The sequence below is a fragment of the Mustelus asterias genome, unplaced genomic scaffold (genome assembly GCF_964213995.1).
Source record: "Mustelus asterias unplaced genomic scaffold, sMusAst1.hap1.1 HAP1_SCAFFOLD_1102, whole genome shotgun sequence".
NCBI classification, from domain to species: domain Eukaryota; kingdom Metazoa; phylum Chordata; class Chondrichthyes; order Carcharhiniformes; family Triakidae; genus Mustelus; species Mustelus asterias.
The window spans coordinates 11,182-82,827 of record NW_027591047.1 but is presented as its reverse complement, the minus strand read 5'-3'; the positions used below and the strand labels follow the sequence as shown (position 1 = coordinate 82,827).

Here is a 71,646-nt window from a genome sequence, read left to right as displayed (position 1 = left end):
TTTCTTCTCCAGTGAGAACTGGAGACTGGATCGTTGATTATATTCAAGGATGAGTTCGACAGATTTTTGATTGGCAAGTGATTATTAGAGGTGCAACGGACGCTATACGGGCAGCACAGTGGCACAGTGGTTAGCGCTGCTGCCTCACAGCTCCAGGGACCTGGGTTTGATTCCAGCCGTGGGTCACTGTCTGTGTGGAGTCTGCACGTTCTCCCCGTGTCTGTGTGGGTTTCCTCAGGGTGCTCCGGTTTCCTCCCACACTTCGAAGATTTGTAAGTTGGGTGGATTGGCCATGCTAAATTGTTCAAATTCGACAGAGAATAGAATCCCTACAGTGCAGAAGGAGGCCATTCAGCCCATCGAGTCTGCACCAACCGCAATCCCACCCAGACCCTATTCCCATAACCCCACATATTTACCCTGATAATCCCCCTGACACTATGGGGCAATTTAGCATGGCCAATCAACCTAACCTGCACATCTTTGGACTGTGGGAGGAAACCGGAGCACCCGGAGGAAACCCACGCAGACACGGGGAGAATGTGCAAACTCCACACAGACAGTGACTGAGGCCGGAATTGAACCTGGATCCCGAGTGCTGTGACGCAGCAGTGCTAACCACTGTCGCCGTGAATGAGATTGTTCCTGTGAAAAGGTTAATCAATATTGCTGTATTCTGTAATAAACAAACGTAAATCTCAATTGGTTGAAATCGGACTGAATTTCTAATCTATTTCCTGTCATTATCGGCTGTGAATTCAGTCCTGGTTCATCTTTAGTGGTTTTTAATTCCAGGTGAGGCAGAAATCCTCCAAACTGCCCTCAGATATGGAGTCAATTTGCTGGTACACACTCACTCACCTTCTCCTGTCACTTCTATGTCTTTGTTCTTGGGATTTGGGTGATGTTGGAAAGTGTACAGTTACTGCCCATCCCATTAAGAGTCAGCAATACAGTGTGGGACTGGAGTCACATATAGACCCAGGCTGGATAAGGATGGCAGCTTACATCAGTGTAGGACAAGTTGAGTTTTATGACAATCCATCAGTCAGGGTCATTTTTACTGTCACAAGATTTACTAGGATGCTACTGGGACTTGCTGGTTTGAGTTATAAGGAGAGGCTGGATAGACTGGGACTTTTTCCCTGGAGTGTAGGAGGCTGAGGGTTGATCTTATCGAGGTCTATAAAATAATGAGGTGCATAGATCAGCTGGATAGTCAATATCTTTTCCCAAAGGTAGGGGAGTCTAAAACTAGAGGGCATAGGTTTAAGGTGAGAGGGGAGAGATACAAAAGTGTCCAGAGGAGCAGTTGTTTCACACAGAGGGTGGTGAGTGTCTGGAACAAACTGTCAGAGGCAGTAGTAGAGGCGGGTACAATTTTGTCTTTTAAAAAGCGTTTAGACAGTTACATGGGTAAGGTGGGTTTAGAGGGATATGGGCCAAATGTGGGCAATTGGGACTAGCTAAGGGGTCAATACTGGGCGGCATGGACAAGTTGGGCCGAAGGGCCTGTTTCCATGCTGTAAACCTCTATGACTCTATGACAATGACTAGACTCTGTGACAATTGCACCTTAGTGTCCCAAGATGTGCAGGTTAGGTGGATTGGCCATGCTAAATTGCCCCTTAGTAGCCCAAGATGTGCAGGTTAGGTGGATTGGCCATGCTAAATTGCCCGTTAGTGTCCCAATATGTGTAGGTTAGGTGGATTGGCCATGCTAAATTGCCCCTTAGTATCCCAAGATGTGTAGGATAGGTGGATTGGCCATGCTAAATTGCCCCTTAGTGTCCCAAGATGTGTAGGTTAGGGAGATTAGCAGGGTAAATACGTGAGGTTGTGGAGGTGGGGGGAGAGGGGGCGGGTGGTTGGCCTGGAAAGATGCTCTGTCGGAGAGTTGGTGCAGACCCGATGGGCCAAATGGCCTCCTCCTGAACTGTAGGGATTCTCTGATTCACCTCTCTCCATAATCAGGTCACCTATCAGTTTACTCAGAGAAAAGGTTCCCAGCTCTCCTGAACTGTCCTGAATTTCCAAAAGGCGTTTGATAAGGTGCCCCATAAAAGGCTGCTGAAGAAGATTAGGGCACACGGAGTTGGGGGTAGTGTGTTAAAGTGGATTGGGGACTGGCTATCCGACAGGAAGCAAAGAGTCGGAATAAATGGGTGTTTTTCCGGTTGGAGGAAGGTAACTAGTGGCGTGCCGCAGGGATCGGTACTCGGGCCGCAACTGTTTACCATTTATATAGATGATCTGGAGGAGGGGACGGAGTGTAGGGTAACGAAGTTTGCAGACGACACAAAGATAAGTGGAAAAGTGAATCGTGTGGAGGACGGAGAAGATCTGCAGAGAGATTTGGACAGGCTGAGTGAGTGGGCGAGGATATGGCAAATGGAGTATAACGTTGATAAATGCGAGGTTATACACTTTGGAGGAAATAATAACAAATGGGATTACTATCTCAATGGAAACAAATTAAAACATGCTACCGTGCAAAGGGACCTGGGGGTCCTTGTGCATGAGACGCAAAAGCCCAGTCTGCAGGTACAACAGGTGATCAAGAAGGCAAATGGGATGTTGGCCTATATTGCGAGGGGGATAGAATATAAAAGCAGGGATGTCTTGATGCACCTGTACAGGGCATTGGTGAGGCCGCAGCTGGAATACTGTGCGCAGTATTGGTCCCCTTATATGAGGAAGGATATATTGGCATTGGAGGGAGTGCAGAGAAGGTTCACCAGGTTGATACCGGAGATGAGGGGTTTGGATTATGAGGAGAGGCTGAGGAGATTGGGTTTGTACTCGTTGGAGTTTAGAAGGATGAGGGGGGATCTTATGGAGACTTATAAGATAATGCGGGGGCTGGATAGGGTGGAGGCGGAGAGATTCTTTCCACTTAGTAAGGAAGTTAAAACTAGAGGACACAGCCTCAAAATAAAGGGGGGTCGGTTTAAGACAGAGTTGAGGAGGAACTTCTTCTCCCAGAGGGTGGTGAATCTCTGGAATTCTCTGCCCACTGAGGTGGTGGAGGCTACCTCGCTGAATATGTTTAAAGCGCGGATGGATGGATTCCTGAGCGGTAAGGGAATTAAGGGTTATGGGGATCAGGCGGGTAAGTGGTACTGATCCACGTCAGATCAGCCATGATCTTATTGAATGGCGGGGCAGGCTCGAGGGGCTAGATGGCCTACTCCTGCTCCTATTTCTTATGTTCTTATGTTCTTAATGGTAGAACGGCTCAGTCTGAGTAATGTCCTTCTGAAGCTTTTTTGCTCCTTCCCTAATGCCTCCATATGTTTTGTGTGATGTGGGGAACAGTTCCTTTGTTAATTACCTTTGTTAATTACCTTAATTACCTTGGTAGGAATACCCGAACACGCATTCCATTGAGCAGTGAGCCAATCACTGGGCTCTTTCACAAAGTTCTGATTCAAGCCTGCAATAAATGACGGATGGAAGCCTCCAGACTGCACGATGGCTTCCATCTGAGAATTGGCTGGGGCCTCAGTGAGATGTCTGGGCACTGCGGGGACGGTTTAAACGGTTACACTTATCCCGAGTGATACAGTCACCAATCGGATTTGGAATTGGAAGCTACAGTTTCAGAGAGAGTGCCATGCGTGAGCAAGGGAGGGACAGTAAGTGCCAATGATGCCCATCATCCTGGCTGAATATATCTGAAGAATATACCTGCATCATGAATCAGCAGTCCAGCTGACTAGTTTAGTCACCTGGACTGCTGGTTCATGATGCAGAGCCACGCCAACAGCGTGGGTTCAATTCCCACACCGGCTGAGGTTATTCACAAAGGCCCCACCTTCACAGCCTTGCCCCTCGCCTGAGGTGTGGCGATCCTCAGGTTCAATCACCACCAGTCAGCTCTCCCCCCCCTCAAAGGGGAGAGCAGCCTATGGTCACCTGAGACCGTGGCAGCTTTACCATGCCTTGTTTGAAGAGAGCTCTCATTAAATCATGCCTTTCACAGTCAATGGAATCTTCTTGAAGTGTAGGCACTGTTGTAATGTAGGAAACGCAGCAGCCAATTAGTGCACAGCAAGATCCCACAATCAGCAATGTGATCACAACCCAACATCATCAATTTTTAGTGATAATTGGATGGATGAATATTGGCCCCAGGGCAGTGGGGAAAGCTCCCAGCTCTTTGAAACACTGACGATGGGATGTCTTACACCCAGAATGTGGGCCGAACCATAGAATCCATAAAATCACTACAGTGCAGAAGGAGGCCATTCAGCCCACTGAGTCTGCACTGACTCTCTGGAAGAACCTCTTACCCAGGCTCACCCCGCCCTGCCCTAGTCTGATAACGCTGCGTATTTATCATGGCTAATCCACCTAACCTACACATCTTTGGATATTAAGGGGCAATTTAGCATGGTCAATCCACTTAACCTGCATTGTTCTTTGGAACAGTGCCCAAAAGCCAATTCCCTCGACAGGAATTGCTGTAACTTGTGCATTGTCGGACAGTATTGTGGATAAGTTGTTAATGTTACCGAAAGCTGGCACTAATGTTTGTTGCTAATGGTACTGTTAGCCTGTTAGTGTTAGTTTGTAAGTTTATTTGAGTTAGTTGTTAGAATTTGTTAGTTTAGTCGTCCAAAGATGTGCAGGTTAGGTGGATTGGCCACGCTGAATTGCCCCCTAGTGTCCTGGGATGCGTAGGTTCGAGGGATTAGCGGGGTAAATGTGTGGGGTTACGTGGATAGGGCCTAGGTGGGAATGTTTTCGGTGAGGACTCAATGGGCCTAGTGGTCTCTTTCTGCACAGTAGGGATTCTATGATTCTAGTGGTGCTGGTTAATGTAAATTGTGAGAATGGATGAGATTGTCAAATGTTCCGGGAACCTCTGGCACATTGTCAAAAGGCGTTGTCATGGAGTTGCTGACAGCTGTCCAAAGGTTTCTTTCAATTCCAGAGTCTCGAGGTTTCTCAATCTAATATCCGCTCTTCCCATAAATACTGATATCTCTGTCCTGATTACATGGGGTGAAGGAAACTTGTTTATGAAGTTACATTTCATAGAATCATAGAATCATAGAAACCCTACGTGCAGAAGGAGGCCATTCGGCCCATCGAGTCTGCACCGACCACAATCCCACCCAGGCCCTAGCCCCCCACATATTTACCCGCTAATCCCTCTAACCTACACATCCCAGGACTCTAAGGGGCAATTTTTAACCTGGCCAATCAACCTAACCCGCACATCTTCGGAGGGCAGTACACTGTACTCTTAGCTCTGCACCGACTGACTGAGCGCCTCCTGGCAGGGAGCCCTGGCAGGGAGCCCTGCAAACCTTGGAGCCAAAGGCCTAGGATGTTTGCTGCCAGCTCGGGTGTGCCAAGACGGGAGAACCCCCTTTAGAAATGGCAGCCCACAATTGGGATTTTCATTCCTGGGCGTGGCAGGTGGGATGAGAGGGAGGTTGGGGGTTGGACCCTGGAATGGGTGCGGAGGCTGCCGGGAGCAAGCGCTGGTTGGTCCTGGATTTAAAATTTTTTTTTAAACCCTCCAGTCCTCACCCCTCTACACACCCTCCATGCACCCCCCCACCCCACATCGCAACAGCACGTATTCCCCATCCCTAATTGCCCCTCAAGATGTCCAAAGATGTTCAGGTTAAGTGGATTGGCCATGTTAAACTGCCCTTTATTGTCCCAAGATTTTAGGGGGATTAGCCATGGTAAATGCGTGGGGTTACTGGGATTGGGTAGTGGGGTAGGGTGGGAGTGGGGTTGGATCTGGGTAAGATGCTCTGTCAGGGAGTCAGTGCAGACCCGATGGGCCGAATGGCTTCCTTCTGCACTGTAGAGGTTCGATGATAAGAAGTTGGTGAGTGAGCTGCCTTCTGGAACCGCTGCAGCCCATGTGATGTAGGTACACCCACAGTGCTGTTAGGGAGGGAGTTGCAGGATTTTGACCCAGCGACAGTGAAGGAATGGCCTATATATTTCCAAGGGGCAGCACGGTGGCACAGTGGTTAGCACTGCTGCCTCACAGCGTCAGGGACCCGGGTTCGATTCCCGGCTTGGGTCACTGTCTGTGTGGAGTTTGCACATTCTCCTCGTGTCTGCGTGGGTTTCCTCCGGATGCTCCGGTTTCCTCCCACAGTCTGAAAGACATGCTGGTTAGGGTGCATTGGACGTGCTAAATTCTCCCTCAGTGTACCCGAACAGGCACCGGAGTGTGGCGACTAGGGGATTTTGACAGTAACTTCATTGCAGTGTTAATGTAAGACTACTTGTACCACTAATAAATAAACTTTAACTTCTAACTTTAACTTTAAGTCAGGATGGTGACTTGGGGGGGAACCCCCTGGTGGTGGTGTTCCCAGGTATCTGCTGCCCTTGTCCTTCTGGATGGTAGCGGTCGTGTGTTTGGAAGGTGTTGTTGACGGAGACTCGGTGACGTGCTGCGGTGCTAAGCAAATGTAATGATCAAAGTTTAAACGTTTCCCTTCCCAGCTGGGTCCGGTGCTGTGAATGATGTTACTTCCCCCTTTGTTGGAAGGGGGACAATTCTTTTCAGATCTTGCCAGAAGATGTTGTCCTTTTCACACTGACAGAGTCAATTGAGGTAAGGGTCACCATGGTTACAGCAATGTGGATTTTGGCTGGCCGGAGGCATTAGGAGCAGATGTTGTGTGTAACTGGAGCTGTTAATCTGCTGTTTAAGGAGGATCTCACCATCCGAAACCCATTAAAAGGAAAGTCCGATCAGAGTCACTTCAGCTTTGGGGAGAGGTTTGAGAGACTGAGATTGAGAAGGGGAGATTCGATCAAGGTGTTTAATATCAGTAAGGGTTTCGATAGAGTGAGGAAGGTCTCCATTTGCAGGGGAGCCAGTCACCAGAGGACACAGGTTAAAGGTGATTGATCGGGGGGACGGGGGGTCATAGAAAGCACAGAAAGAGGCCATTCGGCCCATCGAGTCTGCACCGACCACAATCCCACCCAGGCCCTACCCCCATATCCCTACATATTTTACACACTAATCCCTCTAACCTACGCATCCCAGGACACTAAGGGGCAATTTTAGCATGGCCAATCAACCTAACCCGCACACCTTTGGACTGTGGGAGGAAACCGGAGCACCCAGAGGAAACCCACGCAGACACGGGGAGAATGTGCAAACTCCACACACACAGTGACCCAAGCCGGGAATCGAACCCGGGTCCCTGGAGCTGTGAAGCAGCAGTGCTAACCACTGCGCTACCGTGCCGCCCCAGTGCGGGATGTTTCTTCCCACTGTGAGTTGATGTAATTTGGGACGTGGTGTCTGAAAGGGCGGTGGAAACAGACTCAATAGGAATTTGAAAAGGGAATATCCGCAGGGATATGGGGATACAGCAGGAGAAATGGGACTCATTGGATAGCTCCATCAAAGAGCTAGTATGGACAGGAGGGGCCAAATGGCCTCATGTGCTGCATCATTCTATGAATAAGAGGCTATTAAAAGGGGAATCTCACCAAAATGTCTCCCAGAAGCAGGAATACTAAGAATAATCGTAATGATTTATTTTTCATGATTCTTAAGGGAAATGAAGGAGTGGGTGGGGGGGGGGGGGGGGGGGGGGGGGGGGGGTGGGTGTGTGGGTGGGTGGGGGAGGTGGGGGGGGAAGTAGGTGGGGGGGAGAGTGGATGGGGGGAGGCAAAAGTGGGTGGAGGGGGAGTGGGAGAGAATTGGTGGGGGGATGGGTGGGTGGGAGTGGGAGAATGGGTGGGGGGAAATGCGGGGGAATGGGAGGAAAGTAGGTAGGGGGGAGTGGAGGGTGGGAAGTTGGGGGGGGGGGCGGTGGTGGAAATTTGCAAAAGGTTTTGCTGCAGCTGAATTATTCAGAAAGGATCTTTTGTGGAAAGGTATCCACAATTGAATTCAATGAGCCAATCACCATCCCGCCCTATGTGGCCATATTTTTACCCAAGATAGGGATAGGAGGAGACCATTCAGCCCCACAGGCCTGTACTACCCTTCATCATGGCTGATCCATTCCGCAGTCACAAATTTCCAACTTTTCCTCCCTAACCCTCGATATCCACACCCAACAGAACGCTGTCAATCACAGTTTTGAAATCTCAAATTAACCGTGTGCTTGTGGGGGAGATTTTTTTAAAACTCATTTTACAGGATGTGAGCATCACTGGCTGGGCCAGTATTTATTGCCCATGTCTAATTACCCTTGAGAAGGTGGCGGTGAGCTGCCTTCTTGAATCGTTGCAGTCCCTGCTGCGTTGGTACACCCACAGTGCTGTTAGGGAGGGAGTTCCAGGATTTTGACCCAGCAACAGTGAAGGAATGGCGATATATTTCCAAGTCAGAATGGTGAGTGACTTGGAAGGAAACCGCCAGGTGGTGGTGTTCCCTGGTATCTGCTGCCCTCGTTCTTCTAAATGGTAGTGGTCGTGTGTTTGGAAGGTGCTGCCTAAGGAGCCTTGGTGAGTTGCTGCAGTGCATCTTGTAGATGGTAAACATGGCTGCCACTGGACGTCAATGGTGGAAGGGATAGCAATCAAGGGTGGCACGGTAGCACAGCGGTGAGCACTGCTGCTTCACAGCTCCAGGGTCCCGGGTTCGATTCCCGGCTTGGGTCACTGTCTGTGTGGAGTTTGCACATTCTCCTCGTGTCTCCGTGGGTTTCCTCCGGGTGCTCCGGTTTCCTCCCACAGTCCAAAGATGTGTGGGTTAGGTTGATTGGCCAGGTTAAAAAAATTGCCCCTTAGAGTCCTGGGATGCGTAGGTTAGTGGGATTAGCGGGTAAAATATGTGGGGGTAGGGCCTGGGTAGGATTGCGGTCGGCGCAGACTTGATGGGCCGAATGGCCTCCTTCTGCACTGTAGGGTTTCTATGATGATATGATTTCTAAGTGGGCTACTTTGTTCTGGATGGTGTTGAGCTTCTTGAGTGTTGTTGGAGCTGCACCCATCCCTCCTGGCTTGTGCCTTGAACATAAGAAATAGGAGCAGGAGTAGGCCATCTCGCCCCTCGAGCCTGCCCCGCCATTCAATAAGATCATGGCTGATCTGAAGTGGATCAGTTCCACTTACCCGCCTGAGCCCTATAACCCCTAATTCCCTTACCGATCAGGAATCCATCTGTCCGTGATTTAAACATATTCAGCGAGGTAGCCTCCACCACTTCAGTGGGCAGAGAATTCCAGAGATTCACCACCCTCTGAGAGAAGAAGTTCCTCCTCTGTCCTAAACTGACCCCCCTTTATTTTGAGGCTGTGCCCCCTAGTTCGAGTTTCCTTCCTGAGTGGAAAGAATCTCTCCACCTCTACCCTATCCAGCCCCTTCATTATCTTATATGTCTCTATAAGATCCCCCCTCAGCCTTCTAAATTCCAACGAGTACAAACCCAATCTGCTCAGTCTCTCCTCATAATCAACACCCCTCATCTCTGGTATCAACCCTGGTGAACCTTCTCTGCACTCCCCCCAAGGCCAATATATCCTTGCGCAAATAAGGGGACCAATACTGCACACAGTATTCCAGCTGCGGCCTCACCAATGCCTTGTACAGATGCAGCAAGACATCTCTGCTTTTATATTCTATCCCCCTTGCAATATAGGCCAACATCCCATTTTCCTTCTTGATCACCTGTTGCACCTGCAGACTGGGTTTTTGTGTCTCATGCACAAGGACCCCCAGGTCCCTCTGCACAGTAGCATGTTGTAATTTCTTTCCATTTAGATAGCAATCCAATTTGCTATTATTTCTTCCAAAGTGAATAACCTCGCATTTGTTAACGTTATACTCCATCTGCCAGATCCTCGCCCACTCACTCAGCCTGTCCAAATCTCTCTGCAGACCTTCTACGCCCTCCACACGATTCACTTTTCCACTTATCTTTGTGTCGTCTGCAAACTTTGTTACCCTACACTCCGTCCCCTCCTCCAGATCGTCTATATAAATGATAAATAGTTGAGGCCCCAGTACCGATGGTGGTGCCGATAGATGGTGGCCAGGCTTTGGGGAGTCAGGAGTGAGTTACTCGCCAAAGGAGTCCCAGTCTTTAACCTGCTCTGGTAACCACTACATTTATTTGGCTAGTCCAGTTCAGTTTCTAGTCAATGGTAACCCCCAGGAGGTTGATTTCTACTTCCCGTGTTTTACCTGAAGAATGGATATGTGAGCAGATTCTGGACAGATGTAGAAATAATAGGGTTGTTGGAGTGGGAGACTTTAATTTTCCTCCTATTGACTGGAAATGCCACAGGGCTAAGGGTTGGGATGGTGAGGAATTCGTTAAGTGTGTCCAGGAAGGCTTTTTGGAACAGTATGTGGATAGTCCGACTCGAGAGGGGGCTACACTGGACCTAGTACTGGGAATGAGACCGGCCAGGTCATCAAAGTTGTAGTGGGGGAACATGTGGCGAACAGTGACCACAATTCCATAAGCTTTCGGATACTCATGGAAAAGGACGTTGTTGTCCTAGGGTTAAGGTACTAAATTGGGGGAAGGCTAACGACAACTGGATTAGGCAGGATATGGAGGCTGTTGTTTGGGAGAGGCTGTTTGAGGATAAATCCACATCTGGCATGTGGGAGTCTTTTAAGGAGCAGTTGATCGGAGTGCAGGACAGACATGTGCCTGTGAAAAGGATGGACAGGAAAGGCAGGATTCAGGAATCGTGGATGACCAGGGAAATTGTGAGTCTCGTCAAAAAGAAAAAGGATGCATACATGAGGTCGAGGCAGATAAAAACAGATGAAGCACTTGAAGAATACAGGGAAAGTAGAAAAGAGCTCAAACAGGGGGTTTGGAGGGCAAGAAGGGTCACGAAATGTCCTTGGCAGACAGGATTAAGGGGCGGCACGGTAGCACAGTGGTTAGCACTGCTGCTTCACAGCTCCAGGGTCCCGGGTTCGATTCCCGGCTCGGGTCACTGTCTGTGTGGAGTTTGCACATTCTCCTCGTGTCTGGGTGGGTTTCCTCCGGGTGCTCCGGTTTCCTCCCACAGTCCAAAGATGTGCGGGTTAGGTTGATTGGCCAGGTTAAAAATTGCCCCTTAGAGTCCTGGGATGTGTAGGTTAGAGGGATTAGCGGGTAAAATATATGTGGGGGTAGGGCCTGGGTGGGATTGTGGTCGGTGCAGACTCGATGGGCCGAATGGCCTCCTTCTGCACTGTAGGGTTTCTATGATTCTATGATTCTATGATTTTATACAGATATTAGGAACAAGAGGGTAGCTAGAGAAAGAGTTGGTCCACTCATGGGACAAAGGAGGGAAATTATGTGTAGAATCAAAGGAAGTGGGTGAGATCCTTAATGAGTACTTTGCACCGGTGTTCACAAAGGAGAGGGACACATCGATTGATGGTGTCTCGGAGGGATGTGTAAACCCTTTAAAACAAGTCATCATTACGAGAGAGGAAGTGTTAGGAGAATTAAAAATCATGAAGGTAGACAAATCCCCAGGGCCAGATGGCAACTATCCCAGATTACTGAGGGAGGCAAGAGATGAAATTACTGGGCCTATAACAGAAATCTTTGTTTCTTCGTTGGCCACCGGTGAGGTCCCAGAGGACTGGAGGATAGCCAATGTTGTCCCGTTATTTAAGAACATAAGAACATAAGAAATAGGAGCAGGAGTAGGCCATCTGGCCCTTCGAGCCTGCCCCGCCATTCAACAAGATCATGGCTGATCTGAAGCGAATCAGATCCACTTACCCGCCTGCTCCCCATATCCCCTAATTCCCTTATCGATCAGAAAACTATCTACCCGTGATTTAAACATATTCAACGAGGAAGCCTCCACCACTTCAGTGGGCAGAGAATTCCAGAGATTCACTACCCTCTGAGAGAAGAAGTTCCTCCTCAACTCTGTTCTGAACCGGCTCCCCCTTATTTTGAGGCTGTGCCCTCTAGTTCTGGTTTCCCTTCTAAGTGGAAAGAATCTCTCCACCTCTACCCTATCCAGCCCCTTCATTATCTTATATGTCTCTATAAGATCACCCCTCATCCTTCTAAACTCCAACGAGTACAGACCCAATCTGTTTAATCTCTCCTCATAAGCTACACCTCTCATCTCCGGTATCAACCTGGTGAACCTTCTCTGCACTCCCTCCAAGGCCAATATATCCTTTCGCAAATAAGGGGACCAAAACTGCACACAGTATTCCAGTTGCGGCCTCACCAGTGCCTTGTACAGTTGCAGCAAGACCTCCCTGCTTTTATATTCTATCCCCCTCGCGATAAAGGCCAACATTCCATTCGCCTTCTTGATCACCTGCTGCACCTGCAGACTGAGTTTTTGCGATTCGTGCACAAGGACCCCCAGGTCCCTCTGCACAGTCGCACGATGTAATTTTTCTCCATTTAAATAATATTCCAATTTACTATTATTTCTTCCAAAGTGGATAACCTCACATTTGCTAAGGTTATATTCCATCTGCCAGATCCTCGCCCACTCGCTCAGCCTATTCAAATCTCTCTGCAGACTTTCCGCGTCCTCCAGGCAATTCGCTTTCCCACTCACCTTCGTGTCATCAGCAAACTTGAATACCCTAGATTCAGTCCCCTCCTCCAGATCATCTATGTAAATGGTAAACAATTGAGGCCCCAGCACTGATCCCTGCGGCACGCCACTGGTCACCAACTGCCAACCAGAAAAGCACCCATTTATCCCAACTCTCTGCTTCCTGTTAGATAGCCAATCCCCAATCCACGCCAACCCCTTACCCCTAACTCCGTGTACCCCAATCTTCTGCAGCAACCTTTTGTGAGGCACCTTATCGAACGCCTTCTGGAAATCTAAAAACACCACATCCACCGGTTCCCCTCTGTCAACCGCACTAGTGACATCTTCATAAAAGTCCAGTAGATTCGTCAAACAGGACTTTCCCTTCATGAATCCATGCTGCGTCTGGATCCTTGCTACCCTCCTGCGTTAAGGAGGGTAGCAAGGATAACCCAGGTAATTACAGGCCAGTGAGCTTGACGTCAGTGATAGGGAAACTATTGGAGAGGATTCTTAGGAATAGGATCTATACACATTTGGAACTGAATGGTCTTATTAGTGACAGACAGACGTGGGAGGTCATGTCTCTCTAATTTAATTGAGTTTTTTGAGGAGATGACAAAAATGATTGATGAGGGAAGGGTTGTGGATGTTGTCTACATGGACTTTAGTAAAGCATTTGACAAGGTCCCTCATGGCAGGCTGGTGTAAAAGGTTAAATCTCACGGGATGAGGGGTGAACCAGCTGGATGGATTCAGAACTGGCTTGGCCATAGAAGACAGAGGGTAGCGTTGGAAGGGTGTTTTTCTGAATGGAGGTCTGTAACTAGTGGTGTTCCGCAGGGATCAGTGCTGGGACCTCTGTTGTTTGTAATATATATAAATGTCTTAGAAGAAAACATAGCTGGTCTGATTAGCAAGTTTGCAGATGATACTAAGATTGGTGGAGTTGTGGATTGTGATGAAGATTGTCAGAGAATACAGCAGGATATAGATAGGCTGAAAAAATTGGTGAAGAAGTGGCAGATGGAATTTAATCTGGACAAATGTGAGGTGATGCATTTTGGTCGATCCAATTCAGGTGGGAGCTATAAAATAAATGGCAGAACCATCAGGAGCGCAGACACACAGAGAGATCTGGGAGCACAGGTCCACAGATCCTTATAAGTGGCAGCACAGGTGGAAAAGGTGGTGAAGAAAGCATATGGAATGCTCGCCATCATTGGCCGGGGCATCGAGAATAAAAGTTGGCAAATTATGTAACAGTTATATAAAACGTTGGTTAGGCCACATTTGGAATACTATGTCCAATTCTGGTCACCACACTACCAGGACGTGGAGGCTTTGGAGGGAGTACAGAAAAGGTTTACCAGGATGTTGCCTGGAATGGAGGGTATTAGCTACGAGGAGAGATTGAATAAACTGGGATTGTTCTCCCTGGAAAGACGGAGACTGAGGGGTGACCTGATAGAAGCTTTTAAAATTATGAGGGGTATAGATAGGGTGAAGAGTTGGGAGCTTTTTCCCAGGGGCAGAAATGACAATTACAAGGGGGCGCAAGATCAAGGTAAGGGGGGGGAAGGTTCAGTGGAGATGTGCGGGGGAAATTTTTTACACAGAGGGTGGTGGGGGTCTGGAATGCACTGCCCAGTGAGGGGGTTGAGGCAGATACGTTAGTGACATTTACGATTTATCTGGATAGGCACACGAACAGATGGCGAATAGAGGGATACATGCGGTTGTTAGATAGATAGACGCGCAGGATCGGAGGGCCGAAGGGCCTGTTCCTGTTCTTTGTTCTTTGATTTCACCCCTGAATTGATTGGCTCTAATTTATGATGTTCCCTTGTTCTCGATTTGCCCAAATATCTAACCTATCAAATTCTCTTTCCACTGTAATGAGCTTAATCAGATCACCTTTCATTGTTGAAACTGAGGTGACACGGGGGCACAGTGGGTTAGCACTGCTGCCTCACAGCGCCAGGGACCCGGGGCGGCACGGTGGCACAGTGGTTAGCACTGCTGCTTCACAGCGCCAGGGACCCGGGGCAGCACGGTGGCACAGTGGTTAGCACTGCTGCTTCACAGCGCCAGGGACCCGGGGCAGCACGGTGACACAGTGGGTTCACACTGCTGCCTCACAGCGCCAGGGACCCGGGGCAGCACGGTGACACAGTGGTTAGCACTGCTGCCTCACAGCGCCAGGGACCCGGGGCAGCACGGTGACACAGTGGGTTCACACTGCTGCCTCACAGCGCCAGGGACCCGGGGCGGCACGGTGACACAGTGGGTTCACACTGCTGCCTCACAGCGCCAGGGACCCGGGGCAGCACGGTGGCACAGTGGTTAGTGCTGCTGCCTCACAGCGCCAGGGACCCGAGTTCAATTCCTGACCTTGGGTCACTGTCTCCCCGTGTCTGCGTGGGTTTCCTCCGGGTGCTCCGGTTTCCTACCACAGTCTGAAAGGCGTGCTGGTTAAGTGCATTGACCCGAACAGGCGCCAGAGTGTGGCGACTCGGGGAATTTCACAGCAACTTCATTGCAGTGTTAATGTAAGCCCATTTGTGACACTAATAAATAAACTTTAACTTTAACTCAATGGAATACAAATAAATGTTTTATTTGGACAGTCAACCAATGGTGAAGGCCAATCCATGAAAATATTGGCAACACCCATTCAGGGTACAGGAGCAGGGATGTCTTGGTACAATTATGCAGGGCCTTGGTAAGAGCACACCTGGAATATTGTGTGCAGTTTTGGTCTCCTTATCTGAGGAAGGATATTCTCGCTCTGGAGGGAGTGCAGCGAAGGTTTACCAGACTGATTCCTAGGATTGTCATATGAGGAAAGATTGAGTTGGTTCAGGATTATATTAGCTGGAGTTCATAAAGTTTATTTATTAGTGTCACAAGTAGGCTTACACTAACACTGCAATGAAGTTACTGTGAAATTCCCCTGGTCGCCACACTCCGGCGCCTGTTCAGGTCAATGCACCCTAACCAGCACGTCTTTTAGACTATAGGAGGAAACCCACGCACAAACGGGGAGAACGTGCAAACTCCACACAGACAGTGACCTAAGCCAGGAATCGAACCCAGGTACCTGGCGCTGTGAGGCTGCAGTGCTAACCACTGCACCACTGTTTCGTTTAGAAGGGGGAATCATAGAAATCATAGAAACCCTACAGTGCAGAAGGAGGCCATTCGGCCCATCGAGTCTGCACCGACCACAATCCCACCCAGGCCCTACCTCCAGATCCCTATATATTTACCCACTAATCCCTCTAATCTACACACCTCAGGACACTAAGGGCAATTTTTAGCATGGCCAATCAACCTAACCCGCACATCTTTGGACTGTGGGAGGAAACCGGAGCACCCGGAGGAAACCCACGCAGACACGAGGAGAATGTGCAAACTCCACACAGACAGTGACCCAAGCCGGGAATCGAACCCAGGTCCCTGGAGCTGTGAAGCAGCAGTGCTAACCACTGTGCTACCGTGCCACCCTGATTTCATAGAAACCTATAAAATTCATTCAGGGATTTCATAGAAATTCTAACAGGACTGCACAGAGTAGATGCAGGAAGGATGTTCCCGATGGTGGGGGAGTCCAGAACAGTACAGAGATGAGGAGAAATTTCTTCACCCAGGGAGTGGTGAGCCTGTAGAATTTACTACCATAGAAAGCAGCTGAGACCAAAGCATTGTATGTTTTCAAGAAGCAGTTATATAAAGCCCTTGGGGCAAAAGTATATGGGAAGAAGGTTACTGAGTTGGATGAATGAATGGTGAAGCAAGTTGGAAGGGCCGAATGGCCTATTGCTGCTCCTATTTTCTATGTTCCTGTAAGGTTCCTAGTCACCTTTAACAGATAGAATCCCAGCAACCAAAAACTGAATTGACTTCAGTTTCATCAATTAAGTCGCAAATTGCCAACAATCTACCAATTAACATCACACACACACACCAACAAATCACTTAACCCGAGTTTCTCACACTGGATACCTCGAACCTCTCCCCCCACCCCCATCCCTCCTGTCCCTAATTTGATGTGCTGAGTAATTTGCTTTCTGTGTGTCAGGCGTTGCAGAGTGATTAGTCGTGTAGGTAATTTGTGAAATTTATACAAGCTCAAAGTGCGAAGTTCACCCACTCTGTCGAGTTAGGACTCTGAATTTCTCTCTCCTGGCAAGGCTTGCGGCTTGAAAGGTAAGATCATTATTCCTCTCTCGGGTGTGAGCTGCCTCTGAAAATAAATGTGCTTTTTAAAAAAAAAATATCAATGAAAATAAAAGATGCTGGAAATGAACACCACTTTCGTCTGAAAGTGGAAAGTAATATTCTGTGAGTTTGTTGCCAGGTAGCTTCTTCCTGGTCTCTGCTTGTTTAACTTCTCCTCCAGAGTACCATTTGTAATCTCTCTCTCTCTCTCTGTTGTATTTGATGTGAGAAGCTGGAGGCTAAATCCTGGAATTCCGGCCTGAATTTTTGATTTATTGTCACACGTATTAGGATGCAGTGAAAAATATTGTTTCTTGTGCACTATACAGACAAAGCATGCCATTCATAGAGAAGGAAAGGAGAGAGAGTGGCGTTTCAGTCACAGCTAGGGTGTAGAGAAACATCCACTTAATGTGAGGTGGGGCCATTCAAAAGCCTGATGGCAGCAGGGAAGAAGCTGTTCTTGAGTCAGTGATTTGACTGCGGTAAGGTTACTGTATATCTCTTTAAGCTCTTGCCTCCAGTTGGGGTGTAAAAGTTGTGTGTGTTTGTAATGAATCAACAATTCCCATTTCTCGGGCGGTTGTCACTTGCTACAGATGGGCCTGTCCTTTTTTTTTCCAGCAATTGTACAAAGATGGATTTTTATCACGTAGCTATATTTATTTGCCAGGGTTTACATTGTTGGATACAGTGACCCAAGGTTTATCTATTTTTCCTGGTAGTTACACAGGCCAAGGATAATGGGAGTTGTCAGGCCAGTCAAGATGTTTAGAGGTTTTGCACACTCTCACCTTGGTCAGCACTGTGCTGTTAAGTTTAAAGTTTATTTATTAGTGCCGCAAGTAGGCATATATTAACACTGCAATGCAGTTACTGTGAAAATCCTCTAGTCACTACACTCTGGCGCCTGTTCAGGTACACTGAAGGAGAATTTAGCACGGCCAATGCACCCTAACAGCACATCTTTGGACTGTGGGGGGAAACCGGAGCACCCGGAGGAAACCCACGCAGACACGGGGAGAATGTGTAAACTCCACACAGTCACCCAAGCTGGGAATCGAACCTGGGTCCCTGGCACTGAGAGGCAGCAGTGCTAACCCCACTGTGCCGTCCCACAGTCTTTGAGATTGAGGTGATTGTGTGGGCTTGGATTTAGGGATAGCTCAAATTGCCACCTTTGTCACCCCATTGCTCTGCAGGAAGAAGGGATGGGGCTGAATTACTTTCAGAAGCAGAAATGCTCTCTGCACTGTGGTGTCCAGCGTAATTAATTCCCCAGCTCCCAAACGGTATCATGTACATTCTGAAGTCCTGGTGAGATGTTCCACTCGACAGTCTTTCCCTGGCTCTGAAATACTTCACCAATTAATGTTTGTCGGGGGAATGGGTGGCTGTGTGACCCTCCTGTACTTCTGACTGAATATGCGGACTGGATGCTGCTCCGTGTTTCCTGCAATCCAGGAGTGAGGGTGGGGAAATGTGTGTGAAGTTGGCCTCATTCCATTGGAGGATTTTGTACGAGGAGGATGGTGTCACAGAGCTGTGATGAGTGTAGGGTTAAACACTCCTCAGAATTTAAGGCCAGTCTCCAGGGGCGGCACGGTAGCACAGTGGTTAGCACTGCTGCTTCACAGCTCCAGGGTCCCGGGTTCGATTCCTGGCTCGGGTCACTGTCTGTGTGGAGTTTGCACATTCTCCCCGTGTCTGCGTGGGTTTCCTCCGGGTGCTCCGGTTTCCTCCCACAGTCCAAAGATGTGCGGGTTAGGTTAATTGGCCAGGTTAAAAAAATTGCCCCTTAGAGTCCTGGGATGCGTAGGTTAGAGGGATTAGTGGGTAAAATATGTGGGGGTAGGGCCTGGGTGGGATTGTGGTCGGTGCAGGCTCGATGGGCCGAATGGTCTCCTTCTGCACTGTAGGGTTTCTATGATTTCTATGGTTGCTGTGAGAAAGACCAAGTATTAAATAATGTTAAAACATTCTTCCGAGCCCTCCATGTTATAGGAATATTTAAAGACGGGCGGGGCAGCTTTGGTTGTCTGCCCAATTTGATGATCTGTCATAATATAGTCTGTTTGCTTTCTGATTGGCTGCAGGAAGCAGCCAACGGTAGGGCTGTGGTTGGAAGTGTGCAGTCATGTGATTCTTCGGGGTGGGGGGGGTATCTGAATCCGGTGTTGGCGACCCTAGCCTGCGGTGATGGGTGAAGAAGACTTGTGTCACAGGTTTGTACAGCAAGGTGTTGGGCAGGCGGGAGTTTAATGGAGGGAACACAGTAAGCTAGTACAGGAACTCTGATCTGGCAAGGTGACAAAGGGTCGCGTATGGAGTAGCAATGTGTTATTCCAATGCCTCAATATTGGGGAAACAAAAGTTCATCCTTTCCTTCAAATTCCATCACCTCTCGTGACAATCCATCCCTTTCCTCGGATTTCCTGTGCATTCCCAGTTTAATTGCTGCATCATAGATGCACGTAGCTTCAGCTGCCTAGGCCCTAAGCCCTGGAGTTGCCTTGCTAAACCACTGTCTCTCTACCTCTATAACCTGCTCTTTATAACCTATGACATTGACCTGCCCTGATCCTAATATGTTGTTGTATGGCTTGGTGTCAAATTTTGTGAGAGCTCCTCTGAAGCACGTTAGAATGTTTTAAATAGAATAGATAATTGGTGCTGTATCGATGCATGTTCGCGTGAAACAGGCAACTTTCTCAGGATGGATGTAAGCGGATTTGGACTTCACACAGTGCTCTGATCAGTTTCAGATGGTGAATAGGGTACTGGGTATTTTTTTTTAAACATAATCACTTTTGTGATGGGGTGTCACTGGCTGGGCCAGCATTTGTTGCGCATCCCTAATTGTTCTTGAACTGAGAGTGTTGCTGAACCATTTCAGAGGGCAATTAAGAGTCAACCACATTGCTGTGGCTCTGGAGTCACATGTAGGCCAGACTGGGTAAGGATGGCAGATTTCCTTCCCTAAAGGACATCAGTGACCCAGATGGGTTTGGGTTTGATGGTTACGATTAGTGAGATTAGCTTTTTGATTCCAGATTTTGTCCTTGAATTTAATTCCACCAGCTGCCGTGGTGGGATTTGAACCTGGGTCCCCAGAGCAATAGCCTGAGCCTCAGGATTGCTAGCTCAGTAATATTACCATTTCCTTTTTGGGGAATGTGATCCCTGCATCCCTCCCACCAACTCCCTTAGCCAATGGACTGAGTGGACTTCAGCCTCGTTGGGGAAATGAAACCAGAACCTACAAGAATAACTGACTGATCCCTGTCCACATGATTTGATAGGGTCACGAGAACAATAAGAATTGGGAGCCTGCCTTTTCCGGGGAGATTTCCAGTATTTCTTTACTCCCGGTGCTGAAAATCAAACTCCCTTTCTCCAAAAATCTCCTTTTCTTTTTTTAAAAATACTTTTCCAATTCGATCAAATCAAATCCAATTCAGAGTCTCAACAAGTTGAGACATTTCCGATCCAGGCTGACAAGACAGGGTGAGCGACCAAACCACCCTGTCCTGGGCCTGATCTACATGAGCCAAGCTGATTGGAGAAGGGGGAGGTTCCTCCTCCAAGACTTGAGCTCATTTGCATCTTAGCCAAAAGGCCGAGATGCCGCTTTTTAAAAATTGCTTCATATGAAACATATGAAGCTTCAATGTAACCTAATGACCTCAACCAAGTGCAGCATCCTCTCCATACTACACTTGATCTTAGCCAAAAGGCCGAGAAGCGATTCCAAACCCCCAACTGGGATTAAATACATTCCTGGAGCTTTCATCACATGACTCCCACCTCCTGCCCCACTCCCCTGCCATTAGTTGGCCAACACATCCATCCGTGTGACGCAGTGCCTTCCTACACCAATCAGAAAGCAGAAAGACTCAATACCTCGTTGTGTTGTCAGCCAAACACCCCCCCGCCCCATCCCCTAATTTTCAATGAGGTTAAAAAGTGGTCAAAGAAAATTTTAAAAACTGATTTATCTCCGCCTCCCCCCCCCCCCCCCCCCCCGCCGGATAAAAATTACTGCGGATGCTGGAATCTGAAACCAACAAGAAAACACCGGAAAATCTCAGCAGGTCTGGTAGCATCTGTAAGGAGAGAATTTTTTTCTCTCCTTACAGATTTTACCCCGAGATTGATCTTCAGCTCCCGGAGACTGCGGACCAATCTTGGAGGTTGGCTACTCGAACCGCACCCCACTACAATCGTCAAGTGTAATTGGAGCCAATGACATTCTCTGCTTTCTCATTCATACCACCAGTTTATCTGCAATGGCCTTATAAGGTTGTGTTCTCAATTGGCCATAAAATGAATATTGACTCTTGTCTTTTTATAATCCCTCTCACTTCCTCTATACTTAAAGCTGTTTTTTTCCCCCAATGTTGCATGCTCCTTTGGCACACCTTTGAACTCCTATAAACCAGGGATCTGAGTCGCTCGATTGGCTGCATTGCCGCAGAGAGCTCATGATGCAATAGATGCACCTTTCAATTCAGTGACCCCACCACCCCAGGGTCACCATGAGGCAGGAGGGTGACTGCTCGTTGTCACAATATTTATTCACCATTGTTGGATTGACGCTGGATTAACTGTTCATTTCTGGGCGGGGGAAGGTCGCGCGGGCCCGTCTGGGCGGGGGAAGGTCGCGCGGGCCCGTCTGGGCGGGGGAAGTCGCAGGAACCAGAGGGAGTACACGGATTGAAGAAAATAAATGTTAACTTGCAGATGCTGGAGATCTGAAATAAAATCTCAGCGGGTCTGGCAGCATCTGTGGAGAGAGAATCTGTTAACGTTTCAAGTCAAATATCGCCCTTCAGAACCCACAGATTGAAGGTGTTAGCAGGAGAGCCAGAGAGAAGATGAGGATCAGTAAATTCGGCCAGTTGTTGTGATCCAAAGGCGCTGGCCAAGGGCAGCAGAAGCAGATTCAATAGGAATTGGACGAGAAGATGATTTTTGTCGAGGGAGTGGCTGCAAACCAATGAAAAGCTCCTTCAGGACAGGCATGATGGGCTGAATGGCCTCCTCCTGAGCTGTATGATTCTCCTATCTCTCCGTTCCAGCTGTCCTGTCAGAAACCATTGTCTTTTATGTTCATGCTGCAGTTACCAGCTATAGAACATTACAGCGCAGTACAGGTCCTTCGGCCCTCTGTTGCGCCGACCAGTGGTACCAATCTAAAGCCCCTCTAATCTACACTATTCCAATATCATCCATATGTTTATCCAATAACCACTTGAACGCTCTCAACGTTGACGAGTCCACCACTGCTGCAGGCAGGGCATTCCACGCCCTTACTACTCTCTGAGTAAAGAACCTACCTTTAACATCTGTCCTATATCTCTCACCCCTCAATTTAAAGCTATGTCCCCTCGTGTTAGCCATCACCATCCGAGGAAAAAGGCTCTCACTATCCACCCTGTCTAATCCTCTGATCATTTTGTATGCCTCTATTAAATCACCTCTTAACCACCTTCTCTCTAACGAAAACAACCTCGAGCCCCTCGGCCTTTCCTCATACGTTTTTCCCACCATACCAGGCAACATCCTGGCAAATCTCCTCTGCACCCTTTCCAACACTTCCACATGCTTCCTATAATACGGCGACCAGAACTGTACGCAATACTCCAAATGCGGCAGCACCAGAGTTTTGTACAGTTGCAGCATGACCTCCTGGCTCTGAAACTCAATCCCTCTACCAATAAAAGCTAACACACCGTACGCCTTCTTAACAACCCTATCAACCTGGGTGCCAACTTTCAGGGATCACCCAGATCCCTCTGTTCATCCACACTACCAAGTATCTTACCATTAGCCCAGTACTCTGTATTCCTGTTACTCCTTCCAAAATGAATCACCTCACACTTTTCCGCATTAAACTCCATTTGCCACCTCTCAGCCCAGCTCTGCAGCTTATCTATGTCCCTCTGTAACCTGCCACTTCCCTCCGCACTGTCTACAACTCCACCGACTTTAGTGTCATCTGCAAATTTACTAATCCATCCTTCCACGCCCTCATCCAAGTCATTAATAAAAATGCCAAACAGCAGTGGCCCCAAAACAGATCCTTGCGGTACACCACTAGTAACTGAACTCCAGGATGAATATTTCCCATCAACCACCACCCTTTGTTTTCTTACAGCAAGCCAATTCCTGATCCAAACCACTAAATCACCCTCAATCCCATGTGTCCGTATTTTCTGCAAAAGCTTACCATGGGGAACCTTATCAAACGCTTTGCTGAAATCCATATACACCACATCAACCGCTTTACCCTCATCCACCTCTTTGGTCACCTTCTCAAAGAACTCAATAAGGTTTGTGAGGCACGACCTACCCTTCACAAAACCTTGCTGACTATCCCTAATCAAATTATTCCTTTCTAGGTAATTATAAATCCTATCTCTTATAATCCTTTCCAATACTTTGTCCACAACAGAAGTAAGGCTCACCGGTCTATAATTACCAGGGTTGTCCCTACTCCCCTTCTTGAACAAGGGGTCAACATTTGCTATCCTCCAGTCTTCTGGCACTGTTCCTGTAGACAATGACGACCCAAAGATCAAAGCCAAAGGCTCTGCAATCTCCTCTCTAGCCTCCCAGAGAATCCTAGGATAAATCCCATCCGGCCCAGGGGACTTATCTATTTTTACCCTTTCCAGAATTGCTAACACCTCCTTCTTATGAACATCAATCCCATCCAGTCCAACAGCCTGCATCTCAGTACTTCCCTCAACAACACTGTCCCTCTCCAGTGTGAATACCGACGAAAAATATTCATTTAGTGCCTCTCCTATCTCTTCAGACTCCACGCACAACTTCCCACTCCTGTCCTTGACTGGCCCTAATCTTACCCTCGTCATTCTTTTACTCCTGACATACCTATAGAAAGCTTTAGGGTTTTCCTTGATCCTACCTGCCAAAGACTTCTCATGTCCCCTCCTGGCTCTTCTTAACTCTTTCTTTAGGTCCTTCCTGGCTAACTTGTAACTCTCAAGTGCCCTAACTGAGCCTTCACGTCTCATCTTAACATAAGTCTCCTTCTTCCTCTTCACGAGATTCAACCTCCTTAGTAAACCACAGTTCCCTCACACGTCTGCTTCCTCCCTGCCTGACAGGTACATATTTATCAGCTGTTCCTTGAACAAGTTCCACATTACAATTGTGCCCATCCCCTGCAGTTTCCTTCCCCAACCTATGCCAGCTAAATCTCGCCTAATCGCATCATAATTTCCTTTCCCCCAGCTATAACTCTTGCCCTGCGGTATATACCTATCCTTTTCCATTGCTAAGGTAAACGTAATCGAATTGTGGTCACTGTCACCAAAGTGCTCACCTACCTCCAAATCTAACACCTGGCCTGGTTCATTACCCAGTACCAAATCCAATGTGGCCTCGCCTCTTGTTGGTCTATCTACATACTGCGTCAGGAAGCCTTCCTGCACACACTGGACAAAAACCGACCCCTCTAAAGTACTCGAACTATAGCTTTTCCAGTCAATATTTGTAAAGTTAAAGCTATGGAAGGTGATGCACTATCAATCGAGCCGAGACTAGTTATGAGCAAGACAGATAGGCTTTTATTGGCAAGAACTTGGAGCCATCCCTGTCGGTGATCTGGTCTGAACTGAGGGCAAGGGGGAGGAGCCACCGCCTTTATACCCAGAGCAGGGGGAGGAGACTTGGGCAGAACCGACAGGGATGTGCCACATATACAGGTACTGAGAAATATTAACTACGGTGGTTAACCACCACAGATAACAGATAACAGTGGTTTACCACAGAAGGCAGGAGCAATACATACTGAACCTTGGACTCCCCAATTAGAGAACATTTCTCTCTCTCATCAAATCTCCCTCAGTGAAAACTCCCTTATAACGTTTATATTGAAGAAAATACAGCCTAATGAATCATAGAATCATAGAAAACCTACAATGCAGAAGGAGGCCATTCAGCCCATCGAGTCTGCACTGACCACAATCCCACCCAGGCCCTGCCCCCACATGTTTACCCGCTAATCCCTCTAACCTACACATCTCAGGGTTCTAAGGGGCAATTTTTAACCTGGCCAATCAACCTAACCCGCACATCTTTGGACTGTGGGAGGAAACCGGAGCACCCGGAGGAAACCCCCACAGACACAGGGAGAACGTGGAAACTCGGCACAGACAGTGACCCAAGCCGGGAATCGAACCCGGGACCCTGGAGCTATGAAGCAGCAGTGCTAACCACTGTGCTACCGTGCCACCCGGTGAACCTGAGTTAGTTTTCTTCCAAGACTGGGGGGTGGGGGGGGAGAAAGATTCCTTGTAGTCTGTGCTATAAACTAGACTCGATGTTAAACCTCCCCTTTGTTACAGTTTGTTTGCACTTCCGTCCCATGCTCCCGATCTTTGGGCACCTGGCGGAGAGGGTTTGGGAAGGGGAAGGAGAAGGACCTCGTGAACCTGGTCCTGGCCAAACTTGCCAACAAGTCCAGGGAGTTGGCAATCCAGGAGGTCCCCAACCTGCTTGTCTGCCCCTCTGCCGTGCCAGTGTTTGGGGCAGGGTATCCCTGGAGAGGAAGCACGTGATATCTGCTGGCGTAATTGAGGCCGTTGGGTACACTGTGGTCTGGGGTATTTGACCCATCCATCACATTTTGGTTTGATCATTTACAAATTGTTTTTAATTGACGCAATGTCCATTTACGAGGGTGCTCTCTCGATTTGTGCCACAGTTTCATTCAATTCGGTGAAGTCCTTGATCCTATTGTATTGGGTGGTGTAAAGCATGGGAAGCGGGTGAGCCAGCCTGTGGTCTATTGTAGTGTTTGTACCCCACTCGAGCAGCCTTTCACCAATCCCACATCAGTGTAACCTTCAATCTCCATCCCCACATCCCACCCCCTGTCCAGTGTGACCTTTCAATACATCTATAGTTCCAATGTTCTCTGTAATAGTGAGTTCCATGTTCTGTTTCTGTAGAATTCTGTACTGGATTTATTACTGACCAGCTTGTGATCACTACTTTGGGGCTCTTCACATACGAATGTTTTTTCTCTATCCCTTTAATGAATCTCCTTAAGATTCCTTAAAGTTTTGCCCATCTTCCTAAAGTGTGGAGCCAAGTTGATGTGTGATGGAAATGTTGGAGTTTTGTGTCTTGCTTCATGTCTCCTTTCTTGTTGTTGTTGAAGGTATCCCACGACAGCCATGCCGGACCTGACCAATGCCATCTCCAAAACCCTGAATAAAACCACACCGGGGATTCAGATATGGCGGATCGAGGCAAGTAGAACCCTCGTCATGTGAGCGTGCGGCCAGCGCGCACTGCGGGTAGCAGCGGCTGTGGACTGTGGCTCCAACAGAAAGTGCTGGAAAATCTCAGCAGGTCTGACAGCGTCTGTGAAGAGAGAATCGAGCCAATGTTTCGAGTCTGGATGACCTTTCGTCAGAAAATATTGACTCCGCGTCTGAGGAGAGAGAACAATCAGACCTGCTGAGATTTTCCAGTATTTTCTGTTCCAGATTCCAGCGTCTGCAGTAATTTATCTTTATCTCAGAATGTAGAAATTCCTTCATTTGCTGGGAGAACCACCGGTGGGATCTGGGTGTCGGGGCAAGGTTTAGGCATTTACTGAGGGGGGGCTTGCAGGACCAGTCCAGAGGCCAGTAAGCACTGGTGTGAAGTTGGAGTTTAATGTTTATTCATCAGCTTCATGGTCTTTTACTGAAACCAGCTTTCTGTGTTGAGCTTATGTTTTAATTCAGTTTCTCAAATATCTGTACTGGGATTTGTCTTCAAAGTTCTCTGGATTAGAGCAGCATTTGTCTGATGCTTACTGCACCACATCACCCTAGGTAAAGAGAGAGGGAGCTTTACTCTGTACCTAACCCCGTGCTGTACCTGTCCTGGGAGTGTTTGATGGGGACAGTGTAGAGGGAGCTTTACTCTGTATCTAACCCCGTGCTGTACCTGTCCTGGGAGTGTTTGATGGGGACAGTGTAGAGGGAGCTTTACTCTGTATCTAACCCCGTGCTGTACCTGTCCTGGGAGTGTTTGATGGGGACAGTGTAGAGGGAGCTTTACTCTGTATCTAACCCCGTGCTGTACCTGTCCTGGGAGTGTTTGATGGGGACAGTGTAAAGGGAGCTTTACTCTGTATCTAACCCTGTGCTGTACCTGTCCTGGGAGTGTTTGATGGGGACAGTGTAAAGGGAGCTTTACTCTGTATCTAACCCCGTGCTGTACCTGTCCTGGGAGTGTTTGATGGGGGACAGTGTAGAGGGAGCTTTACTCTGTATCTAACCCTGTGCCGTACCTGTCCTGGGAGTGTTTGATGGGGACAGTGTAGAGGGAGCTTTACTCTGTATCTAACCCCGTGCTGTACCTGTCCTGGGAGTGTTTGATGGGGGACAGTGTAGAGGGAGCTTTACTCTGTATCTAACCCCGTGCTGTACCTGTCCTGGGAGTGTTTGATGGGGGACAGTGTAGAGGGAGCTTTACTCTGTATCTAACCCTGTGCCGTACCTGTCCTGGGAGTGTTTGATGGGGACAGTGTAGAGGGAGCTTTACTCTGTATCTAACCCCATGCTGTACCTGTCCTGGGAGTGTTTGATGGGGGACAGTGTAGAGGGAGCTTTACTCTGTATCTAACCCCGTGCTGTACCTGTCCTGGGAGTGTTTGATGGGGACAGTGTAGAGGGAGCTTTACTCTGTATCTAACCCCATGCTGTACCTGTCCTGGGAGTGTTTGATGGGGGACAGTGTAGAGGGAGCTTTACTCTGTATCTAACTCGTACATGATGCTTTTACCTGACACCTTTCCTCACATTTTAGAGGAACTTCTGCATCGTGTTTTTCTAAGTGCAGCGTTATCTCCGGTTCTCTTCTTGGGCGTGTGTCACCCAAACCACACTCCACAAAAAGTAACTATCTGTCTCGGGGGAGTTAGCACTGCTTCATGTTGCTATGACAACAGGTTTACCAAATAACAAGTCTGTTTTTGTGATGTTCGGGTATTTATTTTTCTACAGAATATGAAGATGGTTCCTGTGCCGCGGAAATGCTATGGCAGTTTCTATGAAGGCGATTGTTACATTCTGTTTGCAGTGAGTGAAACAGTGTTACTCTCCCTCAGTGATAAACTCTCCCTGCCTGCATCATCCTCTTTACTGACACACACAGGCTTTTGATACTGCTATACCTTGGTATGTTTAAAACTCTGACCTCTCCATAGTCTCTCCGCTCTCCATCTTTGTAACCTCCTCCAGCCCTATAACTCTGAGGATATAACCATTGTCTCCTGACATTTGCTGAATGCCCCACTATCCGCGTCCTGGGGGTTATCTGTGACCAGAAACTGAACTGAGACTCAGCCATATAAATAGTGGCTACCAGAGCAGAGTAAGAAGTCTCACAACACCAGGTTAAAGTCCAACAGGTTTATTTGGTAGCAAATACCATAAGCTTTCGGAGCACAGCTCCTTCGTCAGATGGAGTGGATATCTGTTCTCAAACAGTGCAAACAGACACACAAATCAAATTATAGAATACTGATTAGAATGCAAATCTCTACAGCCAGCCAGGTCTTAAATGTACAGACAATGTGGGTGGAGGGAGCATTCAACACAGGTTAAAGAGATGTGTATTGTCTCCAGACACAACAGCTAGTGAAATTCTGCAAGTCCAGGAGGCAAGCTGTGGGGGTTACTGATAATGTGACATAAATCCAACATCCCGGTTTAGGCCGTCCTCATGTGTGCGGAACTTGGCTCCCAGAGCAGGTCAGAGGTTGAGAATGCTGCGATAAGTAACTCACCTCCTGGCTCCCCAAAGCTTGTCCACCATCTACAAGGCACAAGTCAGGAGTGTGATGGAACACTCCCCACTTGCCTGGATGGGTGCGGCTCCAACAACAATTGAAGCTCAACACCATCCAGGACAAGGCATTCCGTTTGATTGCTACCCCTTCCACAAAGATTCACTCCCTCCGCCATTGCACAGTGACAGCCGTGTGTACCATCTACAAGATGCACTGTAGCAACTCACTAAGGTCCCTTGGACAGCACCTTCCAAACATACGACCACTTCCATCTAGAAGAACCCAGAGCAGCAGATATCTGGGAACACCTCCACCTGGAGCTTCCCCTCCAAGTCACTCACCATCCTGACTTGGAAATGTATTGGCTGTTCCTTCAGTGTCGCTGGGTCAAAGCCCTTGAACTCCCTCCCTAACAGCACTGTGGGTGTACCTACACCACATCAACTGCAGCGGCTCAACACCACTTTATGAAAATGATGGTGAGTTGCCTGATGAAGGAGCAGCGCTCCGAAAGCTCGCGCTACCAAATAAACCTGTTAGACTTTAACCTGGAGTTGAGACTACTTACTGCACCTTTATGACAATAAACGCAAGGCCTGGCCAGTGACACCCACATCCCATAAATAATAATTCTACGCTCCAACCCTGTTTCGTTGTGCGTTTCTGGTGGTCATGCCATGGCCCAAGCTCTGGAATTCCCTAAACTTCCCAATCCACAATTTTGTGTTTCAACTTGCCTCTCAATGTGATTCACACAGTTGTATCATCAAACAGACGTGATGGAGATGATATAACCCCCAACAGGTGGCACAGTGGTTAGCACTGCTGCCCCTCAGTGCCAGGGACCCGGGTTCAATTCCCGGCTCGGGTCACTGTCTGTGCGGAGTCTGCACATTCTCCCCGTGTCTGCATGGGTTTCCTCCAGGTGCTCTGGTTTTCTCCCACAGTCTGAAAGACGTGCTGGTTAGGGTGCATTGGTCATGCTAAATTCTCCCTCTGTGTACCCGAACAGGCGCTAGTGTGTGGCGACTCGGGGATTTTCACAGTAACTTCATTGCAGTGTTAATGTAAGCCTACTTGTGACACTAATAAATAAACTTAAACTTAATCCATGCCATCTCTTTCTAATACTTTCTCAGTGGGTCTAACACCTTCGATAAACTTCATACAAAACTTTGCTGGGGACTGGGTCTGGATCACGATTGGGTTAAGTGCTGCCTCCCATGGTAGAATAGCAGCCCAATGCATTTCACACAATGTGAGCCACTTGGGATTGAAACCAGGAGGCTACTGGTTGTTATTGCACTTAGTCCCATGGCAAACACTTCTGGGAGAGAAGCAGATAGAAACATCTATTCCCAAATGTAGGGGAGTCTAAAACTAGCGGGCACAGGTTTAAGATGAGGGGAGAGATACAAAAGTGTCCAGAGGGGCAATTATTTCACACACAGGGTGGTGAGTGTCTGGAACAAGCTGCCAGAGGTAGTAGTAGAGGCGGGTACAATTTTGTCTTTTAAAAAGCATTTACAGTTACATGGGTAAGATGGGTATAGAGGGATATGGGCCAAATGCAGGCAATTGGGACTAGCTTAATGATAAAAATTCAGCAGTATGGACAAGTTGGGCCGAAGGGCCTGTTTCTATGCTGTAAACCTCTGATTCTAAATGGGGTATTTGTCGGATTGCATCCCAATCCTGAGTACATTCTTCCAATTGCGAATGTTGGAGTCAGGGATTTCAAAAGAATAAAACTCCTAGGCAAGTTGCATAAGCATGTATTGCCCAGATAAAGACCCTTCGACCCAACTGGTTGGTGTCCGTCCTCAGCCCACCATGGTTCCACCCCCACAGTCCTATCAGCCTATCAGCACATTCCTTTCCTAGCTTCCCTTTTTAAAGGTGTTTGTTCTGCACAGCTATTGGCTGTGGCAGCAGGTTCAACGCTCACTGGAACTGATTAATTTGTCTTCCGATCCACAGACCCATAAAAGCAGAAGTTCCTTCACCTACGACATCCACTTCTGGATCGGACGAGAGTCCTCTCAGGATGAGCAGGGAGCAGCTGCAATATACGCCTGTCAGATGGACGATTACCTGGGGGGCAAGGCAGTGCAACACCGGGAGGTGCAGCGATACGAGTCTGAAGCCTTCAAGGGTTACTTCAAGAAGGGCTTCATGTAAGTAGAGTCGCTTTAATTGAGATATTAGCCAATAGTAGTGATGCACCATCAATCGAGCAAAGACTAGTTTGTATGCAAGAATAAATAGGCTTTTATTAGCAAAAGACTTGGAGCACACCCACGCCGATGAACTGGTCCAGACTGAGGCAGGGGGGTGGGGAGCAGTCCCCTTTATACCTGGACCGGGGGGGGGAGGAGTCTCGGGTAGGGCCGGCAGGGATGTGTCCAGGAATGTCACATATACAGGTAATAAGCTAACAGTGGTTTACCACAAGTAGCAGGGTCAGCACTGGGATATAGGGGGAGGTGGTGGTGTAGTGCTCATAGAATCCCTAGAGTGCAGAAAGAGGTCACCTGGCCCATCGAGTCTGTGCTGACTCTCTGACTTAGGCCCTATCCCCATAACTCTGGACATTTACCATGGCCAGTCCACCTAACCTGCACATCTTTGCGCTTTGGAGGAAACCCACGCAGACACGGGGAGAACGTGTAGACTCCACACAGACAGTGACCCAAGCTGGGAATTGAACCCGGGTCCCTGGCGCTATGAGGCAGCAGTATTCACCACTGTGCTGTCAACTAATGGGAATGTCACTGGATTAGTAATCCAGAGGCCCAGACTAACACTCAGTGGGATTTGAACTCGTGTCCCCCAATGGTAACTGGTGGAATTTAAATCCAGTGAATAAATCTGGAATATAAAGCTAATCTCAGTAATGGTGACCATGAAACTGTCATCAAAAAACCCATCTGGTTCACCAATGTCCTTTAGGGACGGAAATCTGCCGTCCTTACCCGGTCTGGCCTACATGTGACTCCAGACCCACAGCAATGTGGTTGGCTCTTAACTGCCCTCTGAAATGGCCGAGCGACACATTCCGTTCGGGGGCAATTAGGGGTGGGCAGCAAATGCTGACCCAGCGACACCCACGTCCCGTGAAAGAATAAAGAAGAACTGAGGAAATGGAGCGGAGTGAGGGCTGGGATCTGTACTGGTAACAGTGGGAGAGGGAGCGGGGAGTGAGAGCTGGGATCTGTACTGGTAACAGTGGGAGAGGGAGCGGGGAGTGAGAGCTGGGATCTGTACTGGTAACAGTGGGAGAGGGAGCGGGGAGTGAGAGCTGGGATCTGTACTGGTAACAGTGGGAGAGGGAGCGGGGAGTGAGAGCTGGGATCTGTACTGGTAACAGTGGGAGAGGGAGTGGGGAGTGAGAGCTGGGATCTGTACTGGTAACAGTGGGAGAGGGAGCGGGGAGTGAGAGCTGGGATCTGTACTGGTAACAGTGGGAGAGGGAGTGGGGAGTGAGAGCTGGGATCTGTACTGGTAACAGTGGGAGAGGGAGCGGGGAGTGAGAGCTGGGATCTGTACTGGTAACAGTGGGAGAGGGAGCGGGGAGTGAGAGCTGGGATCTGTACTGGTAACAGTGGGAGAGGGAGCGGGGAGTGAGAGCTGGGATCTGTACTGGTAACAGTGGGAGAGGGAGCGGGGAGTGAGAGCTGGGATCTGTACTGGTAACAGTGGGCACGGGTGGGATTTGAATCCCTGACGATTGTTTGACCCACTGAGTCACAGCTGGCACATTGTTGGTGGTAATTTTCTGGGGTTTCTTTTGCAGTACCAAGCGGGGAGGTGTCGTTAGTGGATTGAAACATGTAGAGACCAACACCTATGATGTGCAGAGGCTGCTTCATGTGAAGGGGCGGAAGAATGTGTGTGCTGGTGAGGTGAGCACTTTAATCGACTTTAACTCCCCTCCCGTTCTATATCTCCCAGGATAGTCGCTGAGATCTCCGTTGGGAATGTGCCAGACTGCCGCTGAATAAAATAAAGAACACTCCTCCTGTAGGCACCACCTCGTCACTCCAGTCGTGCTATTAGGAGCTGCGGGGGTGGATGGTATAATGAGACTCAGTGCCTGTAGGTTAGTTGGAGGGAGGGAGGGAATTGGCCAGGATCACTGCTCTATGAATGTTTGTCACTTCCAGCAAGTGTGAATGAATCATATTTCAAGCTCACCTGATGATCTTAAATGGGTTGTTAGTGTAGCTTTTGGCACACTCAGGATTGTTCCACAAATGCTGCCCTTTCTCCTGTCATGTCAATTGTTGTTAGTGGCGCTCTTTGCACTTATTCTGAGTACAAGACGGAATGTTCTGGCACCATGGTCGTAATTCTATCACCTCGCCCACCACGGAATTGGTGCAGGTGAGGATCCGACAACGGAAATCTCCGTTGACCTCCGGTGGGAATTTCCGGTCTCGCCCGAGCAAGACTGTAAAACCCCAGCCATGTCTCTCTCTCTCTTCAGCATTATTCAGGTTCTGGACTCCCTGCTGCTGGAGGCAAAGACAGGAAATACTCTCTTGTTCCGTATGGATCAGAAAATGACTCTGGAACCAGGAGTTTAAACCTTTGCAGCGACTGGACCACAAGAAGACGTGTGGGTTAGGTTGATTGGCCATGCTAAAAATTGCCCTTAGTGTCCTGAGATGCGTAGGTTGGAGGGATTAGTGGGTAGATATGGGGGTAGGGCCTGGGTGGGATTGTGGTCGGTGCAGACTTGATGGGCCGAATGGCCTCTTTCTGTACTGTATGATTTCTATGATTTCTATGATTTCTATGATTTCTATGATTTCTATGATTTCTATGATTTCTATGATTTCTATGATGACTTGTTAAGCTTGTGGAACAGGAGAGCAATTGGCAAATTTATAAGTGGAAGTCACTGATAACACTGGTCACTAAAACAGTGATGCAGATCATTAAAGCCACAAAATGAAGCAAAGAACAGGCTTCATTTCCAAAGGGATTAAATTGAAAAATCAAGTTTGATAAAGTTGTGCAGAACATTGTCTGGTTTCGATAGAAAGATAGTATCGTGGCATTGGGGAAGGTGCCTCTAATGGTGACAATTGCGACCTCTCGGTTCTGCTATCAGGAAAGATTAAACTTGATTCCCTCTTCGAAAAGGATGGCTGAGGGGTAACTAGAGAAATTCTTGGCAAGTCCAAAGTTGGGCCATAAGTATTAGATAGTCAAGAATAAATGCAAAAGGGGAATATTAAGGAGCAATCTCTTCACCCACAGAGTGGTGAGAAGGTGGATTCACTAACCCAGGGAGTGGTTGAGATGAATAGCGGAGATACTATTGGGGGCAAGAAGCTAGATAAGCATAATAAGGAAATAAAGGATAGGCTGCTAGAATGGGGGTGGCATTGCTGCCTCACAGCGCCAAGGACCCAGGTTGAATTCCGGCTTTGGGTCACTGTCTGTAGGGAGTCTGTGTTCTCCCCGTGTCTGCGTGGGTTTCCTCCAGGTGCTCCAGTTTTCTCCCACAGTCCAGTTGATTGGCCATGCTAAATTGACTCGTGTCAGGGGGATTTGCAGGGTAAATGCATGGGGTTATGGGAATAGGGCCCGGGTGGGATTGTGGTCGGTGCAGATGCAATGGGCCGAATGGCCTCCTTGTGCACTGTAGGGATTCTATGAAGGTGTGTAGCACTAACACCGCATGAAGCAGTTGGGTAGAACATTTCATTTTCTGTGGAGGTAGTTAATTGGAAGGAGACGGAGTACAAGCACTGGTGAAGACCGTGTGTAGCCAAATTTTTTAATCCATTCTTCCACGGGATGTGGGCCAGCATTTGTTGCCCGTCCTTAACTTTCCTTGAGTTGAATTGGCTTGCTAGACCATTCCAGAGGGCAGTATCAAATTTGCAGTCAAGTCTGGGTAAGGACGGTAGATTTCCTTCCCGAAGGGACATTAGTGAACCAGATGGGTTTTTACAACAATCGATGATAGTTTCATGGTCACCATTACTGGGACTAGCTTTCTATTCCAGATTTATTCATTAAATTTAAATTCCACCAGCTGCCGTGGTAGGATTTGAATCAATATCCCCCAGAGCATTAGCCTGGGCCTCTAGATTATCAGTCTAGTGACATTACCGCTATCTCCCCATTACCATTGTTGAAGTCAGCAACACCAGAGCATATCTACACTGAGGATAATTTAACTTTTTTATGCTTGAGGACCTGTGTGAGGAAATTAAAAATCATTTTTTTAAAACCCTACGTTGTACAATTGGCGTTGGCGTGTCCATACGGCTGCTTTCGGGTGGATGTGTGATTGGATTTTGTGAATCTTTTCAGGTTGAATTGAGTTGGAAGAGTTTCAACACTGGTGATGTCTTCCTGCTGGACCTGGGGAAACTGATTGTGCAGTGGAATGGACCTCTGAGCAACCACCAAGAGCGACTCAAGGTAATAGACTCCTGTTGGCTCCTCTAGCGGAACCAGTGGAGACAGAATGGATGGCGTGTGGGGGAGGGTAATGGACATTCACACTGGTCATGTTACTGTCCGATTACCCAGAGGAAATTAGCTTGTTGGGTTCCCCTCATTCTCATTATTGACCCCACCCCCCCCGCCCCCCTCTTAGACACAGGCTGCAGTTTGAGTCTAGCCGTACTGTCTGATGTACTCCCCCACTGCCCCCCTCTTAGACACAGGCTGCAGTTTGAGCCTAGCCGTACTGTCTGATGTACTTTTGGCAATGTTATTGTTTAAAGAGTTGTTGGTTGTCGGTGGCAGAGTTGGTATTTATTGCCAACTTGTGGTGAGAAGATGGCATCAACCACTACCTTCAGCTGCTGCAGTTTGTCCTGCTTTGATGTGACTGAGTTGCCTCAGAAGATGGTCTATATTGTCTTCCTTAACCATTGGAACTAATCGCTGCACAAACAGGTTAATGTGGTTTGGGTATTGAGATCATGATGAGCTGTGCCTGTTACATATTTCTTATTATTTATCAAAGTCTAACCTGTGTGCTGGATATATCTGTATTTGGTAGCTTGGGGGTGGGTGAGTAGGTGGGGGGTTCCGATCTGGACTCAGAGTGGGGAATCACCCCATGGGAAAGAGTGCTCCGAGGCAGAGCTATTCTAGAATTGGCTGCAAACGGGTTGCTGCTCTCCATGACAAATCCCTTGCTGTTCACGAATGAAGTCCATGAAAGTGCATCAAAAACCATCAACCTGCCAGCTTCCATCATGGAGACTGTCCTTTTTGTGCTACCCCACCTGAACCCAGGTGTATCTGGTGAGTCTCTCTGGTTCTGTTTTACTGGGTCACAGTTCAAAACAGTTGGTCAGTCATCACCCAGAGCCTGGTCAGATTTTCTTTTTTAAATTCCTTCATGGGACATGGGCGTCACTGGCTGGGCCGGCATCTTTTGCCCATCCTTAGTCACCCTTGAACTGAGTGTCTCACTCGGCCATTTCAGAGGGCAATTGAGAGTCAACCACATTGCTGTGGCTCTGGAGTCACATGTAGGCCAGACTGGGTAAGGACGGCAGATTTCCTTCCCTAAAGGACATTAGTGACCCAGATGTGTTTTTCCAACAATCAAAAATGGTTTCATGGTCATTAGTAGATTCTTAATTCCAGATATTTGTTATTGAATTTGAGCCTGGGTCCCCAGAACATTAGCTGAGTTTCTGTATTAATAGTCCAGCAACAATACCACTGGGCCATCACCTCCTCCTTTTGCATGGAACTCCACCTTATTCTAATCTTTAATTTCAAATTCCTCCATCTCCTTGTCTCCTCCCTATCTCTGTAACCTCCTCAAGCCCCCAAATTATTATCAGAGTTCTCACTTCTCCAATTCTGCTTTCTCCAGTCCCCGGTTTAATCAGTCCATCATTGGTGGACATGCCCTCGGTTGCCTGGGTCTAAGCTCTGGAATTCCCTCAAATCTTCCTCTTTCTCCCCCCCCCCCCCCCCCCTTCCTCCATAGTGACGTGTTACACTTCACTAGGGAACTCAGGAATCTGAGTGGCAACATGCATGTTTTTCTCACATGCGTGTTGTAACCTGGAGTTATGGACAGTGATGGTGGAGGCACCAATTTCTCTCCCACTTGTTGCTGCCTGTCATTGCTGTGTTTGGAAGGATTTTGCAGGTTGACCCACAACCTGTTTGACCGCGTTATGTACACCTTCCTTGGCCACCAAATCCTGGGGTGGGACTTGAAACCGGAGCTTCTGGTTCAGGGGTAGGGACACAACCCATTGCATCACCAAGACCTCCCTCTTTGGGTGGCTGTCCGTTCCTCATATCTCCTTAAGCAGCTCAATGTCAGTCTTTGCCAATGCTCATGCAAGTCACCTTGGGATACTGTGCGTGCGTTTGGTCATGATCCTACTGAATGGTGGAGCAGACTCGAGGGGCCGAATGGCCTTGTGGTCTTCTGCTGGTGCTCTGTTTCTCTGGTGCCTGGAGGTGCAATCCCTATTATGCTATTGTGTGTTTGATTTTTCAGGCAATGCAATTGGCTAAAGATATCCGGGACCGGGAGCATGGGGGGCGTGGTCAAGTTGTAGTGATTGACGGGCAGAATGAGGCTGCCTCTCCACAGCTGAAAAAGCTGATGTGTCACCTGCTGGGTGAGCGGAAAGAAATCAAATCGCCGATTCCAGATAAAGTGGTGGACCAACATCAGAGGACAGCAGTGAAACTTTACCGGTGAGCGAGAGGTTCACTACTGGAGACGAGGAAGAATGCGGGGGGAGGGGGGGGCAGAGAGGGAGGGAATGGTGTAGAATCACTTTAGCCCATCGAGTCTGCACCGACCACAATCCCACCCAGGCCCGATCCCCGTAACCACACACATTTACCCTGCTAATCTCCCTGACACCAGGGTGGAAGGAACCGGAGGAAACCCACGCAGACACTGGGAGAATGTGCAAACTCCACACAGACAGTGACAGAGGCCGGAAATGAACCCGGGTCCCTGGCGCTGTGAGGATTCTGGGGAATGGAGGGTGTTGGGGGAGAAACGCAATGGGAATCAAGAGATGAGATGGTAGTCTACAATAAATTTAGATTGAAAATGAATAATTTGACAATGGGTGTCTGAATTTTGCGAATGGAAATCCTGTTGGGAGGGACAGGATTTTTGACACTTCAGGAGCAGAATTATTGGACGTTTTGAATGGATTGTCCAGTGCTGACCGATTTCAGGCCAATCTTGGGGGTTAAACCCAGTGTGGTCACTCTATGCCTTTCCTTCCCCTCCAGAGTGACTGACTCCAAGGGAAACCTTGTGGTACAGGAAGTGGCTGCTCGACCTCTGACCCAGGACCTGCTGAACAGTGAAGTAAGTGAAACAATTGCTTTTCAGGAGGAGGGGGTGGTTTGAGGAGAAACTGTTCCCGCGAGGGCAGAACCCAAGGGGCGTGATCTGGAATGGCTCGTGGCAGTGTGAAAACTCCGCTCCTTAAAAGAACGCTGCATCAAAGTGAACGGAATCTCGAAGGAAATGTCGAACCTCAAAAATGTGATTGGAGGTTGATCAAGCACCATGGCCCCTGTTGGTGCCCACAGGCACTAAGGCCACTCCCGTGCCGATGGACACCCCATGCTTCCCCTCCAGGGATACCTGGCAACCAACATGGCTACAGGAGAGGGGCAGTCATAGAGGTTTCAACATGGAAACAGGCCCTTCAGCCCAACTTGTCCATGCTGCCCTTTGTTTTTTAAACCCCTAAGCTAGTCCCAATTGCCCACATTTGTCCCATATCCCACTATACCCATCTTACCCATGTAACTGTCTAAATGCTTTTTAAAAGACAAAATTGTACCCGCCTCAACTACTGCCTCTGGCAGCTTGTTCCAGACACTCGCCACCCTCTGTGAAAACATTGCCCCTATGGACTCTCTTGTATCTCTCCCCTCTGAGATAGATAAGTTCTTGATTAATAAGGGGATCAGGGGTTATGGGGAAAAGGCAGGAGAATGGGGATGAGAACCATGATTGAATGACGGAGCAGACTCGATGGGCCGAGTGGCCTAGTTCTGCTCTTGTCTTATGCTCTCACCTTAAACCTATGCCCTCTAGTTTTAGACTCCCCTACCTTTGGGAAAAGATATTGACTATCTAGCTGATCTGTGCCCCTCATTATTTTGTAGACCTCTATAAGATCATCCCTAAGCCTCCTACGCTGCAGGGAAAAAAGTCCCAGTTTTTCCAGCCTCTCCTTGTAATTCAAACCATCAAATTCCAGTAGCATCCTGAAATCTTTTCTGCACTCTTTCTAGTTTAATAATATCCAGAGAGTCACGATGTGTGAAGTCCTCGGTCACCTGCTGCCTGGACCTATGCTTGACCAGGCCATCGGAGCTGTGTGTGTGTGTGCTCTGCTCAAAATAAAAGTGAAACTGAGACTGCATCACATGACTCATTTTCTTTCTAGTGATGTCACAATCCCTGCAGAGCAGAAGAGGCCATTTGGCCCATCGAGTCTGCACCGACTCTCTGACAAGATTATTTTACCCAGGCCGCCGCCTCAGCCCTATCTCTGTAATCCCATGCATTTACCATGGTTAATCCCCCTAACCTGCACATCTTTGGACTTTGGAATAAAATCAGGGCACCTGGTTAGAATAGAATCCCTACAATGCAGAAGGAGGCCAAACGGCCCATCGAGTCTGCACCAACCACAATCCCACCCAGGCCTCAATCTTGTAACCCCACATATTTACCCTGCTAATCCCCCTGACACTAGGGTCAATTTAGCATGGCCAATGCACCTAACCTGCACATCTTTGGACGGTGGGAGGTAACTGGAGCACCTGGAGGAAACCCACGCAGACATGGGGAGAACGTGCAAACTCCATACAGACAGTGGCCCAAGCTGGGAATCGAACCCGGGTCCCTGGCGCTGTGAGGCAGCAGTGCTAACCATTGTGCCACCGTGACGCCATTCTCCCCATGTATGCGTGGGCTTCTCCCTGTTTCCTCTCCCACTCCAAAGATGTGCCGATTTAGATGGATTGGACGTGGCAAATGCGCAGGGTGACTGGGGGTGGAGGAGAGGGCCTGATGGGATTCTCCTTCGGAGAGTCGGTGCAGACCCACCTGACCGTAAAGCACTCTGTGGGGTTGAGATACAGGAATACAATTTTTAAAACCCTAAGCAACTGAATTGTAAGCTGTTTAATTTTATTTTAGGATTGCTACATTGTGGACCAAGGTGGATTGAAAATCTTTGTGTGGAAGGGGAAGAAGGCATCCAAACAGGAGCGACAGTCATCCCTAACCAGAGCAATGGTGAGTGTGGCACAGCTCGCACCTTCCCAGGCACTTAGCAACACCTTAAGACATCCCTACCATTGCCACAACTTCTCATTTCTAACATTACCTATCCAAAGTGTGGACTGAGTTGTAATAATGACAGCTGATGTCAAAGACTGGAATCCCAGAGTCTTTAAATGATGAATTTGATTTGATTTATTATTGTCACATGTATTAACACACAGTGAAAAGTATTGTTTCCTGCGCGCTATACAGACGAAGCATACCCTTCATCGAGAAGGAAACGAAAGAGTGCAGAATGTAATGTTACAGTCATAGCTAGGGTGTAGAGAAAGATCAACTTAATGCAAGGTAGGTCCATTCAAAAGTCTGACAGCAGCAGGGAAGAAGCTGTTCTTGAGTCGGTTGGTACGTGACCTCAGACTTTTGTACCTTTTTACTGACGGAAGAAGGTGGAGGAGAGAATGTCCGGGGTGCGTGGGGTCCTTAATTATGCTGGCTGCTTTTCCGAGGCAGTGGGAAGTGTGGACAGAGTCAATGGATGGGAGGCTGGTGTGGTGAACCATAGATGGTTACCACTATGGGTACTTATGTTACTCTTGTTACTGTTGGGGTTAGGGTTGGGGTGTTCCACCTGTTAGCATTGTTCTGTGGTACACTCCGTTTGGCTCCGCCTTCTTACAGGAGTATAAAGGTCACTGCTACTTCCTAGTGGCCCTTAGTCTGGGATAGTATTGTTAAGCAGTATGCTCTATTCTTGTTGTGAATAAAAGCCTTTATTCCCGGGTACGTCCTAGCCTCCCGAGTGAATTAATCGCGCATCAGCTGGTTTCTCCTGGAAAGTACTTCACATCAACATGAACGGATGGTTAAGTAAGATGGCGGATTAATTTTCAGTATGTTGCTGGCAGGATTTTATTGGCTAATTTTCACCTCCCTGAGAGAAATGGTGAGCCTTGGATCAATGCCGTCCCTCTGGTTTGGGTGATTTTTTCCTTCATATTTAGGAATAGTAACCCTTTAACTACTGACCGTGTGAAGGAAGTAAATAGACAAACAAACAATGAGGGTCTGGCAAAGACCGTCTGGTCCATCCCTGTTTTCCCACACAACTGATCCCTTGTTGACCACAATGCAAACCCTCCCAACCACGTTCAAACCCATCTGGATACACTGAACCTTTTAAATTCAGTTTGAATTTTAAAGCAATGGTCAGTTTATACCGAGTTATCAAGACATGAGCGAATGTTCTTCAGGGAACTTTAACTTGAATCTCTACAGTGCAGAAGGAGGCCATTCAGCCCATCAAGTCTGAACCAATTCTCCAAAACAGCATCTTGCCCAAGCCCACCCCGCTGCCCTATCCCCATAACCCCCCACCCAATTAGTAAATTATTCCGAAGCAAATATGTCAGCCTTTTCAGAAGCAGGGGAATTTCGCAGTAACTTCATTGCGGTGTTAATGTAAGCCTTACTTGTGACTAATAAAATAAACTTTAACTTTGGTCGGGATTGAATTTAGACATTGGTAATCAGGGGGTTCCGAGGTAAAATGAGATGCGAGTGAAAGTTGATTGTTGGCAACACACTCGCCTCTGAGTCACCAGGTTCTGGATTCAAATAAAACTCCCAGGGCTGGAACACCAGCCCAGGCTGGCACTGCACGACCATAGCGAGGGAGCCCCACATTGTTGGAGTTGCTAGCCTTTGGGATGAGATGATGAACTGATGGGTGTGTCAGTGTCCCATGGTACTGCTTGTCGAAGAGCTGGGGGAGCTCTCCCTGTTGTCTCGAGTCAACCAACCTCATTCAACACGGTTATCTAGCCCTGATATTGCTGCTTGTGGGTGCTTGCTGAGTGCTAATTGGTCATTGCGCCTCCTACAGTTACAGCCAATTGGTGTAAAGTGCTTTGGGATGTCTTGTGGCCGTGAAAGGTGCTATATAAATGCAAGTTAAATATTTATTGAGGAGCTGACGGCTGTGGTTCTTGTTTTAATTCTCAGGGCTTCATTAAAGCCAAGGGTTATTGTGCAACTGTGAACATTGAGTCGGAGAATGATGGTGCCGAGTCAGCACTCTTTAAGCATCTTTTTCAGAAGTGGACGGTGAAGTATCAGACAGCCGGCCTGGGCAAAACTCACAGCGTCGGCAAGATCGGTACGTGAACCTGCACCAGGGTGGGACAGGCTGGTTGGGGGATGCAGCGCGGGCAGGGGGCTGTTTGGCCACCTGACTTTGATTTGAAGAGAATAATGCCAGGGGAGGAGCTTTGGTTGTGTGTGTGGGGGGTGGGGGGGGGGGGGGGGGGTAATGGAGAAGGGACAGGGATTGTCCTCCTTGGAAAAGAGAGAATTGAGGAGGTTTGGTACCAGGTGCTCAAAACCCTGAAGGGTCTGGACAGCAGAAAGAGGCCATTTGGCCCATTGAGTCTGCGCTGGCTCTCCAACAGAGCATCTTATTCGGGGCCCTATCGCTGTGACCCACATATTAACCCTGCTAATTCCCCTAACCTATATGTCTTGAGGCACTAAAGGGGCAATTTAGCATGGTCAATGCACCTAACCAGCACATCTCTTGGACTGTGGGAGGAAACTGGAGCACCCGGAGGAAACCCATGCAGACACGGGGAGAATGTGCAAATTCTGCACCAGTCAGCCAAGACTGGAATTGAAACCGGGTCCCTGGCCCTGTGAGGCAGCAGTGTTGACCACTGTGCCACCGTGCTGCCCGTGTAGATGGAGAGAAACTGTTCCTGTTGACAGAAGGGTTGAAAATCCAAGATGAGATCAGGAACATCCTCTGTGCAGCTTGTGATTAGGATCTGGAATATACCACCCGGGAGTATTAAACCATGACTTTCAGAATGGAGTTTAATAATGATCTAAATGGATAATATTTGCAGGGATTCAGGGAAAGGCAAGGGAGTGGGAATAGCCCAATTGCTCTCGTAGAGAACCAAGTGAGATGTGACTGATGAAATGGCTGCTTTCTGTGCTGTAACCATTCTGTATTCCCCTCTGCCCTTGTTATCCAGCCAAAGTTGAGCAGGTGAAGTTTGATGCCATGAGCATGCATGCCAAGCCGGAGCTCGCAGCCCGTGAGAGGATGGTGGATGATGGATCTGGTGATGTAGAGGTACCATTGCACATTTCCACACAATCTACTCAACAAAAATTCCCACCCCCGGCCTCACCCATTCCCTATCTCTGTAAAGCCCGCTACAACCTTTCAATCTCTTCTCTCTGTCAATTCTGGTCCTTCCGTTACAACTCCATTCGCTCCATCCCAATCTTGCCACCAGCTGCCTAGATTCTTGGCGCTCTGAGACTCCCACCCTAACCTCTCCACCTCCCTCTCCTTGAGATGGCCCTCAAAACTACTTTGACTAAAGCCTTTGGATCACAATCCTAACATCTTCCTACCTAGCTCATGTTTGATTAGCATCCCTGCCGAGTGAGCATTCCTTACCATGGTAAAGGCGCTATATAAATGCAAGTTGGCCAGGCTACTGACCTCAACATTGATATGGAGAAAGATCTAGTTTGGCAGTTCTCCAATTGAGAGCTCTTCGATGATTTGGTTCATTAAATAATGATGGCAGCAAATGCTGAATTGTGGTAATGGGACAGATAAAAGCAGGCGATCGTAGTTATAGATAATCATCTAAAATAAAGTAAAAGGTGTTTCACAATTACGACTTCAACGTGTATTTTTGAAAAAGGCAGGTTTTAATTTGCAGAATGAAACTGCACGAAGTCTCCATCGTGCATTGGGTTGAATCAATTAAATTCACTTACAGACTAATGAGTTTTTGGGTAGGGGATTGGCCTGACTGTAATTTATCCATTCTATAATCTTGTGGAATGGTGTTTTATCTCCTCGACTCCATCACACATTTACTTTGGTGTGGCTGTGGCGAGGGATAGTGGCAATGGGATTCCAGAGTTTTTCTCGTGGTTCTCCTACTTTTTCTAACTTTCAACAAGGGAACACATTCCATAGCTTGTGACCAAGGGTCATCCAGACTCGAGAAACGCTGGCTCTATTCTCTCTCCACAGGTGTTGCCAGACCTGCTGAGATTTTCCAGCATTGTGGGTTTTCTGTTTTTGTTTCAGATTCCAGCATGCGCAGTAATTTGCTTTTATTTCCCTAGTTTTTCGTGTCAGTCGCTTTGGTACGTGTCACCGAGGATTGGGTTGGCTGCTCATTTTTTTCAGCACTTATCACCTCTTTGGTTAGTCCAACTTTCCAAACCGGCACTGTCTGTTCAACAATGGGTTTAGTGTCACTAATTAAACATGCTGAATGTGGTAAACCACTGTTAGCTTATTACCTGTATATGTGACATGCCTGGACACATCCCTGCCAGCCCTACCCGAGACTCCTCTTTCACCCCCCCCCCCCCCCCTGCCCCTGGTCCAGGTATAAAGGCGACTGCTCCCCACCCCCCTGCCTCAGTCTGGACCAGTTCATCGGCATGGGTGTGCTCCAAGTCGTTTGCAAATAAAAGCCTATTTGTTCTTGCATACAAACTAGCCTTTGCTCGGTTGATGGTGCATCACTGAATATGACCTGATGCTTGGAATGGGGAGGGGTAAGAGACATGGGGCTTCCTTCCCTCCAATCACTGGTCTGTAAATGATTTAGATTTGCCACTTTTTCTGTCTGCCCCAGAGATCCTTCAAGTTTTTAGGTGTCCAGATCACCAACAACCTGTCCTGATCCCCCCCCCCCCATGCTTGATAGATAGATACCCTACAGTGCAGAAAGAGGCCCTTCGGCCCATCAAGTCTGCACCAACCACAATTCCACCCAGGCCCTACCCCCATATCCCTACATATTTTACCCACTAATCCCTCTAACCTAGACATCTCAGGACTCTAAGGGGCAATTTTAGCATGGCCAGTCAACCTAACCTGCACATCTTTGGACTGTGGGAGGAAACCGGAGCACCCGGAGGAAACCCACGCAGACATGAGGAGAATGTGCAAACTCCACACAGACAGTGACCCAAGCCGGGAATCGAACCCAGGTCCCTGGAGCTGTGAAGCAGCAGTGCTAACCACTGTGCTACCGTGCTGACACTATAGTTAAGAAAGCCCACCAATGCCTCTACTTAGACTAAGGAAATTTGGCCCGTCAGCAATGACTCTCTCCAACTTTTACAGATGCACCATAGAAAGCGTTCTTTCTGGTTGTATCACAGCTTGGTATGGGCTCCTGCTCTGCCCAAGACCGCAAGGAACTACAAAAGCTCGTGAACATAGCCCAATCCATCACGCAAACCAGCCTCCCATCCATTGACTCTGTCTTCACTTCCCACTGCCTCAGGATAATCCCACTATCCCTGCCTCCTGCAAGCCAGGATGCAAATGAAATCTGCAATCTCTCTGCCCTCACTGACCAATCTGATCTGCTTCCAGGAGTGGGTGATTGAGGATCTGGAGCTGAAGCCTATAGAGAAGAGGAAGCATGGCCGTTTCTACAGTGCAAACTGCTACCTGGTTCTGTACACTTACGCTATCAGCAACAAGCTCCATCACATCCTCTACATCTGGCAGGTCCGTGTCACACTGCACCCTTTATAACTCTAATTTCATCTGGGAGTGAGTAAGGGAAACTAATCGAGGGGTTCGGGGTGGTTTATATATAGAATAACAGATACCCGGGAGTGAGTTACAGACTGGAATCTAAGCGAGGGGTTTGGGGGGGTTTATATATAGAATAACAGATACCTGGGAGTGAGTTACAGACTGGAATCTAAGCGAGGGGTTTGGGGGGGTTTATATATAGAATAACAGATACCCGGGAGTGAGTTACAGACTGGAATATAATCGAGGGGTTTGGGGGGGTTTATATATAGAACAACAGATACCCGGGAGTGAGTTACAGACTGGGATCTAAGCGAGGGGTTTGGGGGGGTTTATATATAGAATAACAGATACCTGGGAGTGAGTTACAGACTGGAAACTAATCGAGGGGTTCCAGTTGGTTTATATATAGAATAACAGATACCTGGGAGTGAGTTACAGACTGGAAACTAATCGAGGGGTTCCAGTTGGTTTATATATAGAATAACAGATACCTGGGAGTGAGTTACAGACTGGAATTTAATCGAGGGGTTTGGGGGGGGTTTATATATAGAATAACAGATACCTGGGAGTGAGTTACAGACTGGAAACTAATCGAGGGGTTCCAGTTGGTTTATATATAGAATAACAGATACCTGGGAGTGAGTTACAGACTGGAATTTAATCGAGGGGTTTGGGGGGGGTTTATATATAGAATAACAGATACCTGGAAGTGAGTTACAGACTGGAATCTAATCGAGGGGTTCAGGGTGGTTTATATATAGAATAACAGATACCCGGGAGTGAGTTACAGACTGGAATCTAATCAAGGGGTTTATAAATAGAATAATATTGTGAATCAAATAGCCCCATTTAAATGTTCTAAGTTTGAGGCAATCCTAGCTTGTGTAATCACTCCTTGTTGAAGTGATGTGGAGATGCGGCGTTGGACTGGGGTGGGCACAGTAAGAAGTCTCAACACCAGGTTAAAGTCCAACAGATTTAATTGGAATCACAAGCTTTCGGAGCGCTGCTCCTTCCTCGGGTGAGTCTGTACCTGAGGAAGGAGCAGCGCTCTGAAAGCTCGTGATTCCAAATACATCTGTTGGACTTTAACCTGGTGCTGTGAGGCTTCTTATTGTGCTTGTAAAGTGAACATTGGATGTTGAAGATTGGCCACGATCTCACGCAATAGCAGAGCAGGCTGAGGGCCTACTCTTGTTCCTGCTTCATCTTCTTATCCATCTAATATGGAAGGTATGTGAGGTGCCGTAAGCTTCATTGGGAAGACACAAGGACATTTTGATCGGGTTTTGCCTTCTGTTTTCTTTCAGGGTAAGCACGCTAGTCAGAGTGACATCACAGCCTCTGCCTACCAGGCCGTTAGCCTTGACCAACAGTACAATGGGGAGCCTGTACAAGTCCGTGTCACCATGGGGAAAGAACCGCAACACTTGTTTGCCATTTTCAAAGGCAAACTTCTAGTTTTTGAGGTAAGTGGGGTATGGTGGGCGAAGGGCAGGAAACTTGGGTTTGGATGTGCGCAGTCTTTCTGCAGTGACGTTCCAGAAATAGAACCGGTCTCGAACATCCACTGACCTTTTGGACCTGACTCCAGATCCTCTCCGTCATAACCTATATTCACTTCTCCTGCTTCATTTTGTTATATTATGAATTAAACTGGTTTTGATTAAAGATTCCTAATTTCTCAGCAGAATCACTCACCATTTATGCCAAAGTAGAAATGTGTTGGAAATTGTTAGAAAATTTGACAAAGGGTCATCTGGACTCGAAACATCAGTTCTTTTCTCTCCATACAGATGCTGCCAGACCTGCTGAGATTTTCCAGCATTTTCTCTTTGGGTTAGAAAATTGTTGGGGTCTTGTCTGGCTTTATATACCTTGTGGTTTGGAGCACAGCACCAGGGACCCGGGTTCAATTCCTGGCTTGGGTCACTGTCTATGCAGAGTCTGCATGTCCTCCCCGTGTCTGCGTGGGTTTCCTCCCACAGTCTGAAAGACGTGCTGGTTGGTGCATTCGCCATGCTAAATTCTCCCTCAGTGTACCCAAACAGGCGCCAGTGGCGACTAGGGGATTTTCACAGTAACTTCATTGCAATGTTAGTGTCACAAGTAGGCTTACATTAATAAATTGGGCGGCACGGCAGCACAGTGGTTAGCGCTGCTGCTTCACAGCTCCAGGGACCTGGGTTCGCTTCCCGGCTTGGGTCACTGTCTGTGTGGAGTTTGCACATTCTCCTCGTGTCTGCGTGGGTTTCCTCCGGGTGCTCCGGTTTCCTCCCACAGTCCAAAGATGTGCGGGTTAGGTTGATTGGCCAGGTTAAAAATTGCCCCTTAGAGTCCTGAGATGCATAGGTTAGAGGGATTAGCGGGTAAATATGTGGGGGTGGGGCCTGGGTGGGATTGTGGTCGGTGCAGACTCAATGGGCCGAATGGCCTCCTTCTGCACTGTAGGGTTTCTATGATTTCTATGAAATAAACTTTAAAACAATATCTGGTATCTTTTTTTCAGGGGAGTTACATCGACGCAGAGAAGGAACAAGATGCCCCCATGCATCTCTTCCAAGTTCGTGGTGAGAATGAATACAACACCAAGACATTTGAAGTCCCAGCACGCTCTGCTTCCCTCAATTCCAATGATGTCTTTGTGCTGAAGACGAGTGATCGTTGCTTTCTGTGGTATGGGAAGGTGAGAATGCTTCAGACTCTCTCTCGGCTCTAACATTGGGGTCCAATAGTCATTCCCATGTGGTGGCAGTGTACCTTTTTTAAGAAAGGGTTTTTTAATAAAAACATGATCTCTGTCGGTGTGTCCCATGTTCACAGCCTTGAGTGATGCCATTGGTGGGAGGAGGTCCGGTGACGAGAGTTATTTTTGGTTTCAGTTGGGTTTTAGAAGGGACAGCAAGCTTAAAAAGAAGGGTTTTCCTCCTCCTCCCTGCTGTTTCTGAAAATTTCTGCTGGTTAGCTGAAAACCAGCCAAAGCTGTTAATGGAAGTAACAGCTCATGTTGGGTTAAGCTAGGGCAGTTCTGGAAAAAGTGTCATTTGACAAAGTCCTTGGCTTAAGTTCAGAACAGTAAGAAGTCTCTCAACACCAGGTTAAAGTCCAACAGGTTTATTTGGTAGCAAATACCATAAGCTTTCGGAGCACAGCTCCTTCGTCAGATGGAGTGGATATCTGTTCTCCAACAGTGCACAGACACAGAAATCAGTTGTGTCTGTGCACTGTTGGAGAACAGATTTCCACTCCATCTGACGAAGGAGCTGTGCTCCGAAAGCTTATGGTATTTGCTACCAAATAAACCTGTTGGACTTTAACCTGGTGTTGAGAGACTTCTTACTGTGCCCACCCCAGTCCAACGCCGGCATCTCCACATTAAGTTCAGAAAGCAGGTGATGGCGATGCATGATTGATTTGTGGAAGAATTCTTTCACACCAGAAAAAAATGTCTGTTCCAGGAAAGTAAAATGAGATGTGCATTCAAATTTAGGGTAACAAGGTGGCACGGTGGTTAGCACTGCTGCCTCACAGCGCCAGGGACCCGGGTTCAATTCCCGGCGTGGGTCACCATGTGCAGAGTCTGCACATTCTTCCTGTGTCGGTGTGGGTTTCCTCCGGGTGCTCCGGTTTCCTCCCACAGTCCGAAAGATGTGCGGGTTAGATAGATTGGCCACGCTAAATTGCCCTAGTTTCAGGGGGATTAGCTGGGGCCAATGCGTGGGGTTATGGGGATAGGGCCTGGGTGGGATTGTGGTCGGTGCAGACTCGATGGGCTGAATGGCCTCCTTCTGCACTGTAGGATTCTATGATTCTCAGATCTTGTTTTCCTGAAGGGTAGAAGTTTGCTGTTGTTGGGGGCTGGACTGGAGTCTCTCTGGTGCTTTGGGAAGCTGTCTGATTCTCAAACTGTTCGGAGTGAATCCACAGAAGTGCGGACTTCAACCAAAGGACTCAAGTTTTAATTATCACGTGAGCAGTAGTCTGTGCTGTTAAACCTGTGAACAGGGTTTTTGCTGTTTATGGGTTTTGGTTTTAATTGGAATACATCAGAGATACTTAAGGGTTAGACGTTATCGTGGTTATTTTGTTTCTTGTTTGTATTGATTAAAGTTCTTGCTAATTTTTTTAATATACATGTTAACTATATTATTTGTTTGATAAAGCTCCCTACTGGGTCATTTGAATTGTACCTGAAGTGAAGCATCTTGTGCTTATCCTGGCCAAATTCAAGATTCAGGTGGGCTCCATAAATAACTTTGGAGTTTCTGACCTGAACCATAACACCGATGTCTTACATAAACCCAGGAAATGCTGGAACGATTCAGCATCTGGTGGCGAGAGAAACAGTTTTGATTCCAAATGTGACTCTTCATATTTTTTTATGTTTCCCTTAATTTAGTCCCTTCAAACAAGCTGTAATCCATCCGCCACAAGTGGGAGTGAGTTTATATCCTGGTACACCTGGCCTGATTAAATGGGAGGAAGGTGATGATGGAGGGTGGGATGTGGAATGAATACTGAATCAACTAGACTTGTGAATTTGAAAATGAGCAAGTCACGAGCCTGCCGGCCAAGGTGAAGACCAATGTTGATTGAGGAAAAAACTCTCATTGTCTTCCTCACTCACTTTGTGGAGTCAACGCTTGCATCACGTAACACGCACAATCCTTTCAATGCATTGGATGCTCCTGGTGGCGGGGTGGGGGGATTATTCTTACATAATTGGCATTTTCCCCACCCTGCCTCATCTACGAAGGGATGCTGGCAATTTATTCATTCACCCCAATGTAAATTCCCACCCTGCCACCTTTTAGAAATGGAGGCTTCGTGGACTAAATGAAAATTTGTGATGCCTTCCTTAGGATGAAGGGAAGAATATTAACAATAAAATGAGTAAGAAGGTCAAGTTTGTATCACCTTCACTTTCCTCTTCACTCTTCTGCTGTAGGGGTGCAGTGGTGACGAGAGAGAGGTTGCCAAGAGTGTGGCTGACATCATCTCCAGGAAGGATAAGCAAAGCGTGTATGAGGGCCAAGAACCTGCTGACTTCTGGGTATCTCTTGGAGGGAAGGGACCATATGCCAACGGTAAAAGGTACACCCCTTGCCTGCTGAGGGCAAGGCCACTCTGACAATATTTGAGCAAGTCTGTCCAGCAGGAATCACGCTTGCCACTCCCTCTCTCAATGGCACTGAGGAAGATGTGCATTTTTTGGAGCAGCCATCTTTCTTGTGCAGCTTTTAAACCCGAGGTTTTGTCTGCTCTTTCGGGTGGGTGGCATCAGGCAAGATCACGTTATTTTGAAGATCAGGAAGGGTCCAATATGTTTACAAACGACCTGGTCACTTACCACATTGCTGCTTGTAGCTGTTATAAAGCAGAGGTAGATCCCCCTCTGAGAACTAACAGCCAAAGAGGAATACCTCGCCCTATAATCTGTAAAAAGTGTGTGTGTGTGTGTGAAGTGGTGTGACCTGAATGGCGCTAAATTGGGAGAGGGGAGTGTGCAGCGGAACCTGAGGGTCCTTGTGCACCAGTCGCTGAAGGTAAGCATGCAGGGGCAGCAGGCGGTAAAGAAGGCAAATGGTATGTTGGCCTTCATTGCGAGAGGTTTCGAGTACAGGAGCAGGAATGTGTTGTTGCAACTATACAGGGCCTTGGTGAGGCCACACCTAGAACATTGTGTGCAGCTTTGGTCTCCTTTTCTGAGGAAGGATGTTCTTGCTCTCGAGGGAGTGCAGGGAAGGTTTCCCAGGCTGGTTCCAGGGATGGCGGGACTGATATATGAGGAGAGATTGACCAGGTTAGAATTTCTTTCGCTGGAATTCAGACGAATGAGGGGGGAATCTCACAGAGGATTTATAAAATTCTAACCGGACTAAACAGGGTAGATGCAGGGAGGATATTCCCGATGGTGGGGGGAGCCCAGATGAGGGGTCACAGTCTGAGGATTTGAGGTAGACCATTTAGGACGGAAATGAGGAGACGTTTCTTCACCACCCAAAGAGTGGTGAGCCTGTGGAATTCATTACCACAGGAAGTAGTTGATGCCAAAACATTGAATGTATTGAAGAGGCGGCTGGATATAGCACTAGGAGTGAATGGGATCAAAGGTTATGGGGGGGGGGGGGAAAAAGCAGGATTAGGCTATTGAGTTGGAAGCACTGCTGCTTCACAGCGCCAGGGACCTGGGTTCAATTCCCGGCTTGGGCCACTGTCTGTGTGGAGTTTGCACATTCTCCTCGTGTTTGCGTGGGTTTCCTCCGGGTGCTCTGGTTTCCTCCCACAGTCCAAAGATGTGCGGGTTAGATTGATTGGCCGTGCTTAAAAAATTGCCCCTTAGTGTCCTGAGATGTGTAGGTTAGAGGGATTAGCGGGTAAATATGTAGGGATATGGGAGTAGGGCCTGGGTGGGATTGTGGTCGGTGCAGACTCGATGGGCCAAATGGCCTCTTTCTGCACTGTAGAGTTTCTATGATTCTATGATCAGCTATGATGGTGATGAATGGTGGAGCAGGCTCGAAGGGCTGAATGGCCTCCCCCCTGCTCCTATCTTCTATGTTTCAGTGACCTGCTCTTCAGCAACTTCTAGTGGTTAAATACAAAATAAATCCCTGACACACTCTCTAAAATCAACACGTAACAATTCATTCATCTAACGGTGAGCAAATTAACTAAACTATTAACAAACCAAATAAATCCCTTCTAACTATTCTCGAATAAAACAAGATTCTACTGGGTATGCTGTTCAAATAAATCCAATTCCCACTCGTTAACAAAATAGAATTTAGTCACTCTAATTACAGTCAGGTTTTGTGTCTTCTGGAATATTCTGGGCCTTCTCTGTTGATTCTTCTGTCTGGAGCTTCTCTCCTCTTTGGTACCTTTGTTATCTAGATGGTGCTTTTCCCTAAGACACAGATGAAGCTGAGAGCCAGAGATTCTCTCCCTTGAGAGAGGGCTGTTGGCTCTGGCAGGTGGCAGTTGCTCTACTCTTTGTCCCACTGTCCCCTTCTTTTATACCCGTCATGACATATCAATATTTCCCACGATAGGATTAGTCCTAGGTTGTCAAAACCATCAGATTTAAATTTAATAGGTTTTTGGTATCTAAGTGCCTGATTCAAATTGATTGGCTAAATTCAAAAGCCTGTTGCCTTGGTTAAAAACTGCTGCTTGGCCTTTCGATACAAATGTTTCAGTCTGGGTTCTCTGTGTACTTGCATTTTTTTAAATCTCTAAGCACAGAAAAAGCACCATCTTTTAACGGGACCACGCAATGCTTTCCCCACTCCCGCATTTTACAAACTGCAAATTCTAACTTCCTACCTCCCAATCTACAATTACTCTCCCCAACTTCCCAATAGTAGGAAACGCAAACAGCAAGATCCCACGTTATAACAATGACTTCAAACGTCCCTTGAAGTTAAAGCACTTTGGGATGAATCAAACGGTGCTGATGTAGAAATACAATTTTAGAAACGTGTTTTGCTGTTAATCACACCCAGGGCAGCATTCCTGTCGACGACTGCGGTGGCTTTATTAATCATTTTATACCTTGATCCTATGGCTACAACCTCGACTACATCACAAAAAGGGAATTATGTATTCAACAATATCACCTTGTCAAACTGATCCTTGAACCGTAGTTCGGGAATAACTTGATGCCAAGTCATGAAAGATGTGATCAGGCGGAACGCCACCTTGCCACTGACATTAACCCGAATGAAGATCTGATTTTGGTGGACGGGGTTGTTTTGTACCAGGACCTTATTCACGAGTTTAGAATTTTGGGAGGTGGTCTGATTTGAGGTGTTTCATATTTTTTTTAAAGAATTTGATGGGTGTTAACCGAGACCCTTGCTCCGGTTAATTGATCGACCCAAAAGCTTCATCTTTAAATCAAATCACACCTTATTAGGAAAATGTAACAAAACTTTAAATAATGACTGTTACAAGATGACTCTCTCTCTCTCTCTCTCTCTCTCTCTCTCTCACTATCACTATCACAAATCAATGCTTCTATTCCCCTGTAACTCTATAATTTTACAAACATAGATTTTAATTACTATACACATCTGACCCGTAGGGATTTCTCTATCCACTTGTACTGGACAGGCATGAAGAGGGGTCCAAATTCATCAAGCTTGAGGTTCATTCTTTCTTCTGTGGATTCTGTTCTTTGAAACTGTCGAGGATCAGAAGGGACCTTGGGGTCTGGGTCCATAGGACTCCAAAATCGGCCCCGCAGGTGGAGGAGGTGGTTAAGAAGGCGTATGGTGTGCTGGCCTTTATCAATCGAGGGATTGAGTTTAGGAGTCCGGGGATAATGATGCAGCTATATAAGACCCTTGTCAGACCCCACTTGGAGTACTGTGCTCAGTTCTGGTCGCCTCACTATAGGAAGGATGTGGAAAAGATTGAAAGGGTGCAGAGGTGATTTACAAGGATGTTGCCTGGATTGAGTGGCATGCCTTATGAGGATAGGCTGAGGGAGCTCAGTCTTTTCTCCTTGGAGAGATGTAGGATGAGAGGAGACCTAATAGAGGTATACAAGATGTTGAGAGGCATAGATCGGGTGGACTCTGAGGATTTTTCCCAGGGTGGAAATGGCTGCTACGAGAGGACACCGGTTTAAGGTGCTGGGGGGTAGGTACAGGGGAAATGTTAGGGGGAAGTTTTTCACACAGAGGGTGGTGGGCGAGTGGAATCGGCTGCCGTCAGTGGTGGTGGAGGCAAACTCAATAGGGTCTTTGAAGAGATTCCTGGATGAGTACATGGGACTTAATAGGATGGAGAGTTATAGGTAGGCCTAAAAGGTAGGGATATGTTCAGCACAACTTGTGGGGCTGAAGGGCCTGTTTTGTGCTGTAGTGTTTCTATGAAACACCAGTACTTGTTCTTTGAGGCTGGCATAAACACATGCAGGCCTATCGTAGGCATATTTTTGATTTATTATTGTCACATGTATTAGTATACAGTAAAAAGTATTGTTTCGTGCGTGCTATACAGACAAAGCATACTGTTCATAGAGAAGGAAAGGAGAGAGAGTGCAGAATGTGGTGTTACAGTCATAGCTAGGGTGTAGAGAAAGATCAACTTAATGTGAGGTAGGTCCATTCAAAAGTCTGATGGCAGCAGGGAAGAAGCTGTTCTTGAGTCGGTTGGTACGTGTCCTCAGACTTTTGTATCTTTTTCTCAACAGAAGAAGGTGGAAGAGTATGTCTTGGGGGTGTGGGGTCCTTGATTATGCTGGCTGCTTTGCCGAGGCAGTGGGAAGATGGAAGGCTGGTTTGCGTGATGGACTGGGCTATAGTCATGACCTTTTGTAGTTCCTTGTGGTCTTGGTCAGAGCAGGAGCCATACCAAGCTACGGTACAACCAGAAAGAATGCTTTCAATGGTGCATCTGTAAAAGTTGGTGAGAGTCATAGCTGATGTGCCAAATTTCCTTTGTCTTCTGAGAAAATAAAGGCATTGGTGGGTTTTCTTATCTATAGTGCCAGCACGGGGGCCCAGGACAGGTTGTTGGTGATCTGGACACCTAAAAACTTGAAGCTCATCCAAGCTGGTTTCTTATAGGCTGCCTGGCCTTAGGGCAGTGTCCTAAGATCTTGGCGCAGTGCCATTTGTATCTGCTTTCTGTCCATTTGATCGATTTAGAATGAAACTATCACCCATTGAGCAGCCCACGTGCTCAGCTGGAGTTAAAACCTTATGTCTCGAAGTTAGCCATATTTTCCATCAAGCCATAGCAATGCCCTATCCTTTGCTAGGCCATTTTTGCATTCGACAATAGCCCACTGGCTACAATATGCAGAAACTATTTCCTCTGGCAGGCCACATGTGAGCCAGTCAGGAGTAAAATCCAGGAGAACATTCATGGCTTAAAAGATCATGAAAAGTTGGAATCATCCCCCCTCATCCTACAGGGGGTCAATTAGAACTTCTCTTTTCTTGGGTAAAGATGGTGAGGAATACAAATCTAAGGTTGGTTATTGGAGTTGAGGCACAGATCAGCCATGGTCACCATCCCACTGATTGGTGGAGCATGACTGAGGGGCTGAATGGCCTCCTGTTCCTTTTGGATTAGGACAAATGGACAGTAAAGATGATACTATTGGGTCTATTCATTTGTTTGAATCGACACGGGGACAGCACTGATACGAGTTGTAAAATGGTTTTCCTTTTATTGAACAGAACTTTAAAAAGATTAACATGACAAAAGCAAATTTGGAGACTGGCTTCTGCTGCCAGGCCCCCTGTACTGAACCCGAACAGATCTCAAACTGAGAAAACACACGCACGCTAAAATCCAAACTATATTTCAACCATTATCTCGTTATTGGAAATGTTTTTCACAGTCTGTCTCTGTCGTAGAAAAACAATCCTTGCAGCTGCTGTTGTGGAAAACTTGTTTGCCTGCATTGTGTACCCTTCAGGAATGCGGTCAATTTTTAGTTGACCTCTCGCCTTCTGATGGTACATGCAGTCGGAGTCAGTTGCATCGGCAGAAATATCTTAAAACTAAGTCGTTGCATAGACTGAAGCACGGTAAGAAGTCTCACAACACCAGGTTAAAGTCCAATAGGTTTATTTGGAATCACGAGCTTTCGGAGCACTGCTCCTTCCTCCGGTGAGTGGAGACTGAAGCAAACAGGGTGACGGATCTCTCAGTTACTCTTGCAATTACCAGTGACGCTTTTCATTTCAGGCTACAAGAGGAGTTTGATGCTATTGTTCCACGCCTGTTTGAATGCTCCAACCAGACCGGGTGCTTTGTTGCCACGGAGATTGGGGATTTCACCCAGGAAGACCTCGATGATTCTGATGTCATGCTGTTGGACACCTGGGAAGAGGTTTATGAAATAAACAATTATAATGTCACGCGTGAGATCTCATCCCTGCAATTAGTTTGGAGTTCTGGTCTTGGGTCAGTGCTGGAGTTTGTTGGATACAGTGTGGAAGCAGCTATAAGGATCGTGCAGCCCATATTGGAATCTCCCAGCCAGTTTGTGTTTTATTTATTGTCTCCATCAATAATTACAGATTGCTAGGTTTTTATTTTGTTGGGTGAGGGTTATTGGGGATGCAAAAGCAGGTAGAAGATGTACATCAGCCACAATCCCATTGGAAGTACCTATTTGCCTACCCCCTGTCCATATCTCTCTTCCACCTTCCATTATGAAGCATAGCCGGGTGGCACAGTGGTTAGCACTGCTGCTTCACAGTGCCAGGGACCCAGGTTCAATTCCGGCTGTGAGTCACTGACTGTGTGGAGTTTGCACATTCTTCCCGTGTCTGTGTGGGTTTCCTCCGGGTGCTCCGGATTCCTCCCACACTCCACAAAGATGTGCAGGTCAGGTAGGTTGGCCATGGTAAATTGCCCCTTAGTGCCCCAAGATTTGTAGGTTAGGTGAATTGGCCATGGTAAACTGCCCCTTAGTGTCCCAAGATGTATAGGTTAGGGGGATTTGTGGGGTTATGGGAAAGGGCCTGGATGGTATTCTGTCATAGTTAGTGCAGATCTGATGGGCTGAATGGCCTCCTTCTACACTGTAAGGATTCTATGATGGTTGCTACTTGCCTGGTACAAACATGGACCCAAATAGTGCTGTACAGTGGCTTATGCTGTATGTTTCCCCCTTCCCCCATCAACATATACCCAGGGACAGACCCTTTGGCCCAACTGGTCTATGTTCATGTTTCATACAAGCCTCCTGCCATCCTTCTCGTCTCATCCTATTTGCATATCCTTCCATTTCTTTCTCCCTGGTGTGTTTTTTCCAGTTTCCCCTGAAATGTATCTGTTCTTTTTACCCATTTGCTGAGGTAGCAAATTCCACATTCTCATCATTCTCTGGGTAAAGAAGCTTCTGAATTTCCTATCAGATTTATTGGTAACTATCTTGGAGTTAATTACCCTTAGTTTTGGACTGCCAAGCTACTACATCATATCTCTGTCTATCCCATCTGACCCCTCCGTAATATTCGAGACCTCCGCACAATAGTTAGCGCTGCTGCCTCAGTGCCAGGGACCCAGTTTCAATTCCTGGCTTGGGTCACCGTCTGCATGGAGTTTGCACGTTCTCCCCTGTCTGCATGGGGTTTCCTCCGGATGCTCCGGTTTTCTCCCACAATCTAAAGATGTGCTGGTTAGGTGGATTGGCCGTGCTAAATTGCCCCTTAGTGTTCCAGGATGCGTAGGTTAGCGGGGTAAATATGAGAGGTTACGGGGATCGGGCCTGGGTGGGATTGTTGTCGGTGCAGACTCAATGGGCCAAATGGCCCCCTTCTGTAGGGTTTCTATGATTGGGTCTCCAGAGAAAAGAGGCCCAGTCTTGTTTGAGTTGGAAGCTAAATGTTCTCTTTTCTCACTTGGCAGATTTTTCTGTGGATCGGTAAAGGAGCCAATGAAAACGAGAAGAAGAATTCTATTGTCATTGCACAGGAATACTTTGACACCCATCCATGCAAGCGTGACACTGACACCCCAATCGTAATCGTCAAGCAAGGCTTTGAGCCCCCAACTTTCACTGGCTGGTTCATGGGCTGGGATCAATTTCTGTGGAATGTAAGTAGGTGGTGTTGTATCTAATCCATAAGAACCTAACAACTAGGAGCAGGAGTTGGCCATCTGGCCCCTCGAGCCTGCTCCGCCATTCAATAAGATCATGGCTGATCTTTTCGTGGACTCGGCTCCACTTACCCGCCCGCTCACCATAACCCTTAATTCCTTTATTATGCAAAAATCTATCTATCCTTGCCTTAAAAACATTCAATGAGGTAGCCTCAACTGCTTCACTGGGCAGGGAATTCCACAGATTCACAACCTTTTGGGTGAAAAAGTTCCTCCTCCACTCGGTCCAAAATTGCTCCCCATTATTTTGAGGCCATGCTCCTTTGTTCCAGTGGAAAGAACCTCCCTGCTTCTATCTTATCTATTCCCTTCATAATCTTATCTGTTTCTATAAGATCTCCCCTCGTTCTTCGGAATTCCAATGAGTATAGTCTCAATCTCTCCTCATAAGCCAACCCTCTCAACTCCGGAATCAATCTCTTCTGCACCCCCTCCAGTGCCAGTATAGCCTTTCTCAAGTAAACCATGCTTGCAGGATTCCCAACATCAAGCGATTTAGTTTCCAGCTAGCTCGGAAATGGTTACAACAGAAAAGGAGGCCGTTTGGCCTGTCTTGTCTTTGCTAGCTCTCGTCAGAGCAGCTTTCCTACTGAAACTCCCCGTAACCCCGCACATTCAGCAAGAGGTTAGATATGAGGAGTAGGCCCCTCGAGCCTTCTCCACCATTCAATAAGATCATGGCTGATCTGATTGTAATCTCAACCCCACATTCCTACCAACCCCCAATAACCTTTCACCTTTTTAATCAAGAATCTATCTCGTTCTGCCTTTAATGTTTTCAAAGAATCTCTTCCTGAAAAGCCAAAACGACTAGTGACCCTCAGGAAAAGAAATGTCGTCTCCTCTGTCTTAAATGAGCAACCCCTTATTTTTAACCAATCCCAATGCTACACGTTAGCCATTATTGCAAAGGGGTTGAGTACAAGAATAAGGGAGTCTTGCTCCAATTGCACAGGGTTTAATGAGACCGCAGTTGGAATAGTGTAGCGTTTCGGTCTCCCTTCCTTATGATATACTTTGAGGAGGTGCAGCAATGATTCTCCCAGACTGATAGCCAACTAATAAACTCTCTCTGAGGAGAAATTGACTAAAATGGGCCTTTTTCCGCTGGCATTGAGAATGAGGCCTGATCTCATTGAAATGTACACATTGCTAAGGGGGCTTGACAGGATAAATATCATCATCCTCCAGGCTGGTGAATCTAAAGCAAGGGCCTGCGGTCTCCGGGTAAGACATTAAGCATCTGGGACTGGGATGAGAACTTCCTTCGATCAGAGGGTTGTGGGTTTTCAAAATTCTCTACCCCAGTGGACTGCAGATCCTCAGTCATTGAGCATATTCATGGAAAGGAACCAAAGGGGGCAAGGTGCAGGAACAGAGACCTGGATCAGGACAGATCTATATGAATATGGCGGTATGGCCATTCAAAGGTGTAGAGTAAACTTGGCTATATATAGGTGGCACAGTGGTTAGCACTGCTGCCTCACAGTGCCAAGGACCGAGGTTCAATTCCCTGCTTGGGTTGCTGTCTGTGCAGAGTCTGCACATTCTCCTCGTGTCTGTGTGGGTTTTCTCTAGGTGCTCCAGTTTCCTCCCACAGTCCAAAGGTGTGCGAGTTAGGTGGATTGGCCATGATAATTTGTCCATTAGTGTCAGGGGGATTAGCAGGATGAATATATTGGGTTACAGGGATAGGGCCTGGGTGGGATTGTTGTTGGTGCAGGCTCGATGGGCTGAATGGCCTCCTTCCGCACTGTAAGGATTCCAACTGGAGGCTTGGAGTAAACGAGCAAAAGGGGCCGTGCTAAACCTTTTTGACATCACTGATTAGACCTCTGCTAGAGCGTTGTCCCATTCTGGGCACCACTCCTTCAGGGAGGATGAGGGGGCCTTGGAGAGGATGCAAGAGGAATTTACTAGAACAGTTTCAGGGGTGAGGGACTCAAACCTGGAATTGTTCCTGGAGCAGAGAAGGTAGTGGGTTACTGATGATGGGTACAGTGAACCAGTTTCTATATCCGAAGGGAAACGAAAGGACTCGGATTAAAAATAATAAGCATAAAAGCCAGGAGATTTCTTTTTATTTTGGTTTTTACACGGGAGTAATCTAAGATGCATTGGAAGCAGATTCAATAATTACTTTCAAAAAAGAAATTGGATAATATTTGAAAAGGGTGGATCTGTAGGGTTATGGGGAAAATGGCAGGGGGAGTGGGAGTAATTGTGAGTCTGTCACCACAGACACGGTGGGCCGAATGGTCTCCTAGGCAGGAAGATGTAAGAAAATGTCTTTCTGGCCATCGCAGCAGCCAACCTATTTCTGGGAGAATGTAATGAATTTTGAAAGAAAAGGATAGCGCCTTTCATGATCTCAGGATGTCACACAGCACTTCACAATTCTGCAGCAGCCCCCTGCAGACAACCGTGATCTAAATAACCAGAATGTCGTTTAACAATTGCATTGGTTGAGAGAAATATGGTTCCAGGATACCGGAGGATTCCACCGTTCTTCTTTGAAATCCTAGCCCTGGGATCTTTCACAGAATTGTTACGGTCCAGATGAGGCCATTTGGCCCATCGTGTCTGCACCAGCTCCCCAAATAAGCATCATGACTTGATGCCGTTCCCCTGCCTTTTCCCCGGACCCCTGCACATTGTTCAAATCATCCAATGCCCTCTTGAATGCCTCAATTAAACCTGCCTCCACCACACTTCCAGGCAGTGCATTCCAGACCCAAAACACTCGCGAGGTGGAAAAGCTTTTTCTCACATCACACTTGCTTCTTTTGCCAATTACTTTAAATCTGTGCTCTCTCTTGTTCTTGATTCTTTTACGAGTGGGAACCGTTCCTCCCTCTCTGCTCTGTCCAGCCCCCTCATGATTTTGACCATCTCTATCAAATCTCCTCTTAGCCGCCTTCTCTCCAAGGAGAGCAGTCGCAACCTCTCCAATCCATCCTCATAACTGAAGTTTCTCATCCCTGGAACCATTCTTGCAAACCTCTTCAGCACTCGCCCCAATACATTCACATCCTTCCTATAGCACGACACCCAGAACTGTACACAACATTCCAGCTGAGGTCTAACTAGTGTCTTGTGTAAGTTCAGCATAACCTCCTTGCTCTTGTACTCTGCTCCTATTAATAAAGCCCAGGATACTATAAGCTTCATTAACTGCTCTCTCCACCTGTGCTGCCACCTTCAGTGATCTGTGCACAGATACACCCAGCTCCCTCTGCTCCTGCACCCCCCCCCCTTAAAGATTTTTATCCCTTTTTGCCCTAATGTTCTTCCGACCAAGATTAATCTCCTCGCATTTCTCTGCATTGAACTTTATCTGTCACTTCACCGGTTTAGCGTGATAGAGGTTTACACCATGGAAACAGGCCTTTCGGCCCTACTTGTCCATGCCACCCAGTTTTTACTCACTAAGCTTTTCCCAATTGCCTGCGTTTGGTCCATATCCCTCTATACCCATCTTACTCATGTAACTGTCTAAATGCTTTTTAAAAGACAAAATTGTACCCACCTCTACTACTACCTCTGGCAGCTTGTTCCAGACACTCACCACTCTCTGTGTGGAACAAATTGCCCCTCTGGACCCTTTTTTGTGTCTCCCCTCTCACCTTAAACCTATGCCCTCTAGTTTTAGACTCCCCTACCTTTGGGAAAAGATATTGACTATCTACCTTATCTATGCCCCTCATTATTTTACAGGCCTCTAAGATCACCCCTCCGCCTCCTATGCTCCAGCAAAGAAAAGTCCCAGTCTATCCAGCCTCTCTTTATAACTCAAACCATCAAGTCCTGGTAGCACCCTAGTAAATCTTCCCTTCACTCTTTCTAGTTTAATAATATCCTTCCTATAATAGGGTGAACAGAACTATACACAGTATTCCAAGTGTGGCCTTACCAATGTCTTGTACAACTTCAACAAGACGTCTGTGCTTTTGAAGTTCTTCATGGTTTACAATCCTTCCAAGTTTTGTTATCCACGCAAACACACATATGGCCTCTGCTTAACGTCTTCACCCGAAAGACAGCACTCCAAACAGTGCAGCACTCCCTCGGTACCGCACCAGGAAAGTAGTGAGATTGGATTCTGATACTCACATTTCCCTCTCTTTATTTCTCCTTTTCTAAGGATGGAAAATATGAAGAGATGAAGACCGAGTTGGACGATCCTCAAGTTATTGATGAACTGATGGAGGTAAGCAGGTTTTTCACAGCAAAACAGGATGTGGGGAATAACTCTGAATTTTAATATTCACATAAGGAGCTCCTTTTGGTTCCAAAAGACACATGCTGGAAAATACTTAGCATCTGTGGAGTGAGGAACCTGAGTTAGCGTTTCAGGACTGGTTTTGAAGAATGTTGAGGCCTTGAAGGGTGTGGGATTTACCAGAATGATGCCAGGGACGAGGGACTTGTGTTTGGGAGACTGCAGGGGGTGGTGCTTGGTGTGGAGAAGGTTAAATGCAGATCTGATAGAGGTACCAAAATCATGAAAGGTTTTGATGGCATAAATTTTTTTTTAAAAATTCACTAACCAGAGGACGGCGATTTATAAATATCTCAAAACATCAGAGGGACTTGAATTTTTTTGTACTCCACATGCTGTTGTGATCTGGAAGGTGCTTTCTGATGATGCATGGAAGCAGATTCAATAGTAATTTTCAAAAGAGAATTAAATAAATATTTAAATTTAGATACGCAGAGGGACCTGGGTGTGCAAGTCCACAGATCCTTGAAGGTGATGTCACAGGTGGAGAAGGTGGTGAAGAAGGCATATGACATGCTTGCCTTTATAGGACGGGGCATAGAGTATAAAAGTTGGGGTCTGATGTTGCAGATGTATAGAACGTTGGTTCGGCCGCATTTGGAATACTGCGTCCAGTTCTTGTCGCCTCACTACCAGAAGGACGTGGAGGCTTTGGAGAGAGTACAGAGGAGGTTTACCAGGATGTTGCCTGGTATGGAGGGGCTTGGTTATGAGGAGAGATTGGGTAAACTGGGGTTGTTCTCCCTGGAAAGACGGAGGATGAGGGGAGACTTAATAGAGGTGTATAAAATTATGAAAGGCATAGATAGGGTGAACGGTGGGAAGCTTTTCCCCAGGTCGGTGGTGACGTTCACGAGGGGTCATAGGTTCAAGGCGAAGGGGGGAGGTTTAACACCGATATCAGAAGGACATATTTTACACAGAGGTTTAAGACTTATCTAGATAGCCATATGAACAGAGTGGGAATGGAGGGATACAAAAGAATGGTCTAGTTTGGACTGGGGAGCGGCGCAGGCTTGGAGGGCCGAAGGCCCTGTTCCTGTGCTGTATTGTTCTTTGTTCTAAAGGAAAAAGGTTGTGGGATTATGGGGAAAGAGTGAGCTCCTTCAACAGCACCTTCCAAACCCACAATCTCTACCATCTCTAGAAGGTAGAAGGGCAGCAGATACCTGGTAACACCCCCACCTGGAGGTTCCCCTCCAAGTTGCTCACCATTCTGAATTGGAAATATATCGTCGTTCCTTCACTGTCACTGGGTCAAAATCCTGGAACTCCCTCCCTAACAGCACTGTGGGTGTAGCTACGCCACAGGGACTGCAATGGTTCAAGAAGGCAGCTCACCATCACCTTCTCAAGGGCAATTAGGGATGGGCAATAAATGCTGGGCCTAGTCGGCGACACCCACATCCTGTGAATGAATTAAAAAGAAAAGCCCACCTGAGAGGGTAGACGAGCCTTCTTTTAACATCTCATCTAAAAGACTGTACCTCTGACAGTGCAGCACTCCCTCAGTCCTGTAGTTGTCAGCCTGGGGTATTAGTGCTGAACTCTCTGGAGGGAACTTGAACCCGCAGTGGTTAGCGCTGCTGCCTCATAGCGCCAGGGACCCCGATTCGATTTCAGCCTTGGGTCACTGTCTGTGTGGAGTTTGCACGTTCTCCCAGTGTCTGTGTGGGTTTCCTCCAGGTGCTTGGTGGATTGGCCATGCTAAATTGCCCCTTAGTGTCCACAGGTGTCTGGGTTCGATGAATTAGCCAAGGTAAATGCATGGGGTTACGGTAATAGGATGGAAGGGATAGGCCTGAGTGGGACGCTCTTTTGGAGAGTCAGTGCAGACTTGATGGGCTGAATGGCCTCTTTCTGCACTGGAGGGATTCTATGGATTCAAGACATAATTCTGTTTTATGTTTTACTTTAACCCTTTTTTTTCTGCCTCCTTCGCACCCCCCACCCCCCCAACCTCCTCTCCAGGACTTAAAGAAAATTCAATTTTCTATAAGTTATGAGGGTGTATCTTCCGGGACAGGACCCTTGCGGACCTACCCTGCGGAGCAACTGATCAATAAACAGCCCGAGGAGCTGCCTGAGGGACTGGACGCAACAAGGAAGGAGGTGAGTCAGACAAAGATCAGAATGGGAATTGTGCTCTCACTGGGATTGGAGCAGGAGAGGAAATTGGGATCCGTGAGAATGAGGGGTAACTGAGGAAAGTGGATGAAAGCAGAGAAGAAATAAATGCCAGGTCACAGAGTAATTCGGGCACTGTGGGAGTAGGGGGGGGGGGGGGGCGGAGGGGGACTCCCAGTGCCTGCTGCATCAGGCAACACTCCCCTCGTGGCTCCAGTGTTTGGGGAGGGGATGGAAGCGTCCATTGTGTTTCTGATTGCCTCCTCTGCACAAGGAGAAACCCTGGTCTCTCATTGATACAGCACTTGTGTCAGAACAATTTGCATTGACATAGCGCCTTTAATGTAATATATTTGGAAGCACTTCACAGGAGTGATTATAAAACTGGATTTGACACTTCCCGTGATATCGAGAAATGGCTGAAGGGACTGGATACTGCAAAGGCAGTGGGCCCTGATAATATTCCAGCAACAGTGAAGACTTGTGCTCCAGGACATGCCGTGCCCCTAGCTGAGCTCTTCCAGTACAGATGGAACACTGGCATCTGGTGGAAAATTGCCCAGGTATGTCCTGTACACACACAAAGCAGGACAAATCCAACCTGGCCATTTACCGCCCCAGCAGCCTACTCGCGATCAGTAAACTGATGGAAGGGGTCATCAGCAGCACCAACAAGTTTGGGTTCCGCCAGGATCCTGACCTCATTACAGCCTTGGTTCAACATGGACTCCAGAGGAGAGGTGAGAGTGGCTGCCTCAAGGGCAGCATTTGATCCAATGTGGCACCAAGGGACCCTGTAGTTAATGAGAATCGGGGAAAACTCTCCGCTGGTTGGAGTCGTACCCGGCACAAAGGAAGATGGTTGTGCTGGTTGGAGGTCAATCATCTCAGCTCCAGGACATCACTGCAGGAGTTCCTCGGGAGTGTCCTCGACCCAACCATCTTCAGCTGCTTCATTGATGACCTTTCCTCCATTATAAGGTCAGAACTGGGGATGTTTGCTGATCAATGGTCACCATTTGCAACTCCTCAGATACTTAAGCAGTTCATGTCCAAATGCAGCAAGACCTGGACAATATTCGGGCTTATAAGCAGCAAGTAACATTTGTGCCACACATCAGACAATGACCATCACCAAAAAGAGAATCTAGCCATCTCTTCTTGAAATTCAGTGATCCCCTCCAACTATCAATATCCTGGAGGTTACTATTGACCAGAAACTGAACAGACTAGCCATATAAATACTGTGGCTACAAGAGCAGGTCAGGGGTTAAGAATCTTGTAGAGATTAACTCCCCTCCTGACTCCCCAAAGCCTGTCCACCATCTACAAGGCACAAATCAGGAGTGCAACTCCAACACAAGAAGCTTGATGCCATCCAGGACAAAGCAGCCCACTTGACTGGCAACCTATTTACCTCTTCCAGGTAGCAGTGTGTACAAGATGCATTGCAGGAACTCATCAAGGTTCCTTGGATAGCACCTTCCAAACTCGCAACCTCTGCCACCAAAGGGCAACAGATGCCTGGGAACACAACCACCTGGAGGTTCCCCTCCAGGTCACTTACCAGCCTGATATGTTGCCATTCCCTCAATGTTACTGGGTCAAAATCCTGGGACTCCCTCCCCAACAGCTCTATGGGTGTACCGACACCACAGGGACTGCAGCAGTTCAAGAAGGCAGCTCACCACCACCTTCCCAAGGGACAATTCGGAATGATCAATAAATGTTGGCCTAGCCAGCGACATCCACATCCTGTGAAAGAACCAGATGAAAGCCAGTGAGCACAGGGGTGTTAATGGAATGACACTTGGTGTGAGTTAGAACTTTTGGAAAATCTGAAATTTGGAGTAGTATATGGGGTGGTGGTCTGAGAGCTATTGAATAGTCACATCCAGAGGCGGAGGGTTTCAGCAGCAGATGAACTGAGATGTTTTATTTATTGTCACAAGTCAATATAGAGCGAAAAGTATTGTTTCTTGCGCGCTATACAGACAAAGCTTACTGTTCATAGAGAAGGAGAGTGCAGAATGTTGTGTTACAGTCATAGCTAGGGTGTAGAGAAAGATCAACTTAATGCAAGGTAAGTCCATTCAAAAGTCTTGACAGCAGCATGGAAGAAGCTGTTCTCAAGTCGGTTGGTACGTGACCTCAGGCTTTTGTATCTTTTTTCCTGACAGAAGAAGGTGGGAAAGAGAGAATGTCCGGGGTGCGTGGGGTCCTTGATTATACTGGCTGCTTTTCTGAGGTAGCGGGAGGTGTAGACAGAGTCAGTGGATGGGAGGCTTTGTTCACAGCCCTTTGTAGTTTTTTGCAGTCTTGGACAGAGCAGGAGCCATACAAAGCTGTGATGCACCATAGAAAGCATCCTTCCCAGATGTATCTATAGAAGTTGGTGAGAGTCGTAGCAGATGTGCTAAATTTCCTTAACCTCCTGAGAAAGGCATTGGTGGGCTTTCTTAACTATAGTGTCGGCATGGGGGGGACCAGGACAGGTTGTTGTGTTGTTGGAGTAGCACTCGGTGGACAGACTTTGGGGAGTGAGGAGGTGGGTTATTTGCTGCAGAACCATAGTGTTTGTGTGACTTGTCCAGTTTTTGGGTCAATGGTAACCCACAGGATATAAATAATGACCAGATAACATTGTTGGGGATCTTGGCTGAGGGATATGTTTTTGTCAGAGCACCAGGGACTCTTCTACTCGCCACTATAGTACTCGAGATCTGAAAGGGGCTTGGTCTAATAGGTCTGGGTGGCACAGTGGTTAGCACTGCTGCCTCACAGCGCCAGGGACCTGAGTTCAATTCCCGGCTTGGGTCACTGCCTGTGTGGAGTTTGCATGTTCTCCCCACGTCTGTGTGGGTTTCCTCCAGGTGCTCCAGTTTCCTCCTGCAGGTTAGGTGCATTGGCCATACTAAGTTGCCCATAGTGTCCCAGGATGTGTGGGTTAGAGGGATAAATATGTGGGGTTGTGGGGATAGGGCCTGGGGTGGGATTGTTGTCGGTGCAGACTCGATGGGTCAAATGGCCTCATTCTGCACTGTAGGGTTTCTATGATCCTAGACAGTGCAGCACTCCCTCAATACTCAGCACTCACTCAGTACTGCACTGGAAGTGTCGGCTTGGATGTGGAATGGACATTGAGCTATAACTCACTAAAACTGGTGCATTCTCTACTGATGTATATTTTCACAATACACGATCCTCCTCGCCTGTAGCTCTGAGCTGATATCCTTGTCATCCTATTTTCCCTTCACCACAGGAGTACCTTTCAGATGAAGACTTCCAGATGATTTTTAACACCTCCAGGATGAAGTTCAACGCAATGCCAGAGTGGAAACAGAGAAACCTGAAGAAAGAAAAGGGATTGTTTTAGAGGGTGTGAACTAATTGGTTCTGATTTAATAAAATGATTCGCATTAATTCAAAATTCAATCAGGGACGCATCAAATGTCTGTTTGGGGAAGGCCGTTAACTTTGTTTAAAATCTGTTCTGCCAAACCCACCTTAACAAAATCTTTCTTTCTGTTCCCAGTAAGTTACCCCACACAGTCCTGAAGTGGCTTTCTATCACTGTCGAGATTTACTAATCGCATTTCCCCAAATCGGCTATTGGAAGCACTATAGTCGCCAGGTATATGGTTCCCTGATGACATTGGGCAGAAGCTCAGTCCCATCAGCACCCAATAGAATCAACACTTGCAATGAATCTATTCCCGGGCACAAGGTGCGGCTGCTTTCAGAATGTAATGGGAGGATGTAGATTCTTTAATGTTTGCTTATTTATATACCATGGATGAATTGTAAGATGTATTAAAATTCGATCCTTTGGGTTTGACCTGTGCAATGTACAGTTGCCCATTCTACTGCATCCTCTTTGATTTGCCAATACACATTGGCACTTCTTTTTTTTTTCTCTATCTCTTTGAGCACAGCGCAGTAGCATTGTCTGGATGCTGTGAACATTGTAGATGGGTCCAAATCGAATCTCCCCATGTAAATCACGTTACTGACCTCTCGCAGACATGACCAGCATCCACTCTTTTTGCCTTCCCCACCCCTTTCCTTTCCCAGGGTTGGAATGTGGCTGACAGCAGCAAGAATTGGAAGTGGAGAATGTTTCTAATTTTGGGTTGGAGATGAGTGCGGATGTCTCCTGAATAACATAGTGTCCATTAGCGAAATGTGTGTTAACTCACCACAACTACTAACGGTGCAATTAGATGTATTTGCATATGAATTGTCCACAAATAAAAGTTTGAAATGAATTGTGCAATTTGTTGTTTTTGTGGAGGGGGCTATGTTACAGCATTACACTGGAGAGGTTGTGTGGAATGGGATAACTGGAGGCGTGACGTAGCTTTCTCCATACCCCTCTTTTTCAGCAGTGATTCTGTAGTTGTACCGCAATATATTATTCACTGACAGTCATGTCATTTGGTAAAACCCAGAGTTTGTATGGGTCCATAGAATCTAGGGGTAAATGCAGGGGATTACGGGGATAGGGTGGAGCTGGGTAAGCTGCTCTGTTAGAGAGTTGGTTCAGACGCGAAGGGCCAAATGGCCACCACCTGTACTGTAGGGATCCGATGATAACGTGATTCACAGCCATGATCCTGTTAAATGGTGGAACAGGCAAAGGACCAGATGGTCTACTCATAGAATGGTTACAGCAGAAAGTGGCCAGGCTGGTTGTCTCCTTTTCCCTCAAGCACCAAAATTTTCTCTTCTGAAAATTATCCAAGTTTGCCTTGAAGTGTCTGGTGGATGATCCATCTGAGCCTCTTCCAGAGTTCCCCAACATCACAGTCTTCAGCCAGTTGGATTCACTCCACGTGATGTTAAGAAACAGCTGGATGCTGCAAAGACTATAGGCCCTGACATCCCTTCAATAGTACTGAAGACTTGCCACGCCCCTAGTCAAGATGTTCCTGTACAGCTACAACACTGGCATCTACCCGGCAATGTGGAAAATTGCCCCGGTATGTTCTGTACATAAAACAGGACAAATCCAACCTGGCCAATTACCACCCAATCAGTCTACTCTTGATCACCAGTAAAGTGATGGAAGGGGTCATCAACTGTGCTATCAAGCGGCACCTGCTTAGTAATAGACCGACGCTTAGTTTGGGTTCTGCCAGGGTCATTCAGCTCCTAACCTCATTACAGCCTTTCTTCAAACATGCCAAAAGACCCAAACTCAAATGGGGTGTGAGCAACTACCCTTGGCATCAAGATAGCATTTGACTGAGTGTGGCACCAAGGAGTCCCAGGAAAAACTGGAGTCAATGGGAATTGGGAACATTCTGGTTGGAGTCATACTTGGCACAAAGGAAGATGGTTGTGGAGGTCAATCATAGCTCCAGGACATCTCTGCAGGAGTCCCTTAGGGTCGTGTCCGAGGCCCAACCATCTTCAGCTGCTTCATCGATGACCTTCCCTCCATCGTAAGTTCAGAAGTGGAGATGTTCTCTGCTGACTGCACGATGTTCAACACCATTAGTGGCGACTAATACTGAAGCAGTCCATGTTCAAATACAGCAAGAACTGGACAATATCCAGGTTTGAAACCAAGCCAGTAGTTGATGCAAGTTTTATTTGTGTTTCAGTTGGTAGCACATTTGTATCTCCATTCTCCAGGGATGACATAACAGACAGAGATGAAGAGGAATTTCTTCTCTTGAGGGTAGTGAGTCTGTGGAATTCTTTACCAAAGAGGCTGGGTGGTTGTGTGTGTTCAAGGCTGAGATGGACAGAACTTAATCAGTAAGGGAATCTAGGGTTAAGGTGGGAGATGAGGTTATCACATCAGGTCGGTCATGATCTCATTGAATGTTATGATGTGGCAATGCCAGCATTGGACTGGGGTAGGCACAGTAAGAAGTCTCAACACCAGGTTAAAGTCCAACAGGTTTATTTGGTAGCACGAGCTTTTGGAGCGCTGCTCCTTCATCAGGTGAGTGGAGAGTTGGGTTCACAAACAGGGGCATATATAGACACAGACTCAATTACAAGATAATGGTTGGAATGTGAGTCTCAACAGGTAATCAAGTCTTTACAGGTACAGGCAATGCGAGTGGAGAGAGAGTTAAGCACAGGTTAAAGAGGTGTGAATTGTCTCAAGCCAGGACAGTTAGTGAGATTTTGCAAACCCAGGCAAGTCGTGGGGGTTACAGATCGTGTGACATGAATGCAAGGTCCCGGCTGAGGTCACCCTGGTGTGAGTTTCTGCTCGGTGATTGTGTTGTCGTGTGTCTTGAAGGCCACCTTGGAGAACGCTTACCCGAAGATGAGAGACTGAATGCCCGTGACTGCTGAAGTGTTCCCCGACAGGAAGGGAACACTCCTGCCTGGTGATTGTCGAGCAGTGTTCATTCATCCATTGTCGTAGCGTCTGCATGGTCTCCCCAATGTACCATGCCTCGGGACATCCTTTCCTGCAGCGTATCAGGTAGACAATGTTGGCTGAGTCGTAAGAGTATGTACCGTGTACCTGGTGGATGGTGTTCTCACGTGAGATGTCGATGATCTGGCACATCTTGCAGCGGTTGCTGTGGCAGGGTTGTGTGGTGTCGTGGTCACTGTTTTCCTGAAGGCTGGGTAGTTTGATGCGGACAATGGCCTATTTGAGGTTGTGTGGTTGTTTGAAGGCAAGTAGTGGGGGTGTGGGGATGGCCTTGGCGAGATGTTTGTCTTCAATGATATGTTGAAGGCTCAGAAGAAGATGTCATAGCTTCTGTGCTCTGGATTGGTACTCTGTCCGCCGTGTCCCTTGTTTGTCTTCTGAGGAGGTTGGTATGGTTTTTCACTGGCACGTCGGAACTGTCAATCGATGAGTTGAACGCCATATCCTGTTCTTATGAGGGCGTCTTTCAGTGTCTATTGCAATCCTCCTCATCCGAGCAGATCCTGTGTATACGGAGGGCTTGTCCGTAGGGGATGGCTTCTTTAACGTGTTTAGGGTGGAAGCTGGAGAAGTGGAGCATCGTGAGGTTATCCGTGGGCTTGCGGTACAGTGAAGTGCTGAGGTGACCGTCCTTGATGGAGATGCGTGTGTCCAAGAATGCAACCGATTCCGGAGAGTAGTCCATGGTGAGTCTGATGGTGGGATGGAACTTGTTGATGTCATCATATAGTTGTTTCAGTGATTGTTCACATTGAATGTTGGAACAGACTTGATGGACC

General features: G+C 47.5%; 1 protein-coding gene and 1 pseudogene across 2 annotated transcripts; one reads left to right on the top strand and one right to left on the bottom strand.

The window, feature by feature from the left end:
- Positions 1 to 16,632: 16,632 nt before the first annotated feature.
- On the top strand, positions 16,633 to 68,727 carry LOC144487891 (villin-1-like). Of its 2 annotated transcripts, none has more exons than XM_078205942.1 (20): positions 16,633 to 16,697; positions 25,906 to 25,996; positions 27,746 to 27,820; positions 30,514 to 30,710; positions 32,330 to 32,438; positions 34,867 to 34,977; positions 37,040 to 37,242; positions 37,798 to 37,876; positions 39,731 to 39,829; positions 41,822 to 41,975; positions 42,853 to 42,953; positions 45,243 to 45,380; positions 46,724 to 46,882; positions 47,923 to 48,099; positions 50,362 to 50,507; positions 56,127 to 56,271; positions 57,798 to 57,986; positions 62,197 to 62,262; positions 64,306 to 64,446; positions 67,724 to 68,727. In XM_078205942.1, exons 2-20 carry the CDS (start codon positions 25,922 to 25,924, stop codon positions 67,835 to 67,837), a joined length of 2,478 nt encoding a protein of 825 aa, XP_078062068.1. In that variant the 5' UTR covers positions 16,633 to 16,697; positions 25,906 to 25,921; the 3' UTR covers positions 67,838 to 68,727. The 2 variants fall into 2 exon arrangements, with proteins under 2 accessions (XP_078062068.1, XP_078062069.1); XM_078205943.1 differs by lacking the exon at positions 16,633 to 16,697 and adding an exon at positions 17,039 to 17,194.
- On the bottom strand, positions 20,248 to 20,458 carry LOC144487893 (U2 spliceosomal RNA; annotated as a pseudogene).
- Positions 68,728 to 71,646: the final 2,919 nt, after the last annotated feature.

Bases quoted from the DNA above. Each gene is read 5' to 3' on its own strand.
- LOC144487891 (XM_078205942.1), top strand. From the start codon at position 25,922: ATGCCGGACCTGACCAATGCCATCTCCAAAACCCTGAATAAAACCACA. The intron at 30,711-32,329 runs GTAAGTAGAGTC...TTTCTTTTGCAG, and splicing joins TACTTCAAGAAGGGCTTCAT to TACCAAGCGGGGAGGTGTCG. The intron at 57,987-62,196 runs GTAAGTAGGTGG...TCCTTTTCTAAG, and splicing joins GGGATCAATTTCTGTGGAAT to GATGGAAAATATGAAGAGAT.